Raw genomic sequence first — 71,063 nt, 5'->3', positions numbered from 1 at the left:
AAATGTTAACTATCCTTGCCCTGGACGATTTTCCTCACTTCCCCTACATCCTCCAGAGATTTCTCTCAGGACTCATAAACAGCGGTGGTAGCCCACATTCCTAGACCCGAAGTGGGTTTTCTCTTGCTCTAACTTGTCAAAGAGAAATCTTGACATGAACTAAATCATCTCAATTTTGGATCCCACAAGAGTGGTAGACTCAATCCCAGCATCATAGAAGCACTGGGTGTTGGTGTTGTCATAAAAACTCCCTCAATTCCTTCACTGGACACAGACTCGTTTCTGACCCCCAAGGACATCTGGGCTGAAACTACAACTTGTGCTTAATGCATGAGATGAAATTTCTAATCAAGTCCTGGGAGAAAAAGCAAAGGTTTTTACGGAAGAAATCACATGGAAAGAAAAAAGATGGAAGCATCTATTTAAAAAAACAAACAAAACAGAAAAAACTTTCTTTAAAAACTATTTTTGAAAAACCTTGTTTCATTTTTGGATATTGAGGAAGTTGATCTGTGGCATGAGAAAGGAGGAATAAGAGAAATGAGAATGGAGAAAACAGGGGAAATGAGTAGAAATAAGCTAATTTTTGCATTGTGGTAACTGAGAAAGAGTTTGCAAAATAGAAGACATCCACCACAGGATTACCCCATGACATTATTTTGTTTTGTTTTATTTTTTGCGGTACGCGGGCCTCTCACTGTTGTGGCCTCTCCCCTTGCGGAGCACAGGCTCCGGACGCGCAGGCTCAGCGGCCATGGCTCACGGGCCCAGCCGCTCCGCGGCATGTGGGATCTTCCCGGACCGGGGCACGAACCTGTGTCCCCTGCATCGGCAGGCGGACTCTCAACCACTGCGCCACCAGGGAAGCCCCCCACCGCTATTCTGGATCTTCCTTTCAAGGAGCCCTGGAAGATCCGATCAACCTGCCACAAGGTCTTTTCTAATGAACTTCCTCCCCCGTGAGCGGCCGTCCTCGTTCTCCGTTGGCAGCAGCGTGACTCCCGGCCCTGCCGCTCGCCTTGGAGGCTCCGGCCCCTGCCTCACCTGGACACCGTCTCCTGGTCACAGGAGCGCCTCAGCCCCGGATTTGAAAGGAACACAAGGCGAGCGACAGCTGGGACTCAGGGAGCAAGAAAACGCAGTGCAGTGGCGGCTCCTGCCGAGGGGAGCGCGGGGCCCCGGGGGTTGAGGAGTGCGTCTCTGCACGAATCCCGGGATGCCACGAGTTCCTCGGGCTTCTGGCTTCGACCTCCTGATTCTTCCCGGCCTTCCGGGACCTCAGCTCCAGAACAGCGAGGCTTCTCCACGCCCTCCTTGCCACCTTCTTGGTCATCTTCCAGGTAAATACCAACCACGAGGATGCCTTGTCTTATCATTATTTTGTTTTTTCCTTCCCTAAGTCAACCATCGTCAGAAAGTAAAGCATTAGGGAGCTACTCATAGGTCACCTCCACGCCCAAAATCAGCTATTGAAAAATTAGAGAATAAACCGGTTGTTGTGTCTTCATGACGTTAAGAGTCTTGTTTGATGGTAAACTTCTGCCCACTCCCCTTTCCTTCCAATGACCTGGGGGATTTGATAACCAAATCAGTTGAATCACTTGGTTGGTACAACCCAGTGTGGAGCCAAAGTCCCTTTATTCCGGCCTAGACTGGAGACCTCTTGCCACGCATGCCACGGTGGTGACCTTGAGTCTCGCTGGGCGAGGGTTCTGTCTGATGAGCCTGTGCGAGCTGGCGGGGTTTTGTATGGCGAGGAGGTGGGGTGATCAGTGAGGCACAGTGGGCGTGGTCACTGACCCCGCAGTTAAGGCCCAGTCGTTCCCATCTTACGTCGGAACAAGAGCGTGAAGAGACATGGGGGGAAAAGGAATCCCGGCAAGAGAGCCGAAGCAAGGTTCCTTGGGTCCAAATAAGAGCGAACGATTCTCAAGGCGGCTCAATCGACTATTTTATCATTAGGATCGACTAAAGGGACCGCTTTCCCATGGAAGGGTAGGCAGTGGGAGGGAGACAATTATAAGAATTAAATTTACATTATGCTTTAAATTTTGCCAAGCTTTCTCATAACATATGTAATCCTTCAACCATTTCGGTTTACCAATCCCGTTTCGGTTTACCAATCCCGTTTCGGTTTACCAATCCCATTTCACCGATGTAGAAAACAAAGCTTGGCATGGTTAATAAATAACTCACCCAAGAGGACAACAAAGGAAGGAACATAATCTGAGAGTTTTCTTTTGGCTGTCGGACAGGTGTCTGTTGGGCAGGAGAGGGGAGTTATGGTTTCCTTAACAATCTCAGGGAGGCTGGATATGAGAGAATCACTACGGTGGCGTAAGGGGAGGCGGGGAGGGGTCGGGTCTTGGTCCTGGGACACTCCCACCCCCGGCTGTACTGAGTAGAGTGCAGGGTGGGAAGGGGCACGTGCTAAGGGGCGTTGTGGCATTGGGGACGTGCAGGCTGGAAGCACGTGGATACAGAGACTACCCAGAAGCATCAGTCCGCGTGGAGATGCGCGAAGAAGCCTGCTGGAAGCCGGGATTTGCAATGGCAGGTCAGAAGGCTTCTGCCCAAGGCTGGAGTCCTCAGGGAGGGGTGATAACTTTGTGTCTTGCTTGTTCACCTTTCTTGTCTAGGGCATGGCGTCCGCTGTACTTTGCTGAGTAGGTCGCCTCTCCACTACAGGTGTCACTGTCCCTCCCTCTGGTGAGGGAACAAGCCTTGACACGACGGGCTTTCTGCAGTTTACAAAGCACATCTAGGAAAGGAGAGGCGAGCAGGAATAGTGCCAAGTGCCCAGGAACTTGGAGGACAAAAGGAAGAACGACAAGATACACTAACGTTCTTCCAAAACCTAAACAATCACTTGGGAAAGAAAAGCGTGTGCTCGGCATTGTGGTGATGTAACAAGGAAGACCAACACTATAGTTGGGTCCCAATCAATGAATAATTAAAGAAAATTCAGAGCAGGTTTACAGCTGAACAATGGGCGTCTGTAAAGATATCCAGATACAGTTCCTAATGTAGTTTCTGCACTTGTTCTTACTCGGCACTGATTTCCTGTATGTTCTGCCTACAGGGATCGTCGTAGGACTTTGAATATTCCTGGTGTCTGCAACGTAAGTCCGCAGTGTGCCCCGTCAGAATAGTTTATCTGTCCATGAGTGGAATGGTCTTTTAATTTTTCCATTACACAAGTAATGCATACTGGCCTTTTGCAAAACATCAAGAATCTAAAAATTATGTAGAAAAAAAAACATTATAATCCATTTCATGCTTCCTTTAGAATATAAATTAGTTTTTCTCCAGATGGATAATCAATCAACTCTGCATGATTTATTAAAGAAATAGTCCACCTCCCTGCCTCCCCACTCGTGTAAAGGCTGCTTTTATCAATAACTAGCTGTCAGCGTCTGCGTGGTCTGTTGGTGGCTTCTGTGTTTTGTCTCAGGGATTGTTTTTGTTCTTTGGTCAATGCCACATATTTCAAGCCGCAGCATCATCATAAATTATAACTGGTAGTGAAAGGCACCATGCTGCTCTTTATGAAAATAACCTTGTTTATTCCTGCACGTTTTCCCTTTACAGTGAATTTTAAAATCAGCTGGTTAATGTAAAAAATCTTTAGTTTTACATCCTAATTTCTAAATTGTCACTAGTCTATGGAAAGTTATGAGCCAATTTATCATTCTTTTAAGATGCTGTAGTAACTTTCACTGGATTCTAATAGCCAGTCCTTATGGAAGGAGACCAGTAGAACACCCTGCAGTGATCCCTCCGGGGACCAGCCTCTGATGCTGGGACTGATCAAAGAGCTTCCATTTCCTGAGCACCGTAGAGCCCGGGGTCCTTGGCTCTCAACATTCCGGGGGTCGGGAGAGGCACCAGGACACTCCTTACTAGCCCCAAAAGAGCAGTTGGGCGGCACCATATGTTCCACAGAGGCCCAGGGAGGCTGAGAGAAGGCAGGTAGCTGCTGGCTCCCCAGGGGCGCCTGTGGGTCGGGTTGGAGGTCCTGGGTGGGCCAAGGCTGCTGAGGTTTCCCTCCCCACCCGGGGACGCCGTCTCCAGCCCCCGCGGCCTGTTGCCTTTGACTCGGGGCCTCGGGGGCTTCATTAGCTCCAGGGGTCCTTTGGGCTCTTGACTCTCCCAGAGGAGGAAGCCTTCCCGTCCTATTCTTCCAGCACCCACATCTGGGGACAGCTGAGGAAGGGTGAGCCACAGCTGTCTTCCAGGCCTAGCCTCCCTGCCCCAAGCTTCGAGGGAGAGGATCCCCTTCCTCCTTCCCTGGTCACTGCTGCTGCAGCCTGCATCCTCTCCAGACCCTCACCACGGAGGAGATGTGGCCCGTGAGCGTGACATAACCCGGCGGCGGTAGGAAACACCCCCTTCTGTGAAGGGGAAGCAGACTGGGCCGTAAGGGAACAGCAGGACTGGCTCAAGTGCCCAAAGTTTGCTGAGGGCATGGGAATCGGCCATGTTATTTAATTTACTGAGAGGAGTGGAATAGGCGGCTTTTTTCCCCTCCCTCTTCCCCTGACCAGAATAAAGTTTATTAAATTATTTTTTTAAAAAAACGAACATCCTGCAGTAGTAAAGAATTCAGGATCTGGAATCAGATTCCTGATTCCAATTTTTATCTTACCACATACAAACTTTATCACCATGCTGAATACCTCTAGTCTTATTTTTCCTCATGCATGCCTTTAGGGATAATATTAGTACCTGCATAAGGTAAGGCTGGTTTTCTTTTGCTTGTAGGAAGCCTGTCGTAATCACCTTCAACACGTTCCTCTTGGCTGGATTACATAAATGTGGGATGAGTCATCAGTCATCATCTTGGGATAAGAGGGGAAGCACAAAAATCCTTGAGCCGGTCACTCTGAAGACACTTGACTTCACAGAAAATGGAGATTAGGTCTGATATAAATACACCACCATATGCAAAATAGCTATAGCGAATGGGAACCTGCTGTATAGCGCAGGGAGCTCAGCTCGGCGCTCTGTGGTGACCCGGATGGGTGGGATGGGTGTGGGGAGGGAGGTTCAAGAGGGAGGCGATATATGTGTACATATAACTGATTCACTTCACTGTACAGCAGAGACTAACACAATCATGTAAAGCAATTATACTCCAGTTAAAAAACAAAACCCAGAATAAGGGGGATCATTTTTTATGAGGGGCCCAAGATTTTCTGGGTGAGAAAAAAATGGAAATCTCAGCCCAGCTCCTGGGATTCTATGTGAGGGTCGGCGCAGCCAAAGCCCTGTGACAGAGGCAAGAAACAACAGGTTAAGGAAAACTAAGGCGTGGGCAGCTGCATGGCCGTTAGCATCACTCACGCCGTCTTGGGCCCGAACAGCTCCTCCTGTCCTTCTGCCGATCCTACCCAGGACCGGACTGTGCAGTGAATCACTTCTCTGTCGTCAAGGGCCTTGTAGTTAATAGATATTGTTAATAATCATTAGGACCAGGTAGCCTCTATGCTGTGGGAGCCCCCAAACAATGGTGAAAACCTTCCCTGACGTATTCCCATGAGACTAGCTACCCTTTCACAAATCTTAACTTGGGAAAGCACATCCTATTTCCAACCACCGACCCGCATATTCCAGGTTAGCTATAAGTTGGTCCATGGCCCCTTGGAGGGCGGAGTGAGCTGTGAAAACTCCAGGATCTCACCCTGTAAGTAAGGTACCCTCCGCAACAAAGTGATCCACTGATTATACCGAGCGGCCTGCCTCGTGTTTTGGTCTCAAGATGCCTTTTCAGTTTGGTGGGCAAATTTCATTCCTTTCAGCCTCCAACAGGGGCACTGAAGCCCCTGCCTCAAGACAGGGCCTGACTTGAGAAGAGAACTTGTTTTTTTTTTTGTTTTTTTGTTTGCAGTACGCGGGCCTCTCACTGTCGTGAGGCTGTATGTGTCAACCCAAGAGAAGTGTTTAAAGTCTCTGATCCCAGCTTCCAAATTACAGCATAAAATTTCGGTTCATGACAAGCTCTTGAAGACTGGCCTTGTCCTGTCAACAAGCAAGTAGGAGGGACGACGTGAGGAAAAGGAGGTGCGTGAGACAGAATACTTTCCTGACCAGTACATTTTGGAGGTTCCTGGTTGGACTGTATTATTCCTTCCCCTGTAGAGCGATCTCAAGACTTTCTTCCAAAAACAGATATTTTTGTCCTTTCTACGGGTTGTGGACACAGTAAAATGCTTAATTTATGTAACTCACGTACAAGTGTATGCCTGAAGAGGAAAAGAAATCGTATTCTTCCCATGCCAGGGATGTGCCCTGGTAGGAGCTTCTGTTGTAAGAATGAAGTGAACTGAAGAATTCACGTTTAAGGGATCAGCCCTGAATTAAATTGGAAAGCTGAGACCTCATATCGTTTTCTTTTTTCACTCACTCATTTATTTTGTCAACATCTATTGAACACCTACTGTGTGCTAGGAACTGTACTGGTAGCTAAGGATATGGATTCAACACTTCTTCTCTTATCCAAGTTGGGTGAATCAAGGATGTCTTCCCAGTGAAGGCCATGTATGAGTTGAGTCCTTAAAAAATGAGTAAGAATTAGGCAGAGAAAGTTGAGGGAAAGTGGGCTAAGTGTGTTCCAATGTGAGGAGAACAAAATATGCCAGAAACATGACTGCCATTATGTTAGGGGTTAGTTTGAGAATCGGGATGTGGTAAGAGATGAAACTAGAGGAAGTATGGCCAAAGGATGGAGGACTTGAGACACTAGAGAAATTTTGCTTCATCCCTTTAAGCTACAGGGAAACATTGAAGAATTTTACATGGAGGTGAGGAGGGGTTGGAAGCTGGAGAGATGGAAACCCAGAGGCCAGTTAGGGTATGATGCAGTGACTGAAGTGTAAATGTTTGAGGTTAAAGGGTGTGAATTAAGACGTTTCCACAGAGACCGGCATTGAAGGTTGGTTATTTAAAAGGTACCTGGGGAGTAGAAGCATGAGGGTTTGGTCATTGAGGGCGGGAAGTGAGAAAGACGATTTCTGTTAAGTCTGGCTCGCTGGGGGATGGAGTTTCCAGGAGTTGAGTCCCTAGCCTAGAGTTTAAAGGAGGGATCAAGACTGGAGATAATGGGGACTTCCCTGGTGGTCCAGTGGTTAAGAATCTGCCTTCCAATCCAGGGGAGTCGAGTTCAATCCCTGGTCGGGGAACTAAGATCCCGCACGCCACAGGGCAACTTAATAAGCCTGCGCGCCATAACTACTGAGCCCATGCACTCCGGAGCCACAACTAGAGAGAAGCCCGCATGCCGCAATAACTAACTAACTAACTAACTAAATAAATAAGAAGGAGAATGGAGGTAATGATTTCTGAGACATGAGGATTCTTCCGGGTGATAAATGAAACCTCACAGGCCAGGCGTCCAGCAGAGACTGAGAGTAATAGAGCTGAGAAGCAGAAGCTGGAGGTACCGAAGGAGCAGGCAGGTTGAGATGTGACCTGTGGCAGCTTCAACTGCAGCCATGCCGGTAAATGGCCCTTCTGTTTCCCATCTGGCATCACGGTGAGCAATTCAAAATTGCCAATGATCTCTGGGGTAAAAACCATTCTGATTACAGCTCCGACCCTAATTGCCTATTTCAACAATCATGTGTAACTTGAATCTCTATTTCTGTTCCAAGATCCCATCCAGGATACCACATTCAGTTACCATCTTTCCATAGTTTCTGGGCTGTGACAATTTCTCAGACAATTTTTTGGATGACTTTGGCAGTTTTGAGGAGTACCATCGGGATACTTTGTAGAATACCCCTCAGTTTGTGTTTGATATTTTTCTCACGATTAGACCAGGGTTATAAGTATGTTTGTCACGGTCTGCATTCTGTTTTTCTGTCCACATCGAGTTGATTCTTTTTTTTTTTTTTTTTTGATTTACATATAGTCAAATTCAGATGTTGTGGTGTAGAGTTCTCAGGCATTTGCAAATGCAGGGAGCTGTGTACGCACTACCATACTTCTCTACAGGTTACTCTTCACAGACCACCCCTCCTGGGACCCCCTAACCCTGAGCAGCACTGGTCTGGCTTCTAACTCTACAGGTTTGCTCTTCAAGGGGGTCGTGTAAAAGGAATCAAACAATCTGTAGCCGCCCATCTGGCTTCTTTAGCTCAGCAGAAGGCCTTTAAGATCCCTCTGTGATATTCATGAGTCAGTCATTTCTTTATGGCTACATGATATTCATGAGTCAGTCATTTCTTTATGGCTACATAATATTCTATGGTCTGATGTATCAAAATTAACTCACTCGTTGAAGGACCTCTGTGTTTACCATTTGGGGCAATTATAAATTAAGCTGCTATACACATGCGCATACAGGTTTTTGACAGGAACATACATTTTTCTTCTCTCAAGTCATATGGTAAGCACACGCTTAACTTTACAAGAGACAGCCGAACGATTTTCCAAAGGAGCCTTAGCATTTTGCATCCCCAGCGGCAGTGTATGAAAGTTGGATTTGTTTCCAAAAAAAAAAGGTTGATAAGAAAAAAGATGACCAAGAAATTGTATCCTGACTGTTTCAGAACAGGAGATACTAAATTATTGCTGAAGATTGAATTTCCCAGCCTAATCGGCAGGCTTCTGCTATACAACTCAAGTCTTATCTGTTCTGAAGACAATCCCTTGTGTTCTAAGAAAATGGTTCTAAAGGAATCTCGCTATTTGGAAAGGCACCTTTGGAGAGGAGAAAAGAGCCGTTACCTCACTAAATCTTGGTTTTCTGAAAAAACAGTGGGTTGGTTTCTGTTGTCTGAGTTCCAGTTCTACGGGTTGTTGCCTAAGTACCAGCTTAAATCTTTCTGCACCTTCAAGCCCTTCAGATCAACTTATGTCCTGGCTCTTCAGTAATCAATTGGGAGCCATTGCTTGATACCCAAGAGTCATTAAGGGTATGAAAATGAGAACGAAGTGAGAACAAAGCCTCAGTGACTTTTCATACTATAATCTCACACACACACACACACACACACACACACACACTCACACACACACTCAAAGCTCCTATCCCCAATCCATACATTTATAGACATATATTAACAGGTTATAGGTGGCTTGGAGAACATCCATTTCAGTAGTTACAGGTGCAGAGACTGAGACCTAGAAAAGGAAAGGCCTGTCTAATGTTAATCAGCTAATGAGTGGTGTGACCAGACTTAGAACTTAAATCTCTCCCATCCGATTCAGGACCTCCCGTGCCCACAGAAACATCCACGCAGGGTCCATGGGAGTGGTGATGCTTTTATTAAGCAGAAATCAGTGGCGGTGAGCGTCTCGTGCTGCTCTGGGGATGCTTGGGTGCTGAAACTAGGCTCTGCAGCAGTGTTTCTTCCGACTTCTGCATTCTGCAGGCAGGATGGTGCACCCGTGGGTTGTTTGATGTTTGCAGACACCACCCATTTTTCCACATTCAGAGTTTTTCATCTTTTTTTTATTCCCTGAAAAGGAAGTGGAGGTGAAAAAACAAAACAAAACAAAACAAAGAAATAAAGGCATGTTTAACCAAAGCTACCAAAATTCATCTTATATAGCAAGGAACTCCAAACTGCAGTCCACAGGGACACAACTGGCCCTCTCCTTGTTTTGGTGTGACTTACAAGCTTAGAGTGTTTTTTACTTTTTCTTTAATTGTGGAAAAAAATCTCAGAAGGGGCCATAAGACCGTTCTGAGGTCTTATGTGTCTGTGGTCACTTTCACTCTGCAACAGAGATGAATCCTCATGACAGAGACCTCATAGTCCACCGAGCCTAAGATATGTATTACCTGCCCCGCCCTTTACAGAAAAAACGTATTGACCTCTGTGGTATAGTGTCTTTCCTCTTTAGATGAAGAAACTTTAGGTCAGAGAAAGCAAGTAACTTAATTGGGCCACAAATTAGGGACATACTTCATTTCACATGTCCTTCATAAAAGTTTCCTCAAGGGCCTTCCTCTTTCCCAAAAGGGCAAAATCTTACAAGCACACAGCACAAATTAGACAATAAGTGTTGTGGTGAGAATTCTCACTCCTAAATACTGTGCCTCCTATGTCGCTGCAATGAGGGCTGCACGGATATTGTAAATGTCGCCGCCGTGGCATGTAGTGAGCGGAAAGCAGGGCGAGAGGAGAGAGAACCTAAATAATGTCTTAAGTCAAGAGAGCAAACGACAGAGAGTCATGAGGAAACAATGAATAAGAAGAGTTTCCATCCGAGGTTATAGCTTTTAGGGGAACTATGTTGTGATGGGAAAAGCGTACGCAACCAGGAACTGGGAGACCTGGCCTCTGAGTCCTGCTTCACCACAAGTAACGAGAGTTTTCTTTCAGGAGCTGCAGATTCTCCTAATTTTTCTTAAGAAGGCAAGGTAAAAATAATGATATAAATGCTATTATAAATGTAATTCATATAGATTTATATTCCTATTGTAAATATGAATGAATGAATATGTTATATCCATATATTTAACCTTATTATTCATATTATATAAATATGAATATATCATGTCAATACCGACATCTCCATCTTCATCTATATCTATATTTATATCCATAAGCACACGCACATCCACATCTGTATCTGTCTGTTGTTTAACTTCATTACGCTATTCACCAACTAGGTCTGAGTCTCTCTTTTCTTGGCACAAAGTGGGATTCACCTTTTATGTGATTAAGGGGGTCTAGGACTTGCTTGGTTAATGAATTTTGAACAGAACTGATGTTTCCCTACAGGGCGGGAGCCCTCAATTGCCATCATGAGAGTCCTCAGAGCTCTTTCCTTTGACGCAGAGACCAGCAGCCTTCATGATGGGAGCTGCTCCGTCAGGAGGGTCGGAGCGGCTACGGTGAGTAGAGCACCCCGTGGCCGTCACGGGTTGGTATCATTTGAGCGAGAATTAAACTTCTGCTCTTTCAAGATGCTAAGATTTGGAGGCTGCTGTCACCACAGCATAGCCTGGCACGTGCTGACATATGCGTAGGTTTGCCAGGTAAGACGCAGGACACTCAGTTTAATTTGAATTTCAGATGAACAACAATTAATCTTTTAGTCTAAGTATGACCCACGTGCTGCATGGATCATACTCAAGCTAAAAACAGTTGTTGTTTATATATAATCCAGTAAGTAAATCTGTTTTCTGGGATTGTTGAATATTTAATAAAAACATGGGCTTTGGAATCAAACCCACTTGGGCTTGAGTTAAGGTCTTCCTTACGTACAACCTGCACGACTTTGAACAAGTTACTTCATTTCTTAATCTCATCGGTAGAATGGGGCTAAAAATACCTACCCCATAAATATTGTTATGAGGAATACATTTGGGGCAACACATGAAAAGTTTTGTGTTGATAAAGAGGAAGTGGTCAATCGTATTTGCTATTAGTTATTCACGTGGAAATGATTTGTAAGCTGTAAAGTCCCCTGAGACTGTTGTCTATCACCATGACTACTTATAGGTTCGCTACCAACTAATTAAGGGCAATCACAGGAGAATATTTTGCATTTCTTTAAGCTTCTCTTTCCTTATTTGTAAAATAGAGCATGTTGTCTATGCTATGCTTCTTTCAGGTATGATATTATCCAGTGGCTACATAGATCAGCGCATTCCTGGATGACGAATCAACTTGACCTTCCCTACTCCAGGCTCCGAGGTCATCCACCATATATCATCCCACCAGTTGGATCCACAGCTTACCTGATGTTGTCTGGATAAGACATACAAGTAAGAGAAAGAGAAGGTATAGTAGCCTCATGATGGGAAAGGAATTTTCAGGATTCCAGGTGGAACTGGCAGTGTCAGTGGGGGCAGGTGATCTGGGAAAGAATTTGAAAAATTCAGCTAGAGAGAAAAGGCTTATATTCCTACTAAAGACGTTCGGTTAGGGCCTGAGCGTAACTTGAGGACGTTCAGTGTTTCTGCATTGATTCTCACTTCTGCTTATGGCTCTGAAGTTTGGTGGGGTTTTTTGAGAAAAATCAATAAAAACTGAACTCTTTTAGCAAATCATTCATGCATTCACCTTTACTGCATGTCTCTGCTCCTGTCCGTTTCTCCTTTCAGAATAAACACCACCCCCTCACACGTTTTAGAATTTAAAAAGGAAAGGAATTTTGGAAGTTGAAATGATCTCTCCATTTTTACTCTCAAAAATGTTTTGCTACCATTTTAAGGGGAGCATTGATCCATCATAAGCAAGCTTACCATGCCAAGGTCTTGTACAGACCACCACCAGGTGAGGCTTTAAGGGCTGGAGGCATTACGTCAATGTATTCTTGAGTTAAAAGCACAGAAGTATACAAGGTAAACCATTGACATTTCTCTCCATCTCTTCCTTCTCGTCATCTCAGTTTTGCTTTATAGTGTTTATAGCTCTCTTTTTCACTGTATGTAAATTTCTAAAGTAACAAGTCCTGTTTTATTATCTCACATTCTCAGCACCTTGAACAGTGCCTGACAGAGAACAGGTAGTCAAATATTTGTTTATGTGAATAGGTCCTAGTATGGAAGAATCAATTTATGGGTGAATGAATAAATGGATGGAGGGAGGAAATAAGGGAGGGAGAAAAGAAAGAAAGGCTCAGACATAATCTTTGGGTTTTGAGGGTCTGGTGAGAGCCCATTAACTTACTTTATCCAAAAGTGTTTCTGAGCACAGACACCCACCCACTCACCCATTCCCGATATAATATGTCAAAGTATGTCATAGTATCTGGTCTTCACTCATCTCCCTCTCTTCTATCTTAAATGAACTGAATATGTTCTGACATTTTCTCTCTGTCCAGAAGCAACTTGGCAATAAAAGGTTTTCGCTTGTTATCTTTTGATCAGCATTTGAATCTCTCACTAAGTGGAGATCTATTTTAATTTAGTGATGTTGACTGAAAAATAGAATAAGTGTTTGTAGTAATCTGCTTACGTAAGTCAGACTTAATTCTACAGACTAGCTGTGAGGTTTTACTTCCTTGGCCCCAGCACCATACTACTTTTATTATAATTAATAATAAATAATAGAAAAGAAAGTATAGACTAAAAGCTTGTGTCCACATTTCCACCTCCTATACTTTTATACCGAAAGCTATCCTTTTTATTGACTCCCTAAATATGCATGTATTCCCACCCCTTCTTCAACCACGGATGTTTCTCTCCTGAAAACCTACCTTGCAATTGGCTTCTTCACCCTCCTCAGGCTGTCTGCTGCCTGTCCATTCAGGCAGGGACACCTGCGAGCACCTGTCCGTTGCCACATAATTAGGGGTCAGATCAACAGTGGGCAAAGGAAGGGCTGAGTGAGGTCATAAAGGATGTATTATGATCCCCTGTTGACTGGAGTCATCTTGGTGGAGTGGTGGAGTGTTCTGAAACCCCCTGAGAGGGTCGGAGAGGAAGTGGGGTCTGCAGACACGCCTCCCAAAGGGTTTTGCTGAAAAACTAAGCACAAACAAGATCGAGCTGCTGAATGCTGTAGTGTCAAGGAAGAGGTGTTTGGTTGGCTTTTTTTTTTTTTTTTGCGGTACGCGGGCCTCTCACCGCTGCGGCCTCTCTCGCTGGGGAAGCACAGGCTCCGGACGCGCAGGCTCAGCGGCCATGGCTCACGGGCCCAGCCGCTCCGCGGCATGTGGGATCTTCCCGGACCGGGGCACGAACCCGCGTCCCCTGCATCGGCAGGCGGACTCTCAACCACTGCGCCACCAGGGAAGCCCGCTGTTTGGTTGCTTTTAGTTTTTATAGATTCAGTAGAAGGGGACAAGGGGTAGAGCTGTTTTGGGTCTCGCCCACGAGTAAGCAAGGGAAACGAGATGCAGGACCCAGGTGGAGAGGTTTGCCTTGGACCAGAGCGTGAGCCCATTAATTCATGATTCACATGGAAAAGCCACCCTCTTCTTGCTACTGAAATCAGAAGAGTGTTCCTCCCTTGCAGGAGTCATAATAAGACACTTAGAAATGTTATGGCAAGAAAACACTGACAGACATTTTAGGATAACACTTAAAAGTTAAGAAAAAATTAAAAATTGAAATTCCACTAAAGAATATGATAAAAGTCTAATAAACAGTACAACCAAATCACACTTAAAACCAGATAAAGGTTGTATGATAATAAATTAAGCTAAAGAATAAAGGTTAAGAATAAAAGGGATGTCAGATACAGGAGGCATGAGACTGATTTACAACCACAGCCATGGGATTAAAAGGAGGAAAAGGAACAAGAACTCAGAACTGGGAACAAAAATGAAACGTTCAAATTAGAAGAAGTAGAATAAGGACTTGGAAAGTCAAGGAAAAGCTTGAATGTTGGGAAACAGATAAAATAAAGTTTTGGTTGAATTCCTGGGCAAAGGAAAACTGTCGAACGGTTTTAAGAACATTAATGTTTGAAAATATGATTTATAGGATCTCTTTCAAGCTATCACATAAATTTTGTGTGTGTGGCTAAGGAAGAGATTAAGAAAACTTAATGTAACCCTACAGACAATGAAGACTTGGGTGATAGGAATAAAATTCCAATGGAATGATTTTACTCCTTCCTGCATTTGGGGGCAGGAATCTTTGTGGAACCCGTGAAACCACAGGGCACAGACGGCATGCTCTGCCCCTCACCTGAGGTTTGATCTCCACCCAATAAATCCCAAAGTGCAGTCTTGAAAGGAGAGCCTTTCACATGACACTGAGCCCAGGGACCCTCTGAGGGACGGGAAGTTGGCAGGTACACCCTGGGCTTTTGTGTTAAGAAATAAATATAAAAATGTGTACAATATTCAACAATACTGGCTATTGCCCATTAAAAGTCTGGCCTCACTGAACCAATCTGGGATCTTTGGTGCTATACCCTTTATGCTCTCAGCATATAATTTTTAAGTAGTAACACAAGGCCGACGAGTTTAAGAAATAAATATCGTAACCAAAACAACACCAAAAAGCCATGAGGAAACATCAGAGTGATTTAGCACTGAGAATCAAAACATTTATTCTGGGGCTTCCCTGGTGGCGCAGTGGTTGAGAGTCCGCCTGCCGATGCAGGGGATACGGGTTCGTGCCCCAGTCCGGGAAGATCCCACATGCCGCAGAGCGGCTGGGCCCGTGAGCCATGGCCGCTGAGCCTGCGCGTCCGGAGCCTGTGCTCCGCAACGGGAGAGGCCACAGCAGTGAGAGGCTGCGTACCGCAAAAAAATAAATAAATAAAAAAAAAACACGTTTATTCTAGGAAGCTCCTCTCCAATTGGCGAAAGTAAGATAATTTATAAAATGCTGCTTAAGCATAAACATTGAAGGCAACTATGCAGGCACTAAAACAGCACTTAGTTTCCATTTTCTTTACCTTGTGTAACTCTGCCTCACTATTTTGTCTCATTGGGAGAGAACTGCTGAAACCCATGGGCAATGCTGTCCCGTAGGACTTTCTGTGATGATGGACATGTTCTACATCTGTAATGACCAATATGGCAGCCACTGGCCACATGTGGTTATCAAGCACTCAAAATGTGGCGGGTGTGACTGAGGATCTGAATTTTAAATTCGATTTACTTTTAATTAATTAAAATGAAAAGTTAAATAACCACCCATGGCTAGTGTCTACTGTATATAAGACAGCACAGGCTTAGGCATCAGAGCAATATAGTACTCAGCTCAAGGTTAGACCTTTCCTGGTCCACAGCCATCTCTTTTCCATTCTTGCTGCCTATCTGAGTGCCTGGCCCATTGTAGACACTTAGTATCTGAAATGAAGGTGTTTCTATTTGTCATTGTTAAAACTGTTGGTTTCTTTTTCCTCATGGTTTGAGAATTCCTCTCTGCTTGGGAGATACCAATTTACTAGAATGTCAGAGCTGGAAGATACATTACAGCCCTTCCAGTTCAGGAAGTCTAGTCTAGTCTGGCCGTGATGACTGAATGTTTCGGGAGTGCTGTGTTGAGAAAGATTCTGAGGCTGCATGGAGCCATCTCGCCGAGAGCGAATGCGCGTCCGGAGCCTGTGCTCCACAACAGGAGAGGCCACAATGGTGAGAGCCCTGCGTACCGCAAAAAAAAAAAAAAAAAAAACCATGAACCGAAGGTAGCGCTTTCAGGGACATGTCCTGGAGGACCTTCCCGCTGAGAAGGCAAAGCATGGAGTGCTCCAAACGGCAGTTCTCCAAGTCCAGGCTGAGCCTTACTACCCTCTGGGATTCTCTGATTACCCAGAGACTCTACCCTTTAAATATAAAGATTTATTTATTAATTAATTTATTATTATTTTTTTAATGGAAATCTTTTTTCTTTTTTTTTGATGTGGACCATTTTCAAAGTCTTTATTGAATTTGTTACAACGTTGCTCCCATTTTATGTTTTGGCTTCTTGCCCCCGAGTCATGTGGGATCTTAGCTCCCTGACCAGGGATTGAACCCGTACCCCCAGCATTGGAAGGCAAAGTCTTTACCACTGGACTGCCAGGGAAGTCCCAATTATAAAGATTTATAAAGCAACATTCTGCACTTCTGTCCTTGGACGAAATCAAATTTTTTGCCTTTATTGAAAAAGAAGAGTCGCCTAACAGAGGCTTCCTCTGTTTCCTCCACATGAAAAACAGTGAGGAGATGGACTTAGGAGCTGGTGACTCACACATAATGGCTCAGAAGCGGCCGGGGATTGTGCAGGAAGGTTCTCAGACTCCTTCAACACCAAAGGACACAGTGCTGGGTTCTCGTGAGCAATCCATACAGTTTATTTAGTCTGATCGTGTGGAGACAGGGATGAGGGACAGAGAGAGGGAGAGACAGAAGACAGTGACTATCCTGTCCTTTCCACCTGCTCATCCCTCCGGCTTCCGGGGCCCAGCTTACCTGACACAGGCAACAGGAACACGAAGGAGGTAATGGAGCCTCATGCTGGCATCTGGGGAGCTTTACAGCAGCTGACACTGGAGAGGAGGCTGGGCTTTGCCCTTTTTCAAGGTTCCAGGTTACCCGGAGAATTCAGTATTGCTACAGATCTGGTAATTACAGAGCCTCTGCCCTGTGTCTCATGGGAAGGGCCTTCAGAACACAAAGCAGAGTCAGTCACCCTTATGCTAATCAGGCCATGGGAAACCCCAGGAAGACCTTTTCTGCTGCCCTTGGGACCAGAAACTTCTTCCTGCACTGAGTTCAGCTGAAGGGTGGGGGGTGGGCTGAGGGGCGGGGCCTGTCTCCCCTGGGGAACAGACTTCTTGCCCCTCGTTTGCTTTCCCCTGGGATCTTTGAATCTGCCCACTTTGTTTTTTCCTGAGAGTCTGGGATTGTTTCAGGCCAAACCAGGAACTAGTCCATCCCAAGGCAATTTCAGTCTGTGGGCATGAAACAGGGCTTGCTGAAACCCAGCGTCCCTAGAGATAGCCACATTTTTCCAGGCCCAAGGAGAGCTTTGGGACACTGAGGGAAGAGAGACCCCCACCTAGGCAACATTCATGTGAAAGTCTCCCAAAATGTGTCATCATCTCAATGGGACAGGTGGTGGCGCAGATGCGCGCTCCGTTTCCGTTCAACAGGGAAAGATTGGAAGGATGATGCTGTCACTGGACGCATCTCCTCGGTCTAATATCACGAAGCAGGGACAGCCGTGGAGATCCCTCAGCTGGGTTACTCAGGGCGACATCTGTCACTAAGTGACTTTAGTATTTGAGAGCCTGTGGCCTGTCTGCTTTTCAGAAATGCCAAAGCTCGTGATCAAACTTGCCACTTGGATCTTGTGGTGAAGCTCAGAGTGGAACTGCAAGTCCTTTATGCCCCCTGGGGGACCCAGTCCTGAAGGAGCCCCTGGAGCTTCAGGTTTGTTTGAGGTCTCCCGCTGTGGCTCAGAGCCTCTGAGGCTCAGCAAAGCCAATGGAGGCCGCCAGGAGCGGACAGAGCCCCGTGCCTGGCCCCCGGGGGGTAGGGTTTTTCTGAGGGAAAATAGGTTGTATTAATCGTGAGTCCTTCCGCTTTAGCTCTAAATGATGTTTGAGAGAGATGGACATCTACTTATGCATAATTATCTATAAATAATATATGTATCTATTTATAGATTTTGCAAGCAAAATCTCTACTACAGGGTCAATTGGATAAGTGCTATAATACAGCACTGGAAAAAGAAGTAAAACTGGATCGTGGTCTACTTTCTTCTTTTAAAATGCTGTGTTTTAAAGATCTATGGTTTGCAGCACAGCAGAGATTTTTTTTTTTAAAGGAAGCTGATGATGTTGTCTTATGTGCAAAACCAGGCATGGCTTTCCACAGCAGGAAGTCTCTGAAGGGGAGTGAAAAAGACGGCTGGACAGGGTGCCGTAGGGAGTTTCAGAGGAGTTCCCCTCCAAGCTTCTGGTGTAGTCACTATTGGGACACAGGGACACGGCCCTTGTAAGGAATTTTGATGACTGCAGCTGCTTCTTTTCCTTGGCAAGGTCTAAGGATGACTCCTTTGCAGCTATGTTTATCCTGGAGATAAAGCCAAGGGGCATTTTTGTCCATCGAGGCAGGATCCTGTTGCTTCAGCAAGGAGGTCACACACTAGTGAAAATATGCAGTGTCTCACCAGAAACCAGAGCTGTAGTTATAGGATTGGGGGAAGGGTTGATTTTAGGTAAAATCTAAATGAATTTTTAGTTTTCACAGGCTCAAAGCAAAACAAGGCTGTGTGGAAAATGGTTACCATCATGCCTGGGCTGAAAGGTAACTCATGGTCCCATTCTTTAAAGGGAACATAAAGGCTATGTCCTCACCCCTTTTCACCTGTGACTAGGAAATTCATGCAGTGTCTCTCTGGCAGAGTGGCTCAGTTCTCCAAGCAAGAAGGGGTGTCCCGGGCTTCCCTGGTGGCACAGTGGTTGGGAGTCCACCTGCCGATGCAGGGGACACAGGTTTGTGCCCCGGTCCGGGAAGATCCCACGTGCCACGGAGCAGTTAAGCTACAATTAATACATCTTCTTCTCACCTAGTAAACATGTTTTTTGTTTCTTTTTGTGTTTGATTTATTTCGCTTGGCATAATGTCCTCCAGGTTCGTCTGTGTTGTCACAAATGGCAGGATTTTCTTCTTTTTATGGCTGAATAATATTCCATTATATTATATTAGAATATAATATACTCCACATTTATTGGAATATATTATATTGGAATATAATATATTCCACATTTATTGGAATATATTATATATTATTATTACCTCCAATATATGTATTCACATTTTCCTTATCCATTCATCTATTAATGGGCATTTAGGTTGTTTCCATATCTTGGCTATTGTGAATAATGCTGCAATGAAGATGAGGGTACAGATATCTCTTTGAGATTCTGATTTTATTTCCTTTGGGTATATACTCAGAAGTGGGATTTTGCTGGATCATATGGTAGCTCAATTTTTAGTTTTTTTAGGAAACCTCCATACTGTTTTCCATAATGGCTGGATCAATTTACATTCCTATCAAAAGTATACAAGGGTTCCCTTTTCTCCACATTCTTGCCAATATCTTTCATCTTTTTTTTTTTTTTTTTTGCTAGTAGCCAGCCTTACAGATGTGAGGTGATATTGTGGTTTTGACTTGCATTTCCCTGATGATTAGTGACATTGAGCATCTTTTTCTAAACCTGTTGGCTATGAGCAGCAAAAGAAACAATCGACAAAATGAAACAATTAACAAAATGAAAAGGCAACCTACAGAATGGGAGAAAATACTTGCAAATCATATGTCTAACAAGGTGTTAATATACAAAATGTATAAGAAACTCATACAACTCAATAACAAAACAACAACCTGATTAAAAAATGGGCAAAGGAAATGAATAGACATTTTTCTAAAAAAGACCTACAAATGGAATTGGAATTTGGCTAGAGATTGCATTGTATCTGTAGTTGCTTTTGGTAGTACACCTTAAATTAAAAAAAAAATAATAAGAGCTTTACCTTGTAGGAGGTAATGAATGTGGGTGTAGATCACTGCCACCTGTGGCAACTCCTTGTTTACATATTGCTGAGATGCAGAACTGTTCTCATTTTCCTACTTGCCTGGAGGGTGGGCATACACCTGAGGCATCTTGTAATTCCCTTTTTCCCCCCTTAATGAACCTAGTGAGAGCTCTACCAATTGTGTTGATCCTCTCAAAGTATCAGCTTTTAAAAAAACTTTTTCTACTGTTGTTCAACTCTTCTATATCTGATACTTTGTCTGCTTTTTCTTTTCATGACAAGCAGAAAAGTGCTGAAATACCCAATTGTAATTGTTAATTTGTCTGTTTCTCCTCTTATTTCTATAAGTTTTTCTTTAAGAACTTTAAAATTCTGTTGCTAGGTACATTCTGATTCAGTATTAACATGTGTTCCTTTTTTTAAGATTTTTTTTGATGTGGACCATTTTTAAAGTCTTTATTGAATTTGTTACAATATTGCTTCTGTTTTATGTTTTGGTTTCTTGGCCCCGAGGCATGTGGTTCCCCTAACAATTTCCCCCTGAGAGACTTCACACTCAAGATACTTCTTGGAAATTGAGGCAGAGGTCTTTCTTCTGTAACTATTTCCTTCTGAGAGTGAGTGTAGTCCTGCCTAGTAGAGTTGAAGTCTCTCTCCACCTGATCTTAATCGACATATTCTGTGCCCCAAACTGGCATTTACCCTTGTAGTAGCAACAATTTAGCCTTAAACTGTTGGACTCTGTCCAACAGAGATTAACCTGGTAAACAGTTGAAACAGACAGGGGCCAAACAGGAAGCCTAACAGGGTGGTCATCGTCAGGCCCAGAAAAGAAAGGCAAAATTTGGGGTGAGGGCTGCAGGGTGTGACTGTCTTCTGATAGTTGGTGAGGAGGTAACAGGGTGGTGCTCCAGGAATGTTGGGCTCAGCCTGAAGTTACCATCCTCCACCTGGGCGGGGTCCCTTTTCTGCAGAAGATCTCAAAAATGTTGTTATGTATACTCCTTGAAAGGGAACCAGGACCATGACCTACAAGGCTCACCAGGATGTGAGTCTTGTATGATTAAAATCTCAATCCCTTGGTCTGCCATTTTGGTGTAACAGACCCAATTAGAAGTAGTTGGAGGAGTGACAACTGGAATTTTAATAGACAAAATAAATCTTATTCCCTGAGGAAATCAGAAGAATAAGCCTGAAACCCAGTCTGTACCTTGCACCTTGGGGAGAATTGTAGCCGGGTAGCCAGTTGTTTACTTTTATCTAAGTAGGTTTGAACTTCTGATGTGGTGTTAACTTATACATAACAGGAGCTATTGGCCACCAAACATCTTCTTTTATTTATTTTTTTATTAATATCTGACCTAACACAATTTCATTGTCTAAAAATTTAATAGTTACAAGAGGATACCTTGAAACCATAAGGCTGCAGCTACCAGCTGCCAGCAGGCATTGTTTTGAGAATGGCTGGTGGCATCCCAAGTCTGACGCAGCTCAGAAAACTCAAGTTCTTAGCAGTATTTGCTAAGTATTCTTCTTAGTTCTTAGCAAGAACTTGTCTGAAATCACATCCATAATGCCTGAACCGCATTGGATGTCTGAACTGCAGCTACTCCATTTTGACTTTCAGTTGCATTTCTCTCCTTAATGGCCAAAGTGGATGTCAACATTAATCATTTGAGTGCTTTTCTAGATATGAGAAGATGCAAGAATTTGGGCTCATAAAAATCTTCTGACAGTATCTAACTATCTGAAGGCCTGTTCTACTAGTTTTTCCAGAGCACAGAGAGCCTCATTTCTGATCTCCACCCTGAACTCCTTTCAGGAGGTGTTGAAGGTCAGCAGTTGCAGCAGGTCATGGTTTAATCCTTGTAGAGGTAGATGGCAAGTGCCAATTTGTAGGTGACAGGACATCCTCACGGTCATAACTTTGACCGTGCTTTGGGAGGCATTTCATCCCATGGTGCTAGGAATGCTCATTCCCAGGTCTGGTGAAGATTTTGCTGATAGGCTACTCAGTGTGCTGTTACTGGACTAGGCCTTACTAGTAGACAAAAGTCTTTGGACCACCTGTCTTAGTAGTCTATTTTGGTCCAGGAAAGTATTCCCTCTTGCTGCTTCTTCCCATATCTAGAGTTACACTATCACAATCACTGATACGAGATTTTGCTTGTTGCTCTGATGGAGCTGGAGTAATACAGAAAATTTTATATTTATGGCCAGGGTCAGAGCAGGTATTATTAATTGGCTACATGAGGGGATCCCACCTAGTAATATCAACAGTGGCTTGAACAGGACTATAATTTTTTCTTTAAAATAAATTTCCTAAGGGCTAACCAATGACAGCCTTGGAATGAAGAAATCCACCAAGGTAACCCAGAAGTACTAGACACAGGCAATTGGCCACAAAACCGACAATTGGAATGATTTTTAAAACTAGCATAGGATCATGCCTATGACAGAAAAACATTTGATTCATGTGCGAGCATCCAAGAAGTCAAGAAAACATTATAAATGATCATACGAGTCAGGTCCAGGGTCTTGTGCAAGCTGTCTACTTCTGATGTCGTCTTCTTCTCATCCTGTTGTCAGTGTAGTTTCGCCTCGGTTTGAGCATGGTTTTAAGGTGATTTTGAGGTCAGCTATCCCCTCTATAGGCCTGTCCAGTGCAGGGGCCCTTTGTGAGTGGAAATTAATCCAAGAGTCAATTCCCTTCAGTTTCACTGTGCATGGGCTATGTAAGAGTACCTGATAAGGGTCCTTCCATCTAGGTTGGAGATAGTTCTTTAAATTATGCCTTTTCCAGTATGCATAATTCCCTGGTTGCAGGTCGTGGGGCATCTGATCTTCATCCAAAGACGGATTACTGAGATAAGCTTCAGAAACAGACTTAGAGTGTCCTTTTAATAATTCAATTAGACTTTACACTAATATAACATAACAGCAAGGAACTACGTCAGAGGTGAGTCTTTGTAAATTCAGACCTCCATTAACAAAACTGGAATTTAATATTCACTGAAACATAATCTTTTTCTCTCTAAAATTGCCCTCATTTTTTACCAAAGATAAAGAAATTAAGACTAGTTTGTTTGCAGAATAGGTCTGATCTCAATAAACTTGGCCTGATGATTTATATAACTGTAATTGATCATACAGACTCTTTTTTTTTTTTTTTTTTTTTGCTGAATCTTTTAAAAGAAGTCTCAGGCTGAACTTTTAAAAGACCTCTCCAGGCTAGGAAAGTCAAGCCAAGGGCTTATCACAGATTTTGCTTAACAGATTTAGGTGAATTCATCCCTTTTCAAGGTCACCAAAATACCTTGAGATTTCTGTACCTGTTAGTGAGTGGCCTTCCTAATTTATCTGATAAAGCTGATGGGAACCTAAGAGTTTCCAATGTCTGGAGGAAGAGAGAGAGAGAAAAGATACATGTTTCAGTTCTGCTTACAAATGTATAATTTACCAAATTACTGTAAGTCGTAATTAGTTTGAGGGGAAGGTTTTCCTTCCACCTAGAAAACACAGGTTTAAACCAGTAATCTTTCAGATAGAAACCATAAAATTTATAACCATATTCACCAGTTCACTCAGTCCTATGTAACTAAGCCTTTCTATTAACAGATTTATGAAGTCATCAGGTTTCCCATTAGGATTTTTCCATTTCTTACCCAGTTCAGCTTTCTGGTCTGAAAGTCAGAAACTTATATTTATCCAAAAGCCCTTTCTATAAATCCTCTTGAAGAGGAAGCATTTTTGCAAAGGCATCAGAATAAAACCATAACTAAAGACAATGACAAAAGAGTTACAAGAAGGTACGTTTAAAATCTGATTACAATGCAATTGACAAAGAAACTTGATTACTGTCGTGACATATAACACTTTAAGATAATAACTAGAATTATGACTGATAACATTTTATCAGGACATATCACATTTTTAGGAATCACATATAATTTCTAGAATATCTATATTAGTAACATTTAGCATACAATACAACCTAAAAAGATGTATTACTCATTTGACAACACCTCCTATCTAATTTAACATACCAAATGAACCTAATTAGTTTAATATCTCTCTTTGGGATGTTTCAGGGGCCCTTTGAAGCATCCCAAAGTTAGCCAGAGGTCAAAGAAACTTCATTACAATTTGATTTGGGAAGTTTTGTCAAAAAGGTTTAGAACACTCAGTCACATAGGATCAGGGGGACCCCTTCCAGGGCCCGAGAGTGGGCTCTTGTCTAACACTCAGAAGTGCATTGTCCGAGGAGACACGCATGCTGACAAAGCAGGAGACTTTATTGGGAAGGGGCGCCCGGGTGGAGAGCAGCAGGGTCATGGAACCCAGGAGAATGCTGTACCGCAGGGCTCGCAGTCTTGGGTTTTATGTAATGAGGTTTGTTTCCAGGTTGTCTCTGGCCAATCACTCTGACTCAGGGTCCTTCCTCGTGGTGCACGCATCACTCAGCCAAGATGGATTCCAGTGCAAAGGACTCTGGGAGGTTGGCAGGACATATGGACTGGTGTCTCCTCTCTCCTTTTGACCTTTCCCGAATTCTTCCTGCTGGTGGTAGCTTGTTAGTTCTGTGTTCCTCATCAGGACCTCCTGTTGTAAGATAACTCATGCAAGTGGCTACTATCCTACCTGGTCAAGGCGGGCAGTTTCAGTCAGTGGTTCCCCTAACAAAATGACCATCTCTCTCCTGAAGACAGTGTCTAGAGTCTTAGCATCACACTTTATTCCATCATGTAGAGCCAGATTTCCGTCTGGTATCATTTTCCTTCTGCCTGAATAATTTTTTTTTAATATAGAACAAGTTTGCTGCTCAGGAATTTTCTTAGCATTTTGTTGTTGTTATTATGTTTAAAGTTTTTACCTTATTTGAAAATAATAGACTTCATTTTTGAGAGCAGCTTTAGAACTGAATGAAAGGTACAGAGATTTCCCATACACCCTCAGGAGCCCCACCCCCATCCTGATGCCCCCTGCTGGTCTTCTGTCCTGGAAATGAGGATGTCCTGTGCTGTTTGAACTTTGATCCCAGTCTCTTCGACTCAGAAGAATTGCTGGTCTGTTTGGGTTCTTCCTCTCTATGCTTTAGCCTGGAAATCTGTCTCCTGTAGAGGCTGGAGACTTCTAAGTTTCACCTCATTTGTTTTCATCTCTCCTCAATCATCGTCCTGCACTGCTTGTGTCCAGTGTCTGAAACAGTGGTTTGACACATTTTGTCTGGTTCCTTAGCTGTGTACTGTAAGAGGGCAGTTCCTGCAGCAGTTTTTTTTTTTTTTTTTTTATGATGAATCGTGGGGTCCAAGCTCTTGTCCTTGAGTGTCCGCTCCCCTCTTCCTACGAGCCCAGTGCCTTGACTGGGGGCTAGAATCGGAGGCAATGAGCCTCCCACTCCATTGGCTGGAATCATTCCGTATCAGCCTCGAGAGACCACTAAATACTTAGTTGGAGCAATGGCTCCAACCCCTTGGAATGTACTTCAACTCACTAAACACTTGTTGAGCAGCTTTTGTGTCAAGACACTTAGGCCAGAAGTGATTAAGACAAGGTCATTGCCCTTCAAAATCCTTCGACCAAATATGGAGATTGGAAATATGCAAATGTATACGATGCAAAAATTAAGCAAGACTCAGCTGGAGTACTTAAGTCAGAGCCCTGTGGTGAGTCAGGGGAAAGGCTGTATTTGTTTGGGAAATCAGCTGTGTTTTCCAGAAGGAGGTAGAATTTGAGATGGCCCCTGAGAGGTGGCTTAAAGTTTGGAGACAAAGCTAGGGGAGAGATTATATGCCAGACATGAGGTCAGCCAGAACAGAGGCAAGGATGAGAGGAAAACCAGTGGAATGGTTGAGGAAGAGTCAGGCTTCCCACTTCTCTGAGGTGTAAAGTGTTCAGAGGGACCTGGGAAAAACCCTGAGGGATGCACTGAAGTTTCAGAGGTAGATTTTTTTTTTACATCTTTATTGGAGTATAATTGCTTTACAGTGTTGTGTTAGTTTGTGCTGTATAACAAAGTGAATCAGCTATACGTATACATATGGTCCCATATCTCTCCCCTCTTGCGTCTGCCTCCCACCCTGTCCCACCCCTCTAGGTGGTCACAAAGCACCGAGCTGATCTCCCTGTGCTATGCGGCTGCTTCCCACTAGCTGTCTATTTCATGTTTGGTAGTGTATATATGTCCATGCCATTCTCTCACTTCATCCCAGCTTCCCTTTCCCCTTCCCCGTGTCCTCAAGTCCATTCTCTACATCTGCGTCATTATTCCTGTCCTGCCCCTAGGTTTGTCAGAACCATTTTTTTTTAGATTCCATATATATGTGTTAGCATATGGTATTTGTTTTTCTCTTTCTGACTTCACTCTGTATGACAGACTCTAGGTCCACCCACCTCACTACAAATAATTTTGTTCCTTTTTATGTCTGAGTAATACTCCACTGTATATATGTGACACATCTTCTTTATCCATTCATCTGTCAATGGACACTTAGGTTACTTCCATGTCCTGGCTATTGTAAATAGAGCTGCTATGAACATTGTGGTACATGTCTCTTTTTGAATTATGGTTTTCTCAGGGTATATGCCCAGTAGTGGGATTGCTGGGTCGTATGGTAGTTCTATTTTTAGTTTTTTAAGGAACCTCCATACTGTTCTCCATAGTGGCTGTGTCAATTTACATTCCCACCAGCAGTGCAAGAGGGTTCCTTTTTCTCCACACTCCCTTATCTTTGATAAAGGAGACAAGAATATATAATGGAGAAAATACAGCCTCTTCAATAAGTGGTGCTGGGAAAACTGGACAGCTACATGTAAAAGAATGAGATTAGAACACTCCCTAACACCACACACAAAAATAAACTCCAAATGGATTAAAGACCTAAATGTAAGGCCAGATACTATAAAACTCTTAGAGGAAAACATAGGCAGAACACTCTATGACATAAATCACAGCAAGATCCTTTTTGACCCACCTCCTAGAGAAATGGAAATAAAAAGAAAAATAAACAAATGGGACCTAATGAAACTTAAAAGCTTTTGCACAGCAAAGGAAATCATAAGCAAGATGAAAAACAACCCTCAGAATGGGAGAAACTATTTGCAAATGAAGCAACTGACAAAGGATTAATCTCCAAAATATACAAGCAGCTCATGCAGCTCAATAACAAAAAAACAACCCAATCCAAAAATGGGCAGAAGACCTAAATAGACATTTCTCCAGAGAAGATATACAGATTGCCAACAAACACATGAAAGGATGCTCAACATCACTAATCATTAGAGAAATGCAAATCAAAAGCACAATGAGATATCATCTCACACCAGTCAGAATGGCCATCATCAAAAAATGAGACATAGATTTGATGGGGAGAGGCTATGGCTTATAGATGAACTGGAAACTCAAAATGGGTGACAAGTAAGTGAAGAAAATATTTCAGGAAGAACGAGGAGTCCTGTGTCACTGGGGTGCAAGATTTGCAAAAGAGGAATAAAGTCTGATAACCCTGGGAACATCAGTTCAGATCCTCTTGCTCTAGAGATAATACTTTATTTGAATTAAAGGTGAGTCACCAGCACTTCCTAAGTTGCCTGTTTGGTAACAACTAGCACAACAACCAGAATTAAAAGAAAAAAAAATAATCCACCTTCTAATTTTTTTGTGAAAAATCTTTAATTTGATTTGGCTTCTATAGACCCCGCGGGAGCATTTTCACACTTGGCAACGTTCTCATCGCGCTTCTGGATTTTTCATCTCTCCCTTCGGCAGCATTTTCGACCACTGTGGGAACAAAGGCCTAAGGGTATCTCCCTCGGAAGACAGCCAAACAGAGCACACCGGCCGCCTCTCACTCTGCAGTAATACTTTTGTAATATATTTACGATTCTTCCACTGCCTGCAATGAAGAAACGGAAAGCACGGGAAGGTTTTAGGAAGTGCAAGACCTAGGCTTTTGGAATTCCTCACGTAACTGATCTGTGGCCTTTCTTTTATTTCTTTTTCCTTTTTCTATGCCATCAGGAGTAAAGTAGAAGGTGGGACTAAGCAACTAACAACGCGTCCATGGGTTCAGCTCAGTCATAAACCGCCGGAGTGCTGAGAAAGTGGCATGACCACAGGCAGCCCCCCTCGTGAACTGACACCTGGGAGGCCGGGGCCACGGTGGTCCCCCGGGACTCTCTAGAGGCCAAAAGACTCTACCACCAACCACTAAGCTAATAAAAGGGAAGTCTGTGCTTCTGTTCTCGACTGTCAATTTTTCCTCTTGGTATTAAAGTTTTACATCACTTTCCTCCTGTCTCATTAACAGGTATAACGGCCTTCCCGGGAAGGGGTGGCTTTTGTGATCTGGTTTTTCTCTTAAGAGTGAATCAGAAGAGATCGAGACTCTTACTTTAAGGTTCTTAATGGTCTTTGTCAGAAAGAAAAAAATTGCTTATGTCTAGTTCCCAGACAATAAATCTGTTTGGTCTAAAATTCCCAGAAGAATGGAGAGGGCTGACTCTGACTTATATATTCTCAATCCTTTCAGCCCTCTCATTTCCCAGCTCCTCTTACCTGAAACAGGCAGCAAGAACAAGAAGAACAACACGAAGAGAAGGTAGTAGACCCTCATGGCTGGCCGGCTTCGCAGCTGCGACTGGACAGGAGGGTGCACTGGCTCACTTTATAAAGGCTCCAGGTCCACAGCCACAGGGAGAAGCATTCAAAAGCTGCAATTCCTGTAATATTACAGCTGTGACAATATGATGTATTTCCTGATGCTTCATGCCAAGGTACCTTACAAAGCAGACCACGCCCATTCCTCCCAGGAGTTAATTACAGACCTAAGGGGGACACAGAGCTTGATGCGAGCGCAGGGCTGTCCTGACGCCTCTGTGCTCTGGGTGCTCGTCGTGTACGTCTGGCTCAGGTCTGGCTGCCAGCACAGGTGGGAAAGACCTGCCTGCTCCTGCGTATGGAGTCCTAGGACGTGCAGCTGGGAGCTCACCTGTCTCCACTGTGGTCCTTCTAAGTGTTTGCCTCTTCCTAAAGTCCTGCGAGAGCCCGAGGGCCACTGGGAACCACATCGGTACAGTCCAAGACTGGTATATTCGGAATCTAGGCGTAAACTGGGGCTAGGCCACACCCTGAGCCTGCACGGATACGCCTGAAATTGCTCTGAAAACAGGATCAGCTTCTAAGCAGTGTGGGAAGGGAGGAAAAGTGGGCTACATTCCAGAGACCCTGCCCTTATGCCCCTTGGCCTGTGACGGGGTGTTGCCCCTTGGGTGAAGCACAGCTTATGTACTTCATTGTTGTCTGAAAACCACCAAGTCATGAGTCAAGAAGGCGCCTCATTTTCCTTTATCAGAGGAAGCTGATGTTGGGGTGATACATTTGATGGACTGACATCTCCTCCTCATTGGCGACACTCCCTATACAAATGAGGAGCTTTGGAAGATACACTTACAACCTCTGGTTACTCCTGTGTCATGAGCATTCAAGGGGTCAGGTGATTTCCACTGGATATAGATTCAATATTTAGGGGGCCAACTGCTTTTTAAAAAAATTATCAGGCTTAACTTAAGAAATCCAATCAGTGGGTTATACTCGATAGATTATTTCCTTGGAAGCTGAAATCATCATGGTGTTGGCTGGCTGTTGCTTTGTGTGAAAGCAATTGTAATGGGCCCACCAGGGTTCTGGGGTGTCTTAGATCTAGGACTGTGGGTTCAGGATCCTATTGTACCTATCGGATTCTGTAAGCAAATTCTGAACTCCTGCTATAGATAAAGTACCATGTGCTTGGGGTGGGTGAGGGGATAGAAGGGATAAAATACAGAGGGGCCAGTTCCGGTGCTTTCTCTCAGGGAACTCCCATGTAGACGGGCATAGAATCGAATAAACCATAGAGAATGGACTTTAATAAGGGCCATAATAAGGGTTCAAGCACAAGGCTGTAGAAATGTAGAAGAAAGGTAATTCATGCTGAAAGGCAAGTTTGGAGAGCAGATTTAAGAAGAATGTCGAGTTGTAGACACTTCATACTTTTAAATTCTAACTTCCCTCATCAGTTCAGGATTTGAGACAAAGTAGACATTTTTATTTTAATTAGTTAATTAGTTGAAATATAGTTGATGTACAATATTATATGTTACAGGTATACAATATAGTGAGTCACACTTTTATTTTTTTTTATTTTTTTTCATTTTAACATCTTTATTGGAGTATAATTGCTTTACAATGGTATGTTAGTTTCAGCTTCACAACAAAATGAATCAGTTATTAGTCACACTTTTAAAAATATAAAATACTGGCTATATTCCCTGTATTATAATGTTGTTAATATAAAATATTGGCTATATTCCCCATATTGTACAATATATCCTTGTAGCTTATTTTATACATAATAGTTTGTACCTCTTACTCCCCTCTCCCTATCTGCCCCTCCCCCCTCCCCTCCCCCCACTGGTAACTGCTAGTTTGTTCTTTATATCTGTGAGTCTGCTTTTTTGTGATGTTTACTAGTTTGTTGCATTTTTTAGATTCCACAAATAAGCAATATTGTACAGTATTTGTCTTTCTCTGTCTGACTTACTTCACTTAGCATGATATCCTCCAAGTCCATCCATGTTGCTGCAAATGGCATTATTTTGTTCCTTCTATGGCTGAGTAGTATTCCATTATGTACAAGTACCACATCTTCCTTGTCTGTTCACCTGTTGATGGACACTTAGTTTGCTTCCATGTCTTGGCAATTGTAAATACTGCTGCTATGAACACTGGGGTGTATGTATCTTCTCTAATTAGTGGGTTTAGCTTTTTTTTGAATATACACCCAGGAATGGAATTGCTGGGTCATATGGTAGTTATACCGTTTTCCACAGAGGCTGCGCTAATTTGATTCCCCAATGCAGACATGTTTAACCGGGGAAGGAGGTTAATTCCGGGTGGGCAGGTGCTGACTGGGTAAGAGTCTCACTCGGCCTCACAGGGGGTAAAAGAGATAGCTGCAGGGGTGTCACAGAGAATTAGGACCAGCTCTCCGCCCAGGCGCGGGGCTGGAGTCCTCAGAGCTCTGGTTACCGGTGAGGACTTACTTTCCCACTTGGAGAGCAGACCTCCACGGTGAGCCCAGGGTCTAACCTGTCCCTTCAAAGCAGGGAGGGCTCTCCAAGGCAACACCACTATTTCCTAAGAGGTTCTTTGGGAGAGAAAGTACTATGGCAGTGGTACTCACCCCACTCGCAAAATGAAGTTTGAGGAACATTTCTGTATTTTACGATGTTTATAAAAGTTACTCTTATTTGTGGTAAAAATTCAAACAATAGGAGAGTGAGACTGTTCACTTCTCTGCCCTGGGGAGACACTGGTGACTCTGATTTGCCTTCTTTTTGACTTATTATAGCTTTTTTTATGTCACCAATACTTTTGGCCTCTCAAGCAATAGCAGTTACACGTTTACCATTGAGTAATTCACACATGCCTGTGAGTCTGACATTGACAAGAACAGCAGCGACTCCCCAAGCCGAGAGGGCCTAGACTCGCAGGGCTTGGAGATGCAGACCCTGCTGACTGGATGTGCTGGGTTTTCTCCCTGCTATGAGTCAGCATTTTTCTATGTTGATTAGGTGGAGAGAGGAGAGACTTGAGTAATTCAACTATTTTCGCTCATGTCAGACTTTCCTCTCATCTCCTCTAATCCTTTATTTATTTTTTAAACTCTGGTTTTAAACTATGGAGCAGAGATTTGGTAGATCAAAGTTTTTGGTCCAGGGGCAGTACTATGTGGAGTGCAGAGGTCCAGGTTGGAGTGAGACGTTCCCATTTACCTCTCAGCTCTATCATTTATTATTTGGGTTTACCTGAATAAATTCCTTAAGCTCTTTGAGCATCTGTACCTCAGCAGTAAAGCACAGAGAGTAATCAATGTCCTGTTTAGTCCACAGTGAAAGCCCTATGAGTTAATGATATAAAATTGACTTGTAAACTGCAAATTACCACGGATCACCCATGTGGTCTGGGGAAGAATAACCAATGAGGTCTGGTTACCAATAACAAGGTAGGGCAAACGTTGTGGCATGGGTTCCCTTGCAGGATTTCCACTCTTCTTTATCTTCACAGAGTCTAAGTGTGACTCAGCTGCTCTCCTTTGCAGCCATTTTAATCTTGTCATGACCACTGTTATTTAAGTTATATGGGCAAGGATACGCATTATCCCATTTTACAGATGAGGAAACTGAGGCTCAGAGAGGTTGAGTGACTTTCCTTAGGCCAGCCAGCTAGTAAATGGCAGTGCCCTGAGCTGTAGGGAACTGTGTACATTTCCCAGCCACTCCTGACCTCCAGGTACCATGTAGATTTGCCAAAGGGATGCACTGGTAGAAGATGAGAAGGCAGGACTTGGTGAGAAGCCGGGATATTTATCTTCCTGAACTTCAGAAGGCATCTCCTCTGTGCTTTCAATTTTGGCCAGAAAGCTACTTCATCCATGGGCCTGGCTTGCACAGGCAGGTCCACCACGACCCCAGCTTCTGCTGCGCAGTCCATATCCCAGGCTTTGGGAAGGTTACCTCCTTCCTGTCTTTGTCCCCCTAGCCCCAGGGATAGTAGTGCCTTTCTGCTGTTGCAAATGCTGAAGTGACTCACCATAGGCTTGATTTCTCAGCCTATCACCTCTATAACCAGTTGTCCATATTAAACTCCTCCCATTTGAGATTCTTATATTTACCTCAATTTCCCTTGTTGCATTTTGACCGTCTTCCAAGTCCATGCTGTAAATCATAACACTATGAAAGTTCTGTTCATTCTTCCCCTTCTGGTGCCAATACTACGTTGTTACCAGCTAGAGTACTTTGCTACACACTGCCCTCCTGTCTACTTTATCAACATCTTAAGATTTAGCATAAAATGGGAGCTTTGAGATGATGGTATAGAGTTGCTGGTTGCTACCAACTAATTGTGGCCCTTCGTTTACACATTCTCACAGTTGTGTGCTTCCCATTGTAGGTGAGGCAGCTTCTAGAATTCCAAGATATCACTGTTATCTTAGCTTAATTATTTTTCTCCAGAAGAATGTAAGCAAGAAAACAGGAGAGGGCTTCCCTGGTGGCGCAGTGGTTGAGAGTCCGCCTGCCGATGCAGGGGACACGGGTTCGTGCCCCGGTCTGGGAAGATCCCACATGCCGCGGAGGCCCGTGAGCCATGGCCGCTGAGCCTGCGCGTCCGGAGCCTGTGCTCCGCAACGGGAGAGGCCACAACAGTGAGAGGCCCGCGTACCGCAAAAAAAGAAAAGAAAAGAAAAGAAAACAGGAGAGACAAAACCTTGCCTTAACTATGTAACCACAGACTGCCTTTTCTTCTGGAAGGGTGGCAAACTGTAGGCTTTTAGTTTGGGGCCATCTATGGAGGTATTTTGTTTTGTCTCCGTGGAGGTTTAGAAATTAGCTTACCACTTACTCTTATTCCCATGCTTCATAGATTAATATATTTGCATATTTCCTATAGGCATCTGAGCCGTTACTCCTGCTTTAAAAGATACGGTCTTCCCTTCAAACCCAAGTCAGAAAAAGCTACATTTCAACATGGGGACGTGGACCGGGAAGGCAAAGGCTGTATTTCACACTAGGTGACTGAGCTGTCTCCACCAAATCCCCTGGGTGTGGACTAATACTTTACGTCATCTTCAGGCAGCAAGTATTCTTGGCATTTCGGCATCTCCCAGGCATGAGCAAACATGGTTGACCCTTTAGCTTCCTGAAAATACTCTTGAATTGTGAACATTTTATTTGACATTTTGCTCCATCCGCTGTACAAAAAAAATAGAGGAAATATCAATAGAAAGGTGAAGGGAGGAAGTGCAAAGAACAGACAAGTGTGTTCTGTGAGGGATACCTGGCTCACCATGAGTCCTGGACTCCTATCTGCTTGACCAGGTGGAGCAGAGTCAGAAACACAACTGTTCACCCCAGGAGCCAGAGCACATGGTGGGGAGATGGGGCAAGTTAGGGAACAGTGAACCGTCTAGTCTAGCCAAGTGGACAAGCGTGGGGACAAGTCTGCATTGATTTGGTAGTGGGGGTGATGAGAAGAATTCATGAAAAATTAGATCTAAGGTTTTTTTCTTAACATCTTTATTGGAGTATAATTGCTTTACAATGGTGTGTTAGTTTCTGCTGTATAACAAAGTGAATCAGCTATACATATACATATGTCCCCATATCCCCTCCCGCTTGCGTCTCCCTATCCCACCCTTCTAGGTGGTCACAAAGCACCGAGCTGTAGATCTAAGATTTAAATGATCTAAAATGCTGAACTTGGATTTCCCTGGTGGTGCAGTGGTTAAGAATCCGCCTGCCAATACAGGGGACACGGGTTTGAGCCCTGGTCTGGGAAGATCCCACATTCCGCGGAGCAACAAATCCCGTGTGCCACAACTACCGAGCCTGTGCTCTAGAGCCCGTGAGCCACAACTACTAAAGCCCACGTGCCACAACTACTGAAGCCCACATGCCACAACTACTGAAGCCCACGCACCTAGAGCCCGTGCTCCGCAAGGAAGAGTAGCCCCCACTCACCGCAACTAGAGAAAGCCCACTTGCAGCAACAAAGACCCAATGCAGCCAGCAATAAATAAATAAATAAATGTTAAAAATAAAAATAAATAAATAAATAAAATGCTGACCTCTCCAGCATCTCCAATAAAGACCGAGGAGAAGGGCTGAGAAAGCCGTGCTTACAATTAGGCCAATGGGCCTGGTGGTAGCTCTTCCAAAAATCTTTGTGTGTTAGAGACCATTTACATAATCTACCTCCAAGTGGTGTCTATCAATGGCTCTGGGAGTGTGGCCATTGTGAGACAGGCCACTGATGCCAGGGACCTTTGCTGGATCTCGGCCACTCTGTCCTATTCCTCCACACCTCAGCAGCAAGGTGGTTCTCAGCACAGCTAGACATAGACCAGAGGGAAGAACTCTCAGTAGAGGCAGTGTGCCTGTTTTCTCCTCCCAGGAGCTTTTTTTTTTGTGTGTGGTACGCGGGCCTCTCACTGTTATGGCCTTTCCCGTTGCTGAGCACAGGCTCCGGACGCGCAGGCTCAGCGGCCATGGCTCACGGGCCCAGCCGCTCCGCGGCATGTGGGATCCTCCCGGACCGGGGCACGAACCCATGTCCCCTGCATCGGCAGGCGGACTCTCAACCACTGCGCCACCAGGGAAGCCCCACCCAGGAGCTTTGAATTAAGGTTCAAAGACTGTTGAGGAAGGCCGTGGGCATATCTTCTCAGTGGTCTCTCACTGAGAGTCACTAAGACTCTGTATTGTCCAAATACTAAAATCACCATACATTGCCATTTCTAGTCCTCATTTCTTTATATGAAAAATAAATTAATTTGAAGAGGTGATGCTTAAGATCCTCTTTGGCTACATCACTAAGGCTTCTTTTCAAGGTTCTCTGCACCCACCACGTCTTACCTTCATACAGCCATTTCCCACTCCTCTGAACGTGGACCACTCTAAGCCAGCCAGACCCATTGATGCCTCACCATTGCCTTGATGACGGACTATCGCTCAGGATTTTACTCATGGGTCCAGCAGACACAGAGATACTTCTTAGCTTTGGGAAAGGGTGAATAAACTGGCGAAGTGATTCTGTGTCCATATTCTGCACCACCTCTGCATAGAGCACTCCTCTCCGGTGCTACTTGGGTCACAAGTCCAAATCCTCTCAAATTACCCTCCCTGACTTTGCTTCAAGTGAGGACCACACTTACTTGATGTTGCCTAAGAATATTACAAGAACAGGAAAAAAAATGAGAGCCACTGCATGGGGAACAGAACCTCTCAGGAGGGAAGAGGAAGGAGCTTGTGTTGTCTTCAGTGGTGAACACTTGGGCAGTGCCTACTTTGTGTCTGCTGGAAGGGAAGAGTTCACTGCAGAAGAGACCTTGGGTTCACTGTATGAACGTTCATATTATACTCAGGCTGGAGCTTAAAGGGTAGACTCTTCATTTCTGGACACACCCAGGTTGACTCCTGCCAGGGGGAGAAATGTCTCCTGAATTAATACAGCTTTAAAACATTTTGGGCTATTCCCTATATTTCTCTTTGTAGCTTAGACATCTGATGACATCTTTTTTTTTTTTTGTGGAAGAAGATACCCTGATGGTTTAGAGTATATAAATTAAGCAAAGATGTAAAAGACATACACAGGGCTCTAAAAATTAATTCTTTCTCTCACCAAGTATTTTTAACTTATGGGAATGGAGGGTACAGGAGCCAACTCTCCTCAGTGAATCTCCATGTTCCAGGTTCTCCCTCAAATTTGTATGTTTTTACTGTTCTCGCTTCTTTCTGTTTTAGAGGGAGTATTTCTCTTTTCCGAGGCTCTTCTTTCTATACCTTTAGAATCCACCTCTTTTAACCATATACCATTATTTATCCTCTTTCTCTCTCAAGCCACTTTCTTACCCCCTCTTTCTCTACCAGCTCCGTTGTTATGGCCCATAATCGCACTTAATTCTCTACTTAAAAATAATCTCTCCTTGACCCTTTTTTCCCCTCAAACCATTACTTCACTGTCTTTGCTCATTTATTATCAAATTTCTCAAGAGTGGTCTATACCAGTATATATTCCCTCAACCAACTGGTCCCAATTTATTGCTTCCCGGCATCTGTCTCAAGAAATACATCAGAAGCACTCTCTCCAAGTTCAACAATGACTTTGGCATCTCCAATCCAATGGCTTCTTTGCCAGTAATCATTTGATTTGATCTCTTTGCGACATGTGACTTGTGGGGCTACTTTCAATCTTGAAACCTGTCCCTCTACTTCAACTCAACATCCAAAAAACTTTGTGGATAGTGACTCTATTTTAGGACCTTGGGACCTGGTGCCTTGACAGATACATCGATAAACAATATTTAGTCTCTGGGCTCTGTGCCCTTCACTAATCGTGGAAAGACACAGGCATTTGACATGGTAACACATAATATAAAAGACATACACTTTCCAATTTCCTCCTATCATTTGATTGGTATCTTTGGTTTATTATGGAATTTTTCCTCTTTCTGTTCTCCAAGGCCATAAAAGCGAACATCTTCAAGAATTTAATATTATCACAGCAATGATAATAATGGTCGTCATTATCATGATAATTGACATTTATTGAGCACAGACTACATGCAGACCCCATGCCGAGCAATCTATATGCATTTATTTTATTTGAATTGTGCAATAATTCAGTAAGGTTAATATAATTATCTGCATTTCACAGTTGAGGAAGCCAAGACTTAGAGAAGCTAGATAAGGTATCCCATCATCTTTATATATTTAATTCTTTCTGATTCTTCTCTTTTCCTAATTACTCAAATTCAATCAGGGTGTCCAGTCAATTCATTCCACACAGCTGTTTGCACAACCTACAGAGCCCTGCTCACATACCAGTTCCTCACGATGCTGACCACCCTGGCTGAAAGTGATTGCTCTCTACTCTGCATTTATCCCGGGCATATTTTGTACTATACTTGGAGCTATTGCCAAACTCCTTAGTAAATGTCATATACTATCACTATTTGTGAACATTTCTTATCACCTTTAATAGATGGTGTCTTTTTACTTGCGTCCTTGTGTTAATGAGAAAGTAGATATTCATGACCTACATTGCTTTCATCCTTTGAATAATCGGAGGTATTTTCAAACTAGGAAACTTAGAAAAAAATATATCATAAAGGAGAAATAATACCAGAAGAGTTAGGAAGTAGAGAACCTCAGCAGGCAATGCAAAGTCAACAAAGGACTTACAAAGGACAACAATCTGAATGAATTTATATTTTAGCAAAAAATTTACAGCAAATATAATATGGAGGTTGGGTTAGAGGATTATGAGGCTAAAGGTCAGGAGATCAAGAGCTGAACTGAGGGCTCTTTAGTTCCCAAAAACAATGGGATAAAGAGACAGACTTGAGAGCGAGAACCAGCCAGAAGGTAGAATCCAAAGTTGGTACGACTGAGCGTGAGAGAAGGAATTAAGAGTGCGAGGAAGCAGGCTAGGAAGACCGCCAGTGTTCTGTTCAGGGGACAGGTAGATGGTGGTATCATCGATAGGGAGAGACAATCAAGGTGGTGACCCCCGGCAGGCATGAAGGGAGACATGCTCTGGAGAGAGAGCCAGGCTGCAGACGTGACACCTTCTAACAAGCTCAAGCTATTTGAGGAATTTGAAGCCTTAGCGGTAATGTGATGCTGTGTGCATTTTCCCAGAGTCTAAAATCACACCCAACAAGGTGGGGCTGATCTCTTGACTCCTGAGGGCAAAAATCAAGGCTATTACATCAAAAATTCATATAAAGTCACCCTAAAGACCTCCTACCTATCTGACAGCAATGTTTTCATCCCAAGAAGAATGAAGTGTGCATGGCGCTTTACTTTCTGTTTATACTTCTACACTTTAATCAGATTCTTTGACTGCATTTCACGCTCAACCCCAGTGAAAGCTCACCAGACAGCAGCTCTTGGTGCTAGCCTACACGGTCTGCTGGCTGCTTCTCTGAGCAGGAATTTTAGGGCATAGGTGGCTCTTAGAAAACAGCTATGTAGTAAACTCGTCAATGGGCCAGGGGCTGGGGTGGAGGAAGTAATGCATCCAAAGGCAAGAGGACCCCCAGGGAAAATTTTTGAAAATGTAGGACTTCCGGCACTGTTATATAATCAGAACTGATACTTGAAATGAACCTATTGGCTGTTGCTGAAATAAGCAATGGGAAACCATCAAATGCTTTACACATAATGACTGGCATCTCCTGAACTGTTATGTACCTAGCACTGTAACTGGTGCTATAAAGCTTTTTTTTTTGTGTGTGGTACGTGGGCCTCTCACTGCTGTGGCCTCTCCCGTTGCGGAGCACAGGCTCCGGACGCGCAGGCTCAGCGGCCATGGCTCACGGGCCCAGCCGCTCCGCGGCATGTGGGATCTTCCCGGACCGGGGCACGAACCCGTGTCCCCTGCATCGGCAGGCGGACTCTCAACCACTGCACCACCAGGGAAGCCCCCCTGCTTCTATTCATAAACCTTGCCGCCAAGCCCGGGAATGACTCGTCCTTTGAAGGTTCATGCGGAATGAGTAACAGAGATAAGAGTCAACCCGCATTTTCTGTGGGGAGAAGAGCTCAAGGGGGGAGGGCTTCAAATCTTATCGAGGACTAACCTTTCTCACATCCCCATGAGGTAGGCATAGGGCGGTGAGTGCGCCTTCCCTCCATAGGAGGAAATAGAACCGAGCTGAAATGGTCAAGCCCATGCTTCTAGGGGAGTTAATCCACTATTTAAAAGTGACTGTTTTCTTGCTTTGTTATCATTAGCAACAAGATCTCAAGAGTTAAAGGGATCTGCAAGGTCATGTAACAAAATGCCTCACCTGACGGTTGACTCCTGCCTCTTCTGCAACACTTCTAACGTTGGTGAACTCAGTGTTCCCAAAAGGATCCCACTTTACTTTCAGCTGCTATGCCTATCATTTTACTTTTCTCCTTATTGAGCCAAACGACGCTTCCCTAAAACTTGTCTCATTGTTCGTGTCTGGATTCCTGGTTCTCAGAAACCTCCCTCCCCTCTTTCTTCCTTTCTTCCCTTCCTGTTTTCTTTCTCTTTTAAATTAATTAGACCATGTCCTTTTTATTTTATTTTTGACTTTCTGATTTTTAAATTTGAGTTATAATCGACAAATAAAATTGTAAGGTCATGATGTGTACGTTGTAATGATCAAAGCATGGGCACGGGCTTCCCTGGTGGCGCAGTGGTTGAGAGTCCGCCTGCCGATGCAGGGGATGCGGGTTCGTGCCCCGGTCCGGGAAGATCCCACATGCCGCGGAGCGGCTGGGCCCGTGAGCCATGGCCGCTGAGCCTGCGCGTCCGGAGCCTGTGCTCCGCAACGGGAGAGGCCACAACAGTGAGAGGCCCGTGTACCGCAAAAAAACAAAAAAAACTAAGAGCTTATACCCTTTTCTCAAATGGTGCTTCGGTAGTTGTTTGGATAGAGCACTGAAGAGCTGCTCCCAGAGCAGGGGGTGGGGGCCTGTGGAGGCATGCATCACTATGCCAGCAGGAAGCGGGCAGCAAAGGGAAGGTGGGACCACGTACCCACGAGACCCTTACCCTCCATGGCGTGGTCAGGGTGGGCGCTGGCACCTGGAGAGGAAAATTGCTGGAGTGGAAGATCCTGGAACAAAGCTTTCTGTCATCATGGTGCTTCTTCATCCTTCTTTTCATGAAGAGCTGTCTCTCCAGCAAATTCCTTTCCCAAGACTCATGGTGTCTTCCTTCCACATGAGCGGATGCCAGAATGACAGGGAGCAAAGGGGAAGGGCGAGCCAGGCACCAGGGGTGTGAAGTCTCACAGTGAGCCAGCCTGGGGCTCCCTGGCTTCACCTCTGCCCGACCAGCTGATGGCGGAGCCGTGGTGACTCATGGAACAGGATGTTCAGGTGTGACGCTTGACGCTAGGTGTGGTGCAGTTCCAGGCGAGCGCCGTGAAACACTGGAAAAGCTGCACAGTTCACTTTACTGTCGTCACTGTGTTGTTCCAGGGAGGAAGCTGGGGGAGCAGAGACGGGGCAGCTACCAGCCCAAGTCGGTGTCTCGAGCCAGAGGAGTGTCTTCACCCTTCAGAAACCGTCTCCTTTAGCCCTGTGGTTCTCAGTACCACCTTGGCAGCATTTAAGAATTACATATGGCGCCCAAGGCACCACCTGTAGGGATGACTGACTGAGTAGTGTGGGTCCTTAGCTAATTCTGTAAAGGGACCTGAGTGAAACTACTGTGCATCCAGAGCTGAGAACCATGGCCTCAGGTAGAGAATCGTGGTTCCCTTACATCCTCTCCAGCAGCTTCACTATCTTTTCCCTGCAGTAACATGACTCTGCCCATCACCACATCCCCCCACTAAGTAAGGCTCCGAAGGAGTGGCAGACAGAGCGGAGCTGCAGTGGACGCTGGTCATTTCACACGATCCACAGACCCGCTAACGATCTGTGAGAGGGAAGGCTAGCCTTCCTGCTCAGAGACAGGGACAGCGCTCTCGGAGGAGACATGTCATATGATGCACTTCACGTCAGAGAGGGAGGCGTATTCTAGAGGGCAAACCTCACTCGGGGGCCCGCGTTTGTACCCAGAAAGATAGTGCTGTACGAGGAGAGACGCCAGGTGGGAGACACCCCGTTTCAGAGAGAGCATTCCCTGAGGAGAAACGTGGGATCCTGGGCTTTGACCTCAGAGAGGTCAGCAGCTCTCTTTGAAGACAAGGCCTGGTGGCCTGCTCTTGTTCTCAGACAGACAGAGATCACAATAAAAAGAAATGCCAGGGCATCCCTGGTGGCACGGTGGTTAAGAATCCTCCTGCCAATGCAGGGGACACGGGTTAGAGCCCTGGTCCCGGAAGATCCCACATGCTGCGGAGCCACTAAGCCCGTGTGCCACAACTACTCAGCCTTCGCTCTAGAGCCCACGAGCTACAACTACTGAGCCTGCGAGCTACAACTACTGATCCCACATGCCACAACTACTGAAGCCTGCGCGCCTAGAGCCCGTGCTCCGCAACAGGAGAAGCCACTGCAATGAGAAGCCCGCACACCAAAATGAAGAGTAGCCCTGCTTGCTGCAACTAGAGAACGCCGGTGTGCAGCAATGAAGACCCAAAGCAGCCAAAAATAAATTAATTAATTAATAAAGTAAAAAAAAAAAAAAGAAACGCCAGAGGATCGGCCATTTTCCTTCGACAGCCTTCTAGGAGGAGAGGCACCCAATGGACAGGGAAGAGAGCTCCCTGAGGAGAGAGGCGGGGGGGGGGGGGGCCGGGCTCCCCTCAGTCAGAGAGGGTGCTCCTCGAGGAGAAACTCAGCGGGGATGGCAGCTGAGTGTTTCAGAAGGAGGGGCAGATCTCTCCAAGGAGAAGTGCACTGGCTGGCTTTCCACCTCAGAGAGAGACCGTGCCCTGAGGAGAAAGGCCAGGTTGGCGGTGCTGTACCTCAGAAGAGGAGAGGGCCCTTTATGAGGAGAAATCCCGAATGGCCGGCCTTGTTTCTCAGACGGAGAGAAAGCGCTCTGAGGAGGAAAGACAGCTCCCCTTTTCAGACAGACAGACAGACAGAACTCTATGAGGTGAAAGGCTGCATGCTTCCCTTCTGCCCTGTGAGAGATTCACTGCTTCCTCTGGTGATGGGTTGTACGCCCTGCCTCTCTTCAGGGAGAGAGCACACACTGCTGCGGACTGTGAATGTTCAGCGGTTTCTAGGCCCTGTTTGTCAGGGAGAGAAACAGGAAGCGGCAGGAGGAGTCCCTTGATAGCCCCCCACATCTGGGGGGCTGTCTTGCCAGACGCCATCTGCTGAGGAGAGACGCCAGGTGGGCGACACCCCATTTCAGACAGAGAGAGCATTCCCTGAGGAGAAACGTGGGATCCTGGGCCTTGACCTCAGAGAGGTCAGCAGCTCTCTTTGCAGACAAGGCCTGGTGGCTTGTCTTAACTTGTCTTAAAGTTAAGAGCTTTCTCTTAACTTCCTGTCTTTCTTTTTGTCTTTTCTCCTTCTTCTTCTGCCTCTGAAATGTACTGGACTTGAGCTACAAGCTCGAGACAAATGGTGGACAGGCCTCAGGCCCTGGGCTTCCAAGGGCGCATCAGGCAAGCAGAGGAGCGTGGCTGCCGGCGGGGGATGGTGTTCGCCCCAGGTGTCCTCGGGCAGTGCAGCAGGGGCCCCAGGTCACTTGGGGGCGCTGTGCCGTGTCCCAGCAGGTGCCGTGTCAGCCTAGGCCTGAAGGGCAAAGACTGGACGTGGGTGAGCATCGCCAGGGCCTCGGAAGCAGAACGTACAAAATCCAGGAGGTAAAAGATCAAAGGAAGTCCCAGAGCTTCAGGCCGCTTGGGCGGGTTGGAGCTCAGCAAGGGGACAGCTGAAGCTGGGGTCACCCGGGTTTTGGTGTGAGGGGTCTCGTAGTCCGTGTTGGAGCGGCTCAGGGCCCCACATGAGGACAGGCAATAGCCCTTGGAGACTTTGGGGCAGAAGTGAGGGTCGGGGCCTCGGAAGGTCTGGTCTGGCTGCAGACTCCCGAGTTTGGAGGATCCTTATTTCACCCCCAAGAGAGGGATGTAGCCCGGGACCATGGGTGGATTTCTGAGTTTCCGGGGCCTTGGCTTCCCTGACTCCTCCGTACGTGATCGGGCTCTACTAGGTTCTTCCGGAGGAGATGGCATCATTTGCGTTTCGTGGAGGCGGGTTCTGTCCCAGAAGAGGAAGTTGACAGGCTGCGCTAGTGCAACATGATCGTCAACGTGTACGGCCTGTGGCCCACTTTGGAGAGTTTTCGTGTTGTTTTGTTAAAGTTCCATCGCAGCCTTTTCCTGCTGCATTGCCTCCAAGGCCGGCGTGGGTTTCAGAAGGCAGCGGATTGCTCTGGAAGTGTGAGCAGGCAGGGCTTGGCCCGAGAGATGGTCCATGGTATTAGCACAGTCACCTCCACAGCACGCGGTTGTCGCAGGGTAGGACCTGGTGGCGACAATCTCCTTCAGAGGCAGGTGAGGGAGCAAGCTTGTCACCTCTCTCTGCAGTTTACCTGTGTTCAAAGACCCCAAGACATGGGGAGGGCAAACATGTTCGTCTGAAGAGTCCAGATGAACCTGACAAAGATTATCGACATTGAACTCGGCTGAGGGACTGTTTCACCCTTGAGGGGTTTAAAAATCCACTCAGGCTATAATTGTACAGGGAAAGACCTTGTGTAAATGGGTCCGTGTGTATGCATGTCTGTATTCTGATCACTAAATTACTCCACCCGCTGGTATTCAAATGTGATGTGTACTATTTCCACGTTGAAAAGCAATCTCAAATCATTCTATGTCTTACTTGAATCGAGAAGTTTCCACCATTAACTAACAAAATTAATCACCCATAGAGGCCCAATGCTCTATCATTCACAAGGAATTTGAACTCAGCGGATACAAATATATGCCCACATTTCAAATGAGGAGCCTGACAGGCATGACGGTTGCAGGACTGGAATTTGGGGTTTTGACTCCTCAGTCAAGAGTCTTTCCATGACACTGTGCTCCTTATCGGGAGATGGTTTTGTTAAATGACCTCTTGGGCCCCTTTTCCGTCTACGATTCTGTGTCTGAGGTGCAGGGCCAGGCAGGCGAATACTTGTCGTGGAGACTCAGGGTCCAGGAGGGCTCTTCAGGGCTTCTCCCAGCCTTGTTTCTCTAGTTCTGCTGCCTACGGTGGGGGAGCAGGGAGCCCCCGAAAATGAATGGGTCACGTGCTCAGCTGTGAGGCTATGTAATAGGGCAGAGCTAGTAAGGTCTTTGTCCCACTTTCTGACCAGTTGTGAGAGAAGAGGGGGGATGCAGGCTTTAGGCTGTGACAGGGATGCGGCAGTCGTCACGGTGTGGTGTCCCCAGTCCCCTGGTGGCTCCCACGTCCTGTCCTTGGGGCAGAAAGGACAGCAGTGGTAGATTGAAGGTTGGTGTTTGAGGCTTGGATTAATTGATTCATTTCTTCACCTCTTTCACACTGACTGTGCTTGGCTGGTCACTAAAGTTCCATAGAGGAGTAAGACCCAGACCCGTCCTGAGGCTTTCACAGGCCAGCGAGGAAGCAGCCATGTAAATAAGTAACAGCAGCACAGTGATAGATCCCAACATGGGGGGCACCGAAGAGCCTGTGGGGGCACAGAGCTCCAGCAACAGATTCCGCTGTGCAGTGTGCGGGGGGGGGGGGGGGCGGGAGGGTCCTGAGTGGAGGGACACTGGAGCCCGCTGGAGTGGAGGGAAGGACTGCCCTGTCCTTCCTAGCTGCTACTGGCCATCTCAGAAGAGGAAGCTGAGTCTTTGAGAGGCACAGTGGGAGATAATTATACTTAGCTCAGAAAAGGGAGCCGTGGGGGATGTATAAAGACTTTGCAGGTATGAACACTGTTGGGCCCCTCTGTCTCTCACCGGCTGCCTGGGGCCCAGGATCTCGCCACCAGGAACAGTCCAGGCCCTCCTGGGGCCAGCAGAGGGTCCCGGCTCCCAGCTCCACTTCCACCCAGAGAAGAGACTAGCCAGAATCCCAGGCATGCCCCTGCCCCCCTGCCCCGGCCCCAGCTATCCCTGATCACCGATGAGGCACTGATTCTACACCCACATGCTAAGCTGTCATGGCTCTCAGAGGTCTAGACCAGCTACCTCATTTTATTTTTGAGGAAACTAAGGTCAAGTGAAGGGACTAGAGGCAGAACCAGACCCAGGTTCCCCAGTATTCTGGGCCCTGGCCCATTCCTTTGTGTGTGTGTTTGTTTAGTCGTTAGTGGACAGAGAGATGCCCATGGAATGACAGGACTCCTGGCTGAGTATGTGTCTGCCTGTCCTGAAGCACGAAGACCTGTCGTGTTTCACCTGGGAGCAAAAGCTAAGCCTGTTTCAAATCCCTTCCCAGGCAGGCATTCCCTCCAAGGCCGGCACTGCTCCTCCATCCTTTGAAGGGACGACAAAGGGCTCCACAGAGATGCCTGTGATTAAGAGAGACCCCGCTCCATGCAGCCCCACGCGTCTGTCTGATTCCATTTAGAAAACAGCCACGAGTAAGTTTAGGAGAGCCTGGGGAGAGGCCGAGGCATTATACCAAATGTTCATTGAAACTTGAGCTGGGAATCAAGACAGGAACCAGAAGGAGATTTTCTTGGTGACTCTTAAAGTAAGTTCAGCTTATCTGTGAGCAAACTGGACTCGGGCAGTGAACAGAAATACGGAAAGAAGGTATCCTACCACGCTCTGTAATTAGCCTAGAAAGAGCTTGGCTCCTGGTCTCCGACATCAGGACATTTGCTTTTATTATTCTTTTACATTTCTTACTTGTAATGAATGTTCATTGCTCTTTGCATGACTGGTTCAACGATATGGTACGAGTGACAACTTCCAGCAGGACTTGGAGAAACGCAAAGGACCACGGGCTGAAGCGGCAAGGAATCTTCACGAACAAGAGCCCTGCCTTGCTTTGTTCACTCAGATATATGTTCTTCAGAGGTAACATAGAACAATGGGCACTTGATTGGTCAGATATGCCAGGAATCCACTTAGGAACCGCTCACCTGGGGAAGTTCACTTAGCCTCTGATTTTCAGGAATCCACTTAGGAACCGCTCACCTGGGGAAGTTCACTTAGCCTCTGATTTTCAGGAATCCACTCACGAACTGCTCACCTGGGGAAGTTCACTTAAGCCTCTGATTTTCATTTCCTTTCCATCCCTAAAATGGAACTGCCTCGACCTGACTATATTCTCCATTAGATTGTGTGTTAATCAGCTGAGATAACCTAAGACTAAATGTTTGAAAATTTTAAAAAATCCTATTTACATGTGACTTGTTGTTATTATTTCTTGAGGAGTCTATGGAAAGGGGACAAGGCACATTATAGTCTGGGAATAAGTAGGATGAAGCTGGGATTGGGTTTGATGAGAGGAAAGATGTCATTTGGTGGAAAAGAGACCAGTAGATTGGCTGCATTTCTGTCTCTCTGAAGATGAGATCAGCTTGGTTTCTGGTCTACCCTATTTGTGGGTAGGTAAGAGACAGTCCCTGGACCAGGGAAAGGAGGTGGATATTATAAAATTCTGAGACTTTTTTTTTTTTTTTATGCGGTACGTGGGCCTCTCACCACTGTGGCCCCTCCTGTTGCAGAGCACAGGCTCTGGAGCCGCAGGCTCAGTGGCCATGGCTCACGGGCCCAGCCGCTCCGCAGCATGTGGGATCCTCCCAGACCGGGGCACGAACCCGTGTCCCCTACATCGGCAGGCAGACTCTCAACCACTGCACCACCAGGGAAGCCCCTCTGAGACTCTTTAAAAAAAAAACAAACAGAAAAAGACAAAGTAGGTAAGCTTTTAGGAAAAATCTTTTATAAGACCTTCACCACTGGTACTGGAGTCATTCAACAAATATTTATTGAGCACCTACTACAAGCCACACATTCTTCTAAGCCCTTAGGATACCTCAAGATCCCATCTGCCTTCTGGAAGCTTACATTTTAGGGGCTAGATCTGCCACCCATCTCTGGTTTATTTTATTTATTTATTGTTTCTTCCTCTGTATGTGGTATGCAGCACCTATTCCAGGGATCAGAGCAGATTTCAGCTTTTTTCTCACCAGCATAGCAGAAAAAAAGTCTGCAGGTTCCATGTTGCATAAGACAGATAACATTTCTAATTGCAGGTGGAATGTCCCCTATTGATACAATAAATTAGAGCTGATATTTAGTTCATATAGCAAAAGAATAAAGCATGACCCCAGCCCACAGGCCAACTCCACACGGTTATTATATGCTTAAAAAAATGAAGTGTCTGGACAGGTTCCAGTTTAACTGGGCTTCAGTTTCTTAGCTTTAAAACAGGGACAATAATCCATATCTCAAAATTTTATCAGGAAGATATATATAATACATACATTTTTATATGTTATTGTACTGTATCAGGCTTCTCAAGCTTCCTGGTGATGGATGTAAGCTAATGCAACAGGGAGAAGCAGAGAGAGTTTTGGAGAACAGAGTCGCATGATTGGATGGGTGGGTCTTGGTCTCTAGGAAAATAGGAAATCGTTCTGATTCTCAGCTTGTGGCCTAATTTTCAGCTTTACAGCCTACAGTGAAAAAAAGAAAAGAAAACCGAGCTCTCCTCACCATAACTTGTGGACTTGTAGGTCAAGCACAACTACCCAACGTTCCCATAAGGAAAGCATTTTCTATTTGTCACAAGAAAAAAAAATGGAACTACATGTGGTGATGGCTGTTGGCTAGACTTCTTATGGTAATTATTTTGCAATATCTACAAATATTGAATCATTATGTTGTACACCTGAAACTAATGTAATATTATATGTCAATTATATCTGAATTTTAAAAAAGAAAGCATTTTCTATTTGGGAATGAGATGGTTGAAAGAAAGGTCTTATGTCAGGTCTGCAAATGCCAATCTATCATGACTCAGAAAACCAAAACACCCACCGTGTTGGTCTTACATGATTTAAAAAACAACCTTGCGCAATATCTCAGCTCCAAATGGGGTGTACTCTCTGATGCCATGTCATCTCAGCTCTGTCATGGCTTTTCGGGGAGGACAGCCGAGTGAAGAGATGGGCTGCACATCTAATGAAGATCAAAGAAGCACAGACTAGGGATCTGGAGACCTGGACTGGCCTTCCTTCTTCCGGTAACTAATGATTTCTCCTTGGACAACTCATTTACCTGGCTATGGCTCAGTTTTCCTCTGTAAAATCGGCTCTCTGTGAAAGCTGGAGGAATGCCAGTGTCAGGATGAATAACTGCTATGACTGTGATTGTCAGTTGCACCGCAGGACAGTGGCGTTTCTCGGGAGCGTGGTTTCCTCTCTCTGTAAAGTGTGGGGTTTCCATAGAAGAGCATTCATTCCCTTCCAGCTCTGACACCTGTATGACTGTCATTTCTTTCCGCAACCTTTTCTCAGACTGTGATGAATGCTTTCTATTTGTATCGGAACAAAGTTGACCCTTTGACTTGGGTTATGACCCTGAAAACTCATACTTAGCTTTTAAAAACCTCTTTATAGGGAAGATCAAAATGGTCCAGAGCTGAGCCCCAAAGGGGTCCACCTGCACCCACCAACAACACACAGATACACACCCAATCCCCCCTCCACGGACACACAAATCAATGAAATTCCTGTACTGCCTTCCCTAGGCTCTCCCAGCTCATCCCTCCTGGCTGGGAGCAGCTTCCTACCTTAACCAGGAGATATTTACCTGAGTTCATTTGGACCAAACAGAAGAGAACAGCGAACAGAAAGAGGACCTTCATGTTTTAAGGTTCCCTCAGGTCTCCCCGCCCTCCTGTGCAGAAAAGCAAATCTGATGAGAGAGCCAAGTGGAGTGGAGAGGAGAGGGACAAAAATAGGACATTTATAGGTTTTTAGGAACACTACTCAGGAATGAGCACATTTATCTGGTCTACTGACTAAGGCTGTGGGCAGAAGTTACTCAGATACCTGGATTCCTTGACCCCCAAATCCTATACAGTCCTGGCTCCTTAATCTGTGTCCAGTTCCCACAGATCTGACAGGAGTGAGCTGAGCTCAGGTTACGTGATCGCAGCCCTGGAGAGCTGGAGGACCAATGGGTGGGGCTTCCCACCTCTTCCCCCCATATGAGCCCCAAGGTGTTCACTGTCCCCCTGCCTAAGAGAATGTTAGCTTCTAGCAGTTAAATCCACTTGAGTCCATATATCTAATATTAAAAACAAACAAACTTAAAAGTTGAAGAAACTTGTATTAGTCACAGGAGAACCAGATGGGTTTTTCTATGGAAATAATCTTTTGAGAAATTGCTGCAGCATGAATAGCTGGAATTCAGTCTTGCCAAATTCCCTCCAGCGTGAACTTCAAAATTTTCAAAGAAAATAGAAGAGATTTTAACTCACATATTTCACATTAAAAATATTAAGGGTATAAATGAGGCAACTGAAATTTGAAAATACAGTGTTACTATGCTTTCTGATGTTCACATGAGAGAACATATATTCCAGTCAAAGGTATCTGGGAGTAATAAAAATTGATTTTCCACTAGTTAAAAGCAAAATCCACATATCTCCTAAAAAGCACACTTTTTACAAGCCTCATTATCCATACTTGACACAAAGCATTCAGAAATAGAAAATGAGGGGACTTCCCTGGTGGCACAGTGGTTAAGAATCCACCTGCCAATGCGGCGGGTTCGAGCCCTGGTCCGGGAAAATCCCACATGCTGCGGAGCAACTAAGCCCGGGCGCCACAACTACTGAGCCTGCACTCTAGAGCCCGTGAGCCACAACTCCTGAAGCCTTGGTGCCACAACTACTGAAGCCCGCCCGCCTAGAGCCCGTGCTCCGCAACAAGAGAAGCCACCGCAATGAGAAGCACGCGCAGTGCAATGAAGAGTAGCCGCCGCTCGCCGCAGCTAGAGAAAGCCCATGCACAGCAACGAAGACCCAGTGCAGCCAAAAATTTAAAAAAAGGAAATAGAAAACGAAAACATAGATTAAAAGATCTCATTTTAGGACTTCCCTGGTGGTCCAGTGGTAAAGACTCTGTCTTCCAATGCAGGGGATGCCACAACTACTGAGCTCGCGTGCCTCAACTAGAGAGCCCACGCCGCAATGAATGGTCCCGCACGCTGCAACTAAGACCCAATGCAGCCAAAAATAACAATAAATAAATATTTAAAATAAAATATCTCATTTTTCAAATTAAAAATACTTTCAAAACAATAAATAAAAAATACTTTCAGGTAACTTAGGTAATAAAGAAAACTCTGAAATTACAATATATTAAGACAATAACGACTTAAGCAATGTGTAGGATGTCATTCACGTCTCAAAGGTATCACAGGACTCACAGGGCACGCTCCCAAAAGGGATTTTTGACTTAAATCATTTTCTATTTTTTGAGAAGGAAAGGTCTCCGCATTCGGCACAAGTGGCCTCCCAACTCTAAGCTTTTACCTTGAAGCACCGTCAACATCTAACTTGAAGGAAGGTGTGCGCACCGCCCCTCGCCAGACGCGGGACGCCCTCCCGCCCACGCGGAGAGTCAGCTTCCGTGCGCGGCTGTACCCACTGACCGGAAACTCCCTGGGGGCGGGGCGGAGGGCGCAGGTCATGGCCCCACGCAAGCCCCTCCTCCCTGGCCCCGCCCCCCGACTCGCAATTTCCGGCCGAGCCGGAAGCAGCTCTTCTGGCCCGAAGGACCGTTACCTGGCGTGTGTTTCAGTATTTCTCGTTCAAACTCTCTCGTGGATGCCCTCAGCGCCGCGTCCTCCACACCCGGAGTCCCGGGCCCCTCGACCGCTACCGTCCCCGCCCGCGGGGAGCCCCGCCTAGTCGGGGGGAGCTCTGCTGCCGGGGCCGGACCTGAATCTGTTCCGGTAAAATCGCTGCGCGGCTGGTCCTCGCCCGACCTTTCTGCCCCAGTTCTTCTCACCGTCTCCGCTCCCCACCCCGCGCCTTGTCAGGTCCCTCTCGGTGTGTATTCTCCGGCCTTGGCGGCGTCGGGCCGTCCCGCCTCCTCCCGACCCTGCGTCCTGCAGCCCCCTGTCCTCTCCTGAATCTGCGTCCCCATCCTGGCTCCATTCTGGGGCCCAGCCCTGCCGCTCTCCAGGCGTTCCCGTCACAGTCACCTCTTCAGAGAGGCCCCTGAGCCCAGCGCTGGGGGCGTTCACCCGTCCCCGCCCCGTGACACCCCGCGGTCTCGAATCCCATCCCACCCGGCCGTGCCTGCAGGGTGTGTTTACATTCCCGGGGCCGCCCTGGAAAGCGTGCTCTTGCTGTGCAGGGGCTGCTGCATTCAATTCCTGCGACTGCAGAGGTGCGGCAGGGGGATGACGAGAAAGGAGCGAGATCAAGGGAGAACCAGGGAGACAGAGTGAGATAGTAAAAGCAGGGGTGAATTGAGGTTGGGGGAGTGGGTCCCATGGGCTTGAAAAGACCCGCTAAGAGTGAAGGAGAATGACCTGGGTAGCAGGGGAATAAAAGAAAATAGACCAAAAGAGGATCAGCAGAGACGGAAGAGGGCAGAGACGGGGAGGGAGTTACGAGCACCAGTAGCGGCGGGGGCAAGAGAAAGGTAGATCCCGGATTCATTAGTTGTGTTTTTAAATTTCCAGCTTACAGTCCCGTTTACAGGTATTGTGTCAGAGTCCGATGATGAGGTCTCAGTGGTTTTCTAGTCTTCATCACATGTTGAAAATATTCTTCAGTGCTTAGCAAGTAATTTTACACTATTTCAGTGTGTTCTTACTAAGGATATCGGTAATTTTCTATGTCAACAGTCAAAACCTAGATTAACCACTTAGTCTGATATTCAACATCTTTATCCCCTTTTATGAGCTTTTAACTTAGTGGGCTGTGAACTGAAATTTCCAGCCAAGTATATATTCCCTTTGTCGTGTCTCTGAAAGTGATCAAGGGTGAGCTGGATTGTCCTCAGAAGTAGTTGGAAGAGAGCCCTTCTGTTCCTCGCTGAGCTGTTTCCATTGCTGACCTCCTTTCGTGTTTTCCAGTGCTACCAATTAGGTCTTCTTAAGATCATAAATTTATTTTTATATTTTATTTTTGGCTGCGTTGGGTCTTCATTACTGCACGTGGGGTCTCTCTAGTTGCGGCGAGCGGGGGCTGCTCTTCATTGCCATGCGCAGGCTTCTCCTCGCGGTGGTTTCTCGTTGCAGAGCACGGGCTCTAGGCACACGGGCTTCAGTAGTTGTGGCACACGGGCTCAGTAGTTGCGGCACATGGGCCCTAGAGTGTGCGGGCTTCAGTAGTTGTGGCTCGCGGGCTCTAGAGCGCAGGCTCAGTAGCTGTGGCTCACGGGCTTAGTTGCTCCGTGGCATGTGGGATCTTCCCGGACCAGGGCTTGAACCCGTGTCCCCTGCATTGGCAGGCAGATTCTCAACTGCTGCGCCACCAGGGAAGCCCCGTGTCATATTTTGATGGTTTTAATGTGATGTTCTTCTGGAAAAGAGGAGTCAAATACTTGAGATTATTGTGATTAAAATCGTGAAAGGAAGTGGCTCTTGCTCAGGAATAGTAAATGTGATTTTTAGGAGCAGGCAGGGGTGAGAAGGGCAAACCCTGCACTGTCTCATCCAGGCCGTGTCATTCCTGTGAGGACAGACCTGGTTCCTCTCAGCCGGCCTTTCCTGCTGACCCCCTTGCCTGCTCCAACCCAGCAGGGGGTCACGAGGCCACTCGACAAGGGAGGGCCCGGACTTCACAAACTAAGCGAAGATCAAAAGTCTCTCTCCAGTGAGTCACGAGAAGAGGGCACTTGATTCTGAAGGGAGCCGGAAGAAAGAGCAAGAATGCTGTCGAGGGCCAAGGAGCCAGGGATGGGAGGGAGACTGAGAAGCTCGGGAACAAGAGGAAGGGAAACGTCTTCCCGTCCTCACTCGAGGTGACCCTGTGCTCAGCAGGTACGGAGGAGACCGTGGGGGCGCTCACACTCACTGCTGCCACGGAGTATGTGGGCTTCCGTAGGATGGGAGGGCATTCTGAGGAAATGGAAAAACCCATCTGCCCGCCTCCTGTGTAACACTTCTGAGTCCCTGTGGTTGCACTGGCCGCAGGGGACGGTCTTTGCCACTTAGTGAGTCCCTTCCTGTGGCTGAGGCGTAGGGAGCTGGTGTGAGAGGCACACCCTCCGCACCGAGGGAGGATCTCAAGGCTGATTTTGGCTGGGAAAGAGGCTTTCCACGTGTCTTTATTAATTCCTTGATTTGACTGTCAAAACTTTCATTGATTTCTGTCAAATAATCTGTTTCTCCGTTTTCGTCTTTAATCTTTTATTTAAGCTTTTGTTTCTTTTAACTTTATCTTCTTAATTTGTAACAATTTGAAATGACAACTCACTCTTGTTTCCTTTTACTTTCTCTTGGTTTATAAAGTTGAACAAGCCCTCTCTGCTTCTATTAAGTGTATTTAAAGTTAAACACTTTTTCCAGGTAACAACTGTGGCCCTATTCTATGGAGTTGATATGTTCATTCTTCATGGTGATGATGACTCGAATTGGCAATGGTCATTCGATTGTATTGTAACCCTGTTGTTTAAACTGTCATTGTCTTTCAGATTGTTAGTTTTGTTTGTACTACCTGATTATTGTTTATTTTCATTTTCATTTTACTGTGGTAAGCATATGTGGCCTATTTGATACATTCTCTTTTGCATTTAGCTAAAATTTTCTCTGTGGCTAATTACAAAGTCAAATTTGATGTGTGCACTGGATGTACTGAAGTCTCTACGTTGGAATAAGTGGGGATAAAAAGTCTCTACATTTTGGATGTACACGCATATACACACACGTTCATTAAAGTATGTGTGTATGTGTCTTCCAGGGAATCTGGCCTCCTGGGAAGAAGGCCAGACTCAGGGACCATGCCCTGCCCACTAGCCCTGCAAAGTTCCACCTGCTCTGAACAATAAGACTAGAGCGCTTTCTCAGCCCCGTCTCTGCGCTTTCTGCCACTGCCCCACCCTACAGCCTAGAGGTATGTATCATTACTTTGGGATCTTGCCTCTGAGCCTGGGACAGTTGGTGGGCAACTGGATAGTCCCTCCCTGCCCTCCTGTGCTTGCAGGACTGTAGCGCGGCGTGAGCAGTTGCCTGGTTCTGGGCACACTCAGAAAATACCGCACAGCCTCCAGGCAGCAAGGACCTCCTCTTTAGCTTTCCACGCGTGTTCTCTTGTACCTGTTCCAGGGCCTCCGAGGGGTCTTAGGAAGTTGTTCATTGAGCCTGGCCAGCCATGGACTCCCTCCCCAGGCCTTGCAGGCAGGCTCAAATGGTTGCTGGTCCCCAAGATGACTTAGAATGTTTTCTAGAGGCTCAGGCAGGCCAGAATGTCCTCATCTAGTCTGTCCTGTCAAAATGGCCACTCCAGGCCTCCTGAGACAAACTTGGGAAATTTGTGGACACTCGTTTCTGGAAAGGGCACTGGAAATGACTTGAAAGCATCTGTGTGTTTGTATTTTGTGGAACCCTCTGTAGTCCGCTTCAGTAAACTCGATACCCTGCGTGGATAGAGAAAGCTGATTCAGTGTTTTTTAACAAGAGTGATAAATCATAATTGTTGTAATAAGTACAATCACGGTGATTAACATCAATAATGAAAATGGTCCTAATGACAAGAGCAATAATAAGAAGAAACTGAAGGAGATGGGAGAATAGACTACAGACCTCAGTGAATGAGTGATCAGATACCCAGTAGGACTTGGGGTGGTTCGAATCAGAGTCCTAGGTCTGCTCCTTGAAACGTGTTCTCTGAAGGTGAAGGACAAGCAGCAAAAGAGAAAAAGAAACACCGGAAGTGGGGCATAGGTGAAAGCAAGGGCTCCTAGGAGATCATCTGCAGGTCAGACTTTCCAGGAAGAGAGGAGCCCAGGTCCAGGGCCTCCCTGCCGCCCCATCCCATCCCCTGGACATCTGGCAGGAGTGGGGATCTCCCTGGAAGGCAGGGATCCCTGCTCCCCTACGAGGAATGTTAAGCCCCAGCACTCTCAGCCCTGAGTTCTGGCTGCCTGTCTGCCATCTGCTCTTCCTGGGTCCTTCAGTATCTGTGCACCTCTGTTCCAGTATCTCTGCCTGGGGCTGCTGGAAGGTGTCATCTCCCTTCCTCTGGCTGGCAGGAAGCATGGGAATAAAACACCAGATGAAAAAGGGGGCAATAACTATGAACAAATCAGAGGATGGGAAAGATTTTTAATCATATGAGTACTTATAAACTATAGACACTCAAAAAAATCCATTCAGAGCCAGAGCTAGATCCCGTTCTACCTGGAATAGACTTTATGAAGAACTCCGTGAGATCCTCCATGGTAGAAGGATGGTTTAAGGGAAGATGCAGTAACATGTGGCACTCTGTGGACAAGAAGATAAAGTTGAGCCAGAGACTCTTCTTAAAAATGCCATGAAATTTGGTGTAACTACAGAAAGCAGGAAATTCATATTAACTTCCTGTAAAAACTCCTCCAAAACAGGCATAGCATATGAACACTCATTGCCCAGAAGTGCTCAAAGAAATGGATGTACCTCTGTAAACATACGAAGGTGCACAGACATATAGATATGGACACAGGGGAATAGCTGTCTATCTGACAGTGGGAGGGCAAAGTATTGAAACAATGATACAATTATGTAAACATGCCTTGCTTAATCTTCTCTGACTGGTAACATGAACAAAGTGAAAAATCCTACTTCATATGATGAAAGAAAACTGGATTCTCATACGTTGCAGATAGAACAAAAGTGTGCTACATTTGGGGGTTAGCAACCAGGCAATATCTGTTCACTTTTAAAATACACATGAGCCCACAACTAGAATGCATCTTCTGCCAGTCTCCCTCAAAGTAATAAACTCATTATTAATTAAGAATGCCAAGTATTCATTCATGTTGACATCACTAAGAAGCAGGAGAAGCCAACTTAAAATCAAGCAGTGAGCAAATGGTTGATTAATTTGAGGTTCATTCCTGTATTGGAACAATAGAGAAATTTAAGGAATAAATTCTGTCTCTGGCAGAACACTCAGAGAGCACTCCAGCCTCATTTTTTTTCAGTTTTTTTTTAATTGTGATAAAATACACATAGCATTTACCATCTTAACCATTTTACGTGCACAGTTCAGTGGTGTTAGGTGGTATTACGTTTATTCATACTGTTGTCCAAACTATCACCACCATTCATATCTAGAACTCTTTTCATTTTGCAAAACTGAAACTAAATCCATTAAACAATAAATAGCTTCCTGTTCCCTCCTTCCGCGTCTCCTGTCAACCATCATTCTGCATTCTGTCTCTGTTATACTGTATTGTTCTATGTATTCCTTTTTTGTATGTTTTAATACTTCTTTATTGAATTAAATCATAACATTATTTTGTCATATCATTTCCTTTGTTATCTTTACCATTAACATGGATTTTATAGGTTGACATGTCTTTCACATCTTTCAGTTTCTCTCTAAGCCTTTCAGTAGTTTTTACTTAATCCTTACTTAATTCTTTTTTCTTTTGCTGATTTTAAAGCCTGTCATCCATGTAAATTAATGACTTTTTAGCATTGTCATTTTCCTTTCTCTTGTCTCCCACTGTGATCTTTTCTCTTAAATTATTAATAAATCTTAATTTATTTTACTTTGGAAGTTTTGGAGCTCTGTCAAGTCATTTTTCTTTCTTCTGTTGTCTTATAATGTCTTTCATTTTTGTAATTACGCTTTGAAGTTCTGTTAGGGTTTTTAATAGTTTGTAGTCCATTACTAAACTTATTGGATAGTTTTCTTTAAATTAATTAATTTATTTATTTTTGGCTGCATTGGGTCTTCATTGCTGCGTGCAGGCTTTCTCTAGTTGCGGCGAGCAGGGGCTGCTCTTCGATGCGGTGCGCCGGCTTCTCATTGCAGTGGCTTCTCTTGTTGCGGAGCACGGGCTCTAGGCGTGCAGGCTTCAGTAGTTGTGGCTCGTGGGCTCAGTAGTTGTGGCTTGTGGGCTCTAGAGCGCAGGCTCAGTAGTTGTGGTGCGCGGGCTTCTCATCGCAGTGGCTTCTTTTGTTGCAGACACGGGCTCTAGGCGTGTGGGCTTCAGCATTTGTGGCTCGTGGGCTCAGTAGTTGTGGCTTGTGGGCTCTAGAGCACAGGCTCAGTAATTGTGGTGCATGGGCTTAGTTGCCCCGCGGCATGTGGGATCTTCTCCGACCAGGGCTCAAACCCGTGTCCCCTGCATTGGCAGGTGGATTCTTTCTCTCTCTCTTTTTTTTTTTTTTTTGCATTACGTGGGCCTCTCACTGTTGTGGCCTCTCCCGTTACGGAGCACAGGCTCCGGACGTGCAGGCTCAGCAGCCATGGCTCACGGGCCCGGCCGCTCCGCGGCATGTGGGATCTTCCCGGACCGGGGCACGAATCCGTGTCCCCTGCATCGGCAGGCGGACTCCCAACCACTGCGCCACCAGGGAAGCCCTGGCAGGTGGATTCTTAACCACTGCACCACCAGGGAAGCCCCTGGATAATTTTTAAATAATGTTTTGCTCCAAGGCATAGGGTTCCTTGAATATTAATATTAAATTTTTTTTTACCCCAACCTCTCTTATGCTTTAGTCTTTTAATAGTTACTGCTTTGGTTATTTTTTCCAAGTTATTTTCATTGAGTTCAGTTCTCCTTAAGCCACATCAGTTCATGGTAGTAGTTTGGAGAGAATAGCAGGAACTCCTCCTGGCTCAAAGAAATGACTTTAACACAGGACATTTGGAAAGTTTGTGGGACCTGGTATTTATTTTTTTGTAGTGAGGGGCTGCTTTTATTTACAGTTCTCATCCACTCATGACCTTCTTTGATGCCTTCTATTTGGAAGTGTGGGCAAAGCACAGTGATACCTAGGTACATTCCTTCCCACTCACAGGGCTGTTCTGTTTCATGTGCATCGTGGTTCCCTGGATGTCCCTGGATGTCCTTAGAAGAAAAATCCTCAAGATAAAAAAAAATATTTTATGTTTCAATTTAAATCTGCCCTGAAGTCAAAACCTAACGTAATCCCATGGACAGTGCCTTATTAGTCTTCCTAGATTTTCCTTCCTTGTCCTTGGATTCTCCCATATGCTCTCGATAACTCAGTAGGTAAACCGTATTTATGGAGTATCTTCTGGAGATTGTGAACTGTCCTAGGTATTGACTACCTTTCCCCAGTTATCAGATCCTTGCATTAATCTGCGGTTTTCCTTTCAGATCTGATTGAAAGTACTCTCCTCCCTGCTGGGTGACTCACAGAGGAAAATAAGAAGAAACAGTGCCCAGAATCCAGCTATCACGCCACCCACCCACCCACAGACATTTAAATAACCCTCTAGATCCTCAGTCCCCTCAACTCACCCTAGAAGGTTCCAGTTCCTCATCAGAGTGCATGCATACAACGGGCAGAGAGCAAAGCTCGAGAACCACCCTGGCACTACTTGTCTCTGTGATGCTCAAGACATTCTCCTTCCTGTGTGTTACAGAGAAGATTCACATTTCCAGGTATGGACCCATGTCTGGGGGAGGGGCGTCCTCACTATTCTGAAGATCAGGTACCTCAGAGCTTGGGGTAGAGGCAGGTGTTTGAGGGGTGTAGAACGTAGGACCCAGTCCAAGTGCACTAAAACGGAAACACTGGGATAAGAGCTTGGGGCACAACTGGAGCAGGGCTTCCAACCACTCTCTGGCCTTGTGGTCACGGAGGAGGACAGCAGGGGCCTCGGAGGGGAAACCATGGGCTCGCGTCAGTTTCCGAGATCAATGTCAGTTTTCTCTCTGCAGAGTTTGTAAGCTTTGGAAGATGCTAGTTGAACATTCTGCACTATGGAGATGTGTACCTGACACCTTACAAGGTACGTATGGCCTCTATTTGGGAAAATGCTTGAGGGTCTCTGCTGTAAACCGGGCATGGCAGTTCTTACACAAAACCCATGCTGGGCTCCTTGGAGCAGGTATATATGACGGCTCAGTGAGCTTTGATATTGTCCAGGGGCCCTGAATATCTGTCATTCCACTCCCTGATTCAGGTTGAACGCGGTTGATTTTTGTCCTTTGATCATCGGAATGCTTGGGTGTTGCAGGGAGAGGCCCCGGTTGTCAGGCATCTCTTCCAGAGACACGTGAGAGCAGGGTTCCAATCACTGAGTGTGGGGCTCTACATGATCTGAAGCATAAAGCCTTCTGAAATCATTCCATCTTTAATTAAGGAAGCTGGGAAGAGGTACCCTCACCAAACTGAACTCTAGTTGCATGTTCTATACTTGAGGAAATTCCCGATCACCAATGCCCAGTCCTCACAAGTGTGGAACTATACAACTGTGAAATTTCAGAGTCACGGATCTTCAAGGAAAGTGACTTCTCTCCACTGCTTTTCTAACACAACCTTGTCCTGGACCCTCTTCTTACCTTCCAAGGCAGGCAGATGATGAACCTGCCCAGGCTGCAGGCTCTGTGTTTCCTGGAGTTGGTGGACATTCCCCTCGTGCCTGACTAGGGGCTCATGATGGCTGTCTCTGAAGTTGATTGACTCCACAGCCTAAAACTGGTGAACTCCTTCTCGTCAGGTGGATTCCTGCAGGCAGTAACCCAGCATCTTCAGAAGCTCAGTATGAGAGTGGGCTCAACAACCAAAGTATTGTCTCAACTAGAAAGGATGGATTCCCTGCTATAACTGGAACTAAAATATTCCTCCCAGCACTGAAGACTTCCTCTCTGCTTCTAACGTCCTCTCTGTTGGCCTCAGAATGCCAGATTCCAAGTCCTGCAGCTCCTGGAAGTCCACACCTCAGGCCAGGGGAGGGAGGATGCCGGGGCTCTTCTGCAGGAGGCGCTGCTACGCTGTGCGGTCACTTTCAATTCCAGGCCACACTTGCCTGCCAGGTGGTGGAAGCGACGCCCCCGTGTAACTCAGGCCTATCCTCACCGCCCTCACCTGCACACCGAACCATGAGAGGACATAACTCACATGAAACTGTGGTCAGGGAACAGACTTTTGAGCCAGATACACGTAAGCGTGAAACGTAGTTCAACCAATTATATGCTGCGTAGTTTTTGTTAAGTCACATGAATCCTTTCCAGGTTGGTTTCATGAAAGGAAAAGTGACAATAATAATGGCAAATGAGGGAATTCCCTGGCGGTCCAGTGGTTAGGACTCTGCACTCTCACTGCCAAGGGTCCAAGTTCGGTCCCTGGTCGGGGAACTGAGATCCCACAAGCCGCACGTGCTGTGGCCAGAAGAAAAGAAAAAATAATAATAATAATGGCAAATGAATAAATGGCAAGATTATAAGAATACTCCTGTTACCTAATATGTGATCAATATTGATGACATGTTTGGGTAGAGGGCTTCTTAGATCTTCCATAAGAGTTATCCATAGACTTTGTTGTCTGTGCTTTCTGCTCAGTTTGCTTGGAACCTAAAACAACTCTAAAAAAATAAAGCATTTTTAGAAAAAGAATGAAAGGATATCTCTGTTTTCCTTAATTCCATATATGTGATTTACCTAATTAGTGAGAAAATATTTGATTAAAAAAGGCATGCCTTGGGCTTCCCTGGTGGCGCAGTGGTTGAGAGTCCGCCTGCCGATGCAGGGGACACGGGTTCGTGCCCCGGTCCGGGAAGATCCCACATGCCGCGGAGCGGCTGGGCCCGTAAGCCATGGCCGCTGAGCCTGCGCGTCCGGAGCCTGTGCTCCGCAACGGGAGAGGCCACAGCGGTGAGGGGCCCGCTCGCAAAAAAAAAAAAAAAAAAAAAAAAGATATGCCTTGATTAGATCTACATTGGCTTGGCATGCAAATTAATCAGGGTGTGTCTTTCGATTTACATGATTGATGAGATTATCAGCTGCTTACAAAAGAGAAAGAAACTCTGAGTTCGTTTGGGTGGTGACTGCATCCTCAATAAAGAGTTGGCTTCTTTGGCTTTTCCATGGGTTCGGGTAAGTAGTAGAGAGAATTTTTGTCAGGAAAGGCAGACTCCGTTATTTCAGAAGAGTTTATAATCAGGAAATGATGGATCACATGAGTGCAGCCACTTGGGGCAAGTTTCCTTACTGTGGACATAGAGTTTCTCTGTATTTGTAATTCATATGTAATGGTCAGAGGTGAACTTGCCTAATCTTACCATGTATAGGTAGATTTAGACCACTGGGAGGGCAGAGCATATATAAATATCTAATGACTAATTAGGTGAATGGCCTCAAGGAGTGGTAGAGTTCTGTGTAAGTTAGGGCAGAGGGGAAGGGAAAGGTTTAACTTGGTTGGAGTTTAGTGAAAGTCTCCTGCTAGTTGAGATTTAAACTGATGCTGACATAAATTGTGTATGGGTGGGAAGGTTGTGTGTGTGGATTGGGTGGAAATGAAGGTTGATACCAGTCCCCCAGTGTAGAGATAACAGCAGTATGTGTGTGGGCTCAGCCAGGTCATGCACACATCAATGCCAGGATGTCTGGTGGAGCCGTTAACTAAGACTGAAGACTAGAGGAGGAGTGATTTTTGTATTTGGAGGGGCAGAGGTGTTGTCCTGAGAAATATTTCGTTTTAGGTGTATGTAAGTTTGCAAGGAGAGATGATAGCACAGAAATGGAATCCAGACAAGAAGCTGGTCATTTTCAACAGAGATAGCAGTAGAAGAAATGAGAGCAATTGAATAAATGTGTGAGAGGAGAACAGGAGCTCCCATTAAATCTTGAGACACTCCAGTAGGACCGAGGAATTCTTTGCAGAGGACTGATGACAGAGTAGATCGAAGACAGGAGAATGAGGTTTCAGTTTAGGCTAGGAAAAAGTTCCGGAAAGGAGGTCAAGTTTCAACTTTTGTTTTCAAGTAAGACTCTATCTGTGGGGAGATACTTGGTGATATTAACAATATGTATGCGTGAGATAAACATTGAGGGTCTTTGCAAGTCAAGGGAGAGGAGGACATGAGGGGCTGACGGCTGTACTTCCAGCTTGATGGTGAAGGGAGGATTGATGGGCAGGGACTTGAGAAAAAATAGGTTCAGAGGAGATTTTTGCTTCAAGTAAAAAGAGACATAATGAGCTTAACTGATGAGGGGACTGATGGACAGGTGTCCGGTAAAGGAGAACAAGAAAACAGGAGAGAAAGGAGTTCAGCTGGAGACGCTAGGCTAGAGGCAGCATGACCCGTCAATTTGAAGGGAGAAAAGGAGTAACCCAGGGGTAGGAATGTAGGAATATCTGTAGCTATCGTGATGGTGAACCGAGTTACTTTGTCACATCATGTAATCCGTCTGTGTTATGAACTGAATTGTGTGCCCCCAAAAGTCAAATATTGAAGCCATCCTCAGACCTCAGAGTGTGATGGTATTTGGAGATTAGGCCTTAAAAGCGGTGCTTAAATTAAAATGAGGTTCTTAGGATGGGCCCTAATCCAATTCCGCTGGTGTCTTTGCAAGAAGAGGAGATTATGGCACAGACGTGTCCAGTGGGAAGACACAGGGAGAAGACAGCCATCCGGAAGCTAGGAAGGGCGGCCTCGGAAGAGACCAACCCTGGCTTCACTTTGATTTCGGACTTAGAGCCTCCAGAATTGTGAGAAAATAAATTTGCTTAAGCCACCCAGTCTGTGATACTTTGTTACAGCAGCCTTAGCAAACTAATACACTATGTGTAGTAGGAGATAACCTCATCTTTTGAAATGTGAAGAGTGTAGATTCAAAAGGCATGGTGACAATTTGAAATATTTATGGAGCAAATATTTGAAATATTTCTGTTTTACTTTGCCAAACATAGTAGAGTTGCCAGATATATTTGAAAACAACTAGGAGTAGGTGATTCTGTGTTTAGACAGGGGTCCACTTAGTAGTAGTATGTGTCGGATGCAGTCATGGAAAAGGCAGGTACAAGGAGTCACCTGCTATTGGGATTTTGATGGGGAAATCCGGTTAGTAGTCCAAGGGACATAGAAAATGTTCTGGTCTTGGTAAGTGCCTGTTGAAATGAGTAAGTGTGGATTAAACTGAGCAGGAAAAATGTAGAGAGATGTAGCTTGATGTTTGAGAAGTGAAACAAGTACTTTGGGGGTCCCCATGTGGCAGAGCACCTGAGTTTGGGGTATCAGAAGGCAGAGGGGTTGTAGTTACAGGTTGGGGCTCCTGATTAATGTCAGAGGAAGTATTCCAGGTAAAACCTGGATATGATGTGTATTGCATAAGGAATATGAGCATAGGAGACAGGCAGAACAAAATTAAAATTATAGACGTGTCATTTCTAGCTGTGACTTTGTTATACGATTAACTTTTTGGACCTCTTCTGTGTATGTCATTTGTTATATTGGTAAACAAGCTAAAATCGCCAGGTTTATTTTAAGGCCTAAATGAGTGAATATACATAAATATCCAAGCACTAAGTCATGTTTGATACAAACTTTTTTTTTTTCTTTTTCTGGACCTCAGGTACAAATGGGTGAGTTAATCCTGCTTTTGTTTATGATGCATTATCATCATTTTCCCATGAAATATATTTAGTTATTGGTATTTCAGGGGAGAATTTACACTTTATAAATGCTTTCTCTGTGTGTCTCTTGCACACATTTGTGTGCACATATATATATATATATATATGCATATACACATACGTGTGTTTGTGTATAATGAAATGCAGGGATATTGCAGCTAATGCAGATTAATGCAGAACATGATTTCAAGGATTTCAGCTACCCCTTTACTAAGATGATCAGCTGGAGCTAGCCCAGCCATCCTTGACACAGAGGGCTCAAGACAGTCCACGGCCGGAACACTATGACTCGTGTACCCCTGCTTCTTTCTGGAGCAGCGGATGTTAAGGACGAGACCGGAAGGGTGGGTGCCACGGTTCCTCCAAGTGGAATAAGTCCTTAAGTTAACTCCCTCATAAAACAGACTTTTAGTTGATTGACTTCCAGGTCCGTGGGGGTCAGATCCAACAGAGTTAAGGGAGCACTGCCATGAATGCTGGGGAACCCCTGCCAGTGTGTAAGTCAGAATAATGAAATCTGAGAATTCCCGGTGTTTACCTGCAGGTGGGAACCAAAATCTACGTGCAGCGTGGGTCAGGGGTCACTGGTTTGGAGTCAGGGAGAGAACTGAATAACTCGGTACCACAGGCTAATTAATATATGAAGCTCAATACTTTCCATGTTCTTGTCTGTAAGTTATTTGTATTTCTACTTTTTAAATCAACAACCACAGTTAAAGTCTTCTTACTTTTGACCCTGGGAGAGGAGTAGAGGCCTCTGTGTGTTTCCGGTAGGGTGTGCACTGCATGTTTGTCGGTTAGACTGGGCATCACATCCAGGTGAAGGTTTGGGGCTTCATGAAGGTGTGCACAGGACTGGAGTCTCATGGCTTCTTCTCCATCCGCAGCTCTGCCGGCTTAGTGCTTGGACTGTCTGTGAGTGAAAACCCAGAGAAAGACTGCTCGCAGCTGAGTTACTGACAATGCAGCCATTGGTGAGTAAGCAGTGCCTCTTTCTGCTGGAATTGCACACACTGCTGCTGACAGCAGATGGGCAGGTTTCTCTTACTTGCATGGATGTTCTAAGTGCAGTCAAGAAACATTCAGGGATCTGAGCTCCAGTGAAATTTCCCCAGGACTCTGGGATGGTTGTCATGGGTCAAGAACTCCTTAATAACTAGTATCCTTCCTAACATCACACTCTTTTATTCCAGCCTCTGCTAAGCTTGTGTATTTACAGAAGAGGTGAGAGAAGTTTTCTTTCTCTAATCTGTCCATGGTCTCATTGGGGAATAATTCAGTCGTTAATCACGTTAGTGGCTATCGTGGTCTAAGGTTGTGGTGAATAGAGAGGAGGGAGGAGGAGAACATTACAGTCCAATGGGGAGGCCAGGGTCTCATCAGGTGGGTTCAGTCAGTCCTGTCTTCACAGGTCCTGGGTGCGGGCTGTGAGCTGTGAAGGGAGCACGAGAGAAGCTGAGGCCAAAGGAGGCATGAGGGATCATTCATTTATTTTTTTCTAATTTTAAAGTTTTGATAGAATACATTTGCTCTTTTAGGAACTTCTTAAAAAGAAAATTAACGCTTTTTTTCATTTTTGGTAACTGGAATTAATGTATAGGGAGTATTATTTCCTTAATTGTGGCTCCATATTGAGGAGGAATAGAGTAAAATTTAAGACCCTGTGGAAAGTTTTAAAGAACTAGATAGATCAAAACCAGTCAAGAGGCTTCTGTTATCCTTCAGCAGAGAGACAAGCTAAAGAAAGGCGACAGTAAGGACTGGTGTTTGAGGTCCCAGAAAACATTGAGAGTGGGGGTCCTCCCACCAGAGGGACGGGTCAGGCTGGGTCTGTCCTTCAGCACAGCGACCCCAGAGTCCCTCCGGCTTGTGCTGCTGGACCATCTGACCTCATACCTTCTTATGAACGCCCAAGTTCTGTAGAGTTCGGTGAGACCACGCCTGTTGATACCAAGTCCTGTATGAAACTTGTTCATTTCTGAATAATGCTGGAGACGGTTTCAAGGTTCTTGGACATTTTAATAAGTAATAGACTAAGGCTTGTATTTAATACATGTTTATTTAGGTAGGGAGAACTTCATTGCTTCATTGGATCTTTCAATACTCATAACAGGTTATTAAACCATTTAATAGATGAGTCTGAAGTTCATTTAGGGGAATGGTACAACTACAGTTATGGTTTAAAAGTGGCAAATCAGGGCTTCCCTGGTGGCGCAGTTGTTGAGAGTCCGCCTGCCAATGCGGGGGACGCGGGTTCGTGCCCCGGTCCGGGAGGGTCCCACGTGCCGCTGGGCCCATGGGCCATGGCCGCTGGGCCTGCGCATACGGAGCCTGTGCCACAGCAGTGAGAGGCCCGCGTACCGCCAAAAAAAAAAAAAAAAAAAAAAAAAAAAAGGTGGCAAATCATAGTTATCGTTTGCCTTGGATGTGTCAATAAGTTATTGGAAATTAATCAGGAAGAGTTTTATGAATTTTCAAATGCAGCTTTTAATCACATGTCTGAACTCACAATTACCAGTTTTTTGGGCAGATTTCCAGGTTTTTTTTTAATTACACCACACTTCGTGTGATATTCCTTTATAATAAAGTTTTATTAATTCAGACTGTGCATATCTGTTTGATATATTGAAAAGCAGTTGCCAGCTCAGCACTGAGAAGGAACTGATGGGAACCCCAAACTCCGTTTGATCTTTCTGTACACCCAGCTTCTCCGCCCCTTTCCTCAGTGCTGCCACATCAACCCTCCTGCTCTGGACATTAGTAGGGGCTGCTCTGTCTGAACCACAATATCCATGTTTAGGAATCAGTGACATTTGAAGATGTAGCAATCAGCTTCACCCAGGAAGAGTGGGCCCTGCTGGACACATCCCAGAGAAAGCTGTTCAGAGATGTGATGCTGGAGAACATCAGTCATCTGGTCTCCGTGGGTGAGTCTGTCAACATTTATGTATGTATGCAGGTAGGTAGGTAAGTAGGTTGGTAGGTAGGTAGGTAGGTATTCATTGATTCAGTCGATAAGTATCTAGAACAGCTTCCGCATACTCACTCCACTCTGTGTCCTGATTCTTTCATAGACCTTATAACTACATGAGAGAAAGTTGTTTAATATATTACTTACATCTAGTTTGTCACCCCACTAAAATGTAGTCTTGACCACAATTTAATGTCTTTCTTGCTACTCAATCTCTAACACTCAGAACAGACCCAGGAACTCAATGAATGTTTTTGAATGCATAAATAAATTGAGTAAATATTTTCTAAATATTCTGCTCTAGTCACTATGCTGAGGCTTGACAGCAGACTAGAGAAAATAGCAAAACCTTGATTATTCTTGTGGGACTTATGTTTACTGGCGTCTGTTTGAAGATAATATTCAACCGACTGTGGAGACATTTAATTTCTCCATTTTTTAAAAGACTGAGGATTCTGTGTTCTGTCTTCGAACTTGGCCACGGACATCAGCATCCAGAGGTCTTCACTATTTTGGTCACATGATCTGTACTTCAGTGTTTCCTCTGCTTATGGTGTTGTTGTCTGGGCTGAACTTCAGTGGTCTCCTGTTCTTCCTCAGTAGCGTGTCCTGAACTTGATGATAATGCCCTTTTATTAGCACAGAACTCAAAATCCACCTTTTTTCCATGAACAGGGTATCAGCATTGCAAATCAGATGTGATTTTCCAGCTGGACCAAGGTGAAGAGCTGTGGATTGAAGGAAGAGGATTTTTCCAAAGCCACAGTCCAGGTATGCAGCAGCAGCCTGTGCTTCAGTATGAGGAGGTGCCTAGTCAGTGAGTGAGTATGTACTTAGAAACATCAACTGAAGATTTTGTTAAGTGAGTGAGGTTTTCTAAAACGTAGGTGAACGACATTGGGGCAGAATTCTTTAGATGTTATTATTCCTTACATATTTCAGTCACATTCATGTGTACTCCTGCCATTATCTTTTTTGGGCTTTAGGGAAAGTTAAACGTTCACATAATAACTCTTGTTCTCATCCTCCCCTTTGAAGGTTTTCCCTCTCTCTACCCAACATCTCATCTCCATTTTAATATTTTCATATTTCAGTCCTGAAAATCTTTACTAATTGTCAATGCCCTATAATGTGTTTCTGTTTCCTAGAGTATTCCCTATTGAAGTACCAATTTTTGAAACATACTCATAAAGGTCTTGGAGCTTTTCAACATTTTCATTCCCCTAATGGCATTCTAATTTTTTTTTTTTTCAATTATTTTAGGCAGGGAAAGTGCCCTTAAAGAAATGTTAGCCACACAGCATATCAGCAGGAAAGACACATCTACAATCATCCCACTGGTAAGTTTCCTGAGTGTTAACCCTGGTCATCCAAATTAAAGACCTGGCAATGGAATGTTAGTAATTGAGCACAATAGCCTGATTTACATTAAGTTGGGATTAAGCTATTTCTGAGCAAAAAGTTATGGGTGGTTTGAATTTAGTCCAGAGATTAACCTGAGCTCAAAACCATAACCTCAGATCTTAAAAAAAAGGGGCAACTGTATAAACATTGCTTATATGCCTAGTCTTTGAAACATATTGCAGTCTTCAAAATTAGCCTATAACCTCTGCAGCTGGGAGGCTATAAAGAGAAAGCCTTTGTGTATGCAGGGAGTAACACATCAGGCGTATGCAGGTCATATCGGAAGGATTTTAAATGGAGACTCTCACTGAATGCTTTGTTTTAGATTCACGTGTAGAGAAAAGAATGTATGTATGTGGACAAACCGTTAATAGCCTTTTATCTCCTTCCCAAAAGCAAGTATCTCACACTCCAGAGGATCCCTTCGAATGTAATGATTTGGGAGAAGATTTCACTCATAGCTCCACACTGAGTCAACATTTGTTAACTCACACGGAAAAGACACCCTGTATCAACAAACAGTGTAAAAAATCCCTTAGTGACCAATCATACCTTAATCAACATAAGCAGATCCACACTAGAGGTAAATCGTGTGAGTGCCATCTGTGCGGGAAAGCCTTCAGTAATTGCTCTAGCCTTAGAAGACACGAGATGACTCACACTGGAGAGAAACCGTATGAATGCCATATCTGTGGGAATGCCTTTATTCAAAGCTCTGACCTTAGAAAACACAATCTAACTCACACCGGAGAGAAACCATATGAATGTCATCTCTGTGGGAAAGCCTTTAGTCAGTCCTCTAACCTCAGACAGCATGAGAGAACACACACTGGAGAGCAGCCGTATGAATGTCAACTCTGTGGGAAAGCGTTCAGTAAATGTTCTGCTCTTAGACGACACGAGAGAACTCACACTGGAGAGAAACCGTATGAGTGTCATCTTTGTGGCAAATCCTTCAGCCAGTGTTCTGCCCTTAGACGACATGAGGGAACCCACAATGGAGAGAAAATTATGAATGCCTTCAGTAAGTATTCTGACCTCAGATGACATGGTATTATAAATGTAACAAACGTGGACAAGACTTCAACCGTAGCTTTAACATTTAAACACACGAGAGGACTCACATCGAAGAAAACGCTGTAATCAATGGGGAAGATCCTTCAGTTATCCTTATTCAACTTGACATATGCAAATTTATATGGAAGAGAGTCCATATGTGTGATATTTATGTGGCAAAACCTTCAGTCAGTGGTCTGACCATAGATGACATGAGAGAACTCATACTGTCAATAATAACAACAGCTCTAAACTTTAAACACACTAGGGGACTTGCATCAGGGAGGATCCAGGTCTGCCATCAATGTGCAGATGCTTTCATTTATAGTTCATGGTTAAACAACATGGGCAAACTCCATTTGGGAGAGCCCCTAGGTCTAATCACTGTGAACAGACATTCAGCCAAGCACAGTCTTGATGTGCACGAGAAAACTCAGTGAAGGAATGAATAACCACCACAACAGGAAGTAAGAGGATGAAGGCTCTTAAGGAATACCAAGTCATGCATCCAGGAGAAGTGATTCAGTGTAAGATCATGAGAAATCCTTTATTCATAGAGCCACACTTGTGGTACCTGTGTGGATTCAGACTGTACAAAACACGCTCAGTGTCATGAAATAAGGATGACACTTCAGTGATCTCATTTCATAATCAACGTTAAGGTTCTCACACTGAGGAGACAGCAGTCCTAAAATCAGTGTGGCGAAAACTTCATCTAGACTTCACATTCAGAAAAGCTAAGTTGCGGGGGTGAAAAACCCTTTAAAAGAGCCTTTACATACAATTCAGCAAATAATTCAGAACTTTGAGAGAACTATTTATGGGGAAAAACCTGACATATAAATGCAAACAGTAAGGTGATCTGGGAATACTGAATGCAGAATTTTGTAAGAAATTAAACTTTTTCCAACAGATTATTTGTAAATATTTAAACAATAAAGTTGGTTGCTGAAAAGTCTAGTCTGTTGGTGAAGTTGTAGTTTTCTCCATGCAGCTGCAAACACACAGATCTGGGTCTGCACTCCATGGCGTGTCGGGGAGACTCGGCCCGATTCTCTGTCTTCCCTTTCTCCACAGCCCCTTCCACACAGCTCACCTCCACTCATTCCAGCTTCCCACCAACATCAGCTGTCTCATCTATGCACTGATGGTGACACAACAGGGGCCTTCACCCCACTGGCTGGTTTCTCAATGTGCCATGACCCTGGCCTACCAGGTGGACAGTATCATGGACGTCTAGTGTAAACCACGGGGTAGTCCCCAGCCTGTCTCTGCCCCTGGGCAGCTCCGCGGGGCCAGAGAGACGGGCAGCTCTGCTGTTCCAGGCCAAGAACACTCCTTGGATTTTTCCGTGAAGCCCCTGAGTTGAGCTAGCTGGGGGCAGGAGCTCATCGTATGACGCCATCCCACATCTTATTGAGGTGAGTCCTGAGTTATGCACCTACTTGCTTCCCAAACGGAGCCATTATTGTGCCCTCCCCGCCAACACACACACACAGAGCAGCCCTGAAAAGAAGACCCCAGCAATATAATATCCCCTAACCTATCAGACACCACACAAGCCTGTCTTATTAATGTTCTTTTCCCCAAGCAAAATGAAAGTTCTCTCAAAGCAGGTCTCTCCTGCTTTGCGCCTAGGGCTTGGAAATGTGTTGCCCTTCAACAAACTTCCATACTGAACCTAAACCTCAAGGGAAGTGTTCTCAAGAGATAACTCAGCTGATTTGTGCTCTTCCCAAACTAGCACAATCCCCAAATCACAGCTTGACAGGCTGATTAAATAAGCACATCTCGGGGTGAAACCAATACATCATCATTAAAAAAAAAAGTGATTCTACTGTTCAGCTAGGGTGGAAACAGTCGTGTGCAAGGATGATGACCAACCAAAATTGAACATCTTGGTGCTGTGACTGGAGGGGTATTGGCTGTGAGCAGGCAGGGACACATGGAAGTGTGAACAAGGGTCAAGTGGAACAAACTAGTCAGAAGTTCAGGTCTGGAAGACAGACCCCCCATGGGTTATTTCCACTGTCACAGCCCATGAGACCTTGTTACTGAACCTTTCTGTGGTTCAGTTTCCTCCATTCTAAGGTAGAAGTAAGCTTCGTGCCTCTCTCTCAGAGTTCTAGTGAGTACTGCTGAGTTGATACTGTATACACCAAGTTGTTACTGCAGGTAGTAGGCACTTTGTGTTTGCAAATAGAGAATAT

The 71,063-nt window shown here is 45.2% G+C and overlaps 3 protein-coding genes across 4 annotated transcripts; 1 reads left to right on the top strand and 2 right to left on the bottom strand.

Moving 5' to 3' along the window:
• Window positions 1-27,533: 27,533 nt before the first annotated feature.
• Window positions 27,534-28,616, bottom strand: LOC132417724 (beta-defensin 103A-like). Its single transcript, XM_060001500.1, has 2 exons — window positions 28,451-28,616; window positions 27,534-27,788 (listed from the first exon to the last, which is right to left on the bottom strand). The coding sequence occupies exons 1-2, from the start codon at window positions 28,506-28,508 to the stop codon at window positions 27,643-27,645; spliced, it is 204 nt and encodes a 67-aa protein (XP_059857483.1). The 5' UTR covers window positions 28,509-28,616; the 3' UTR covers window positions 27,534-27,642.
• Window positions 28,617-46,635: 18,019 nt separating this feature from the next.
• LOC132417725 (sperm-associated antigen 11A-like) lies at window positions 46,636-50,513 on the bottom strand. 2 transcript variants are annotated; one of them, XM_060001501.1, is made up of 2 exons: window positions 50,401-50,504; window positions 46,636-47,119 (listed from the first exon to the last, which is right to left on the bottom strand). In XM_060001501.1, the coding sequence occupies exons 1-2, from the start codon at window positions 50,417-50,419 to the stop codon at window positions 46,959-46,961; spliced, it is 180 nt and encodes a 59-aa protein (XP_059857484.1). In that variant the 5' UTR covers window positions 50,420-50,504; the 3' UTR covers window positions 46,636-46,958. The 2 variants fall into 2 exon arrangements, 1 of the variants encoding a protein (XP_059857484.1); XR_009517913.1 differs by having other exon boundaries at window positions 46,985-47,141; window positions 50,401-50,513.
• A 123-nt stretch (window positions 50,514-50,636) lies between these two features.
• LOC132417463 (zinc finger protein 705A-like) lies at window positions 50,637-69,806 on the top strand. The gene is made up of 9 exons (XM_060001060.1): window positions 50,637-50,822; window positions 53,785-53,937; window positions 58,160-58,447; window positions 58,727-58,797; window positions 64,310-64,396; window positions 66,223-66,349; window positions 67,069-67,164; window positions 67,657-67,733; window positions 68,194-69,806. The coding sequence occupies exons 5-9, from the start codon at window positions 64,385-64,387 to the stop codon at window positions 68,842-68,844; spliced, it is 963 nt and encodes a 320-aa protein (XP_059857043.1). The 5' UTR covers window positions 50,637-50,822; window positions 53,785-53,937; window positions 58,160-58,447; window positions 58,727-58,797; window positions 64,310-64,384; the 3' UTR covers window positions 68,845-69,806.
• Window positions 69,807-71,063: the final 1,257 nt, after the last annotated feature.

The sequence above is a fragment of the Delphinus delphis genome, chromosome 21 (assembly GCF_949987515.2).
Source record: "Delphinus delphis chromosome 21, mDelDel1.2, whole genome shotgun sequence".
Classification (NCBI taxonomy): Eukaryota; Metazoa; Chordata; class Mammalia; order Artiodactyla; family Delphinidae; genus Delphinus; species Delphinus delphis.
This window is presented reverse-complemented; position numbering and strand designations above follow the sequence as displayed.

Coding starts and splice junctions, on each gene's coding strand:
- LOC132417724 (XM_060001500.1), bottom strand. CDS start 28,508: ATGAGGGTCTACTACCTTCTCTTCGTGTTGTTCTTCTTGTTCTTGCTG. Junction 27,789..28,450: donor GTTCTTGCTGCCTGTTTCAG/GTAAGAGGAGCT, acceptor TCTTCATTGCAG/GCAGTGGAAGAATCGTAAAT.
- LOC132417463 (XM_060001060.1), top strand. Junction 67,165..67,656: donor TTTCCAAAGCCACAGTCCAG/GTATGCAGCAGC, acceptor CAATTATTTTAG/GCAGGGAAAGTGCCCTTAAA. Junction 67,734..68,193: donor CATCTACAATCATCCCACTG/GTAAGTTTCCTG, acceptor CCTTCCCAAAAG/CAAGTATCTCACACTCCAGA.